This window comes from Malus sylvestris, chromosome 9, assembly GCF_916048215.2.
Source record: "Malus sylvestris chromosome 9, drMalSylv7.2, whole genome shotgun sequence".
Lineage (NCBI taxonomy): Eukaryota > Viridiplantae > Streptophyta > Magnoliopsida > Rosales > Rosaceae > Malus > Malus sylvestris.
The window spans coordinates 34,192,862-34,262,240 of record NC_062268.1 but is presented as its reverse complement, the minus strand read 5'-3'; the positions used below and the strand labels follow the sequence as shown (position 1 = coordinate 34,262,240).

At 38.8% G+C, this 69,379-nt stretch overlaps 7 protein-coding genes and 1 pseudogene across 17 annotated transcripts in view; 4 read left to right on the top strand and 4 right to left on the bottom strand.

The window, feature by feature from the left end:
* Positions 1–357, top strand: part of LOC126582761 (uncharacterized) — a 1,560-nt gene extending 1,203 nt beyond the window's left edge. Inside the window, exon 5 of the mRNA XM_050246947.1 lies at positions 1–357. This exon is cut by the window's left edge and continues 44 nt beyond it. Coding sequence (XP_050102904.1) covers positions 1–76 — 76 coding nt within the window. The 3' untranslated portion in view covers positions 77–357.
* An 11-nt stretch (positions 358–368) lies between these two features.
* On the bottom strand, positions 369–2,750 carry LOC126634003 (nifU-like protein 1, chloroplastic; annotated as a pseudogene).
* On the bottom strand, positions 2,686–6,751 carry LOC126582760 (protein CHLOROPLAST J-LIKE DOMAIN 1, chloroplastic-like). The gene is made up of 10 exons (XM_050246946.1): positions 6,521–6,751; positions 6,239–6,326; positions 6,007–6,111; positions 5,836–5,913; positions 4,952–5,007; positions 4,392–4,449; positions 4,040–4,165; positions 3,835–3,930; positions 3,586–3,657; positions 2,686–2,919 (listed from the first exon to the last, which is right to left on the bottom strand). Exons 1-10 carry the CDS (start codon positions 6,625–6,627, stop codon positions 2,857–2,859), a joined length of 849 nt encoding a protein of 282 aa, XP_050102903.1. The 5' UTR covers positions 6,628–6,751; the 3' UTR covers positions 2,686–2,856.
* Positions 6,752–9,393: 2,642 nt separating this feature from the next.
* On the top strand, positions 9,394–15,222 carry LOC126582832 (DUF724 domain-containing protein 7-like). Of its 5 annotated transcripts, none has more exons than XM_050247054.1 (10): positions 9,394–9,918; positions 10,888–11,322; positions 11,683–11,791; positions 11,891–11,929; positions 12,007–12,218; positions 12,590–12,664; positions 12,780–12,876; positions 13,480–13,584; positions 14,011–14,169; positions 14,244–15,222. In XM_050247054.1, exons 1-10 carry the CDS (start codon positions 9,454–9,456, stop codon positions 14,930–14,932), a joined length of 2,385 nt encoding a protein of 794 aa, XP_050103011.1. In that variant the 5' UTR covers positions 9,394–9,453; the 3' UTR covers positions 14,933–15,222. The 5 variants fall into 5 exon arrangements, with proteins under 5 accessions (XP_050103011.1, XP_050103010.1, XP_050103013.1 ...); XM_050247053.1 differs by having other exon boundaries at positions 9,395–9,918; positions 11,680–11,791; XM_050247056.1 differs by lacking the exon at positions 11,891–11,929 and having other exon boundaries at positions 9,396–9,918.
* A 16,875-nt stretch (positions 15,223–32,097) lies between these two features.
* Positions 32,098–33,744, bottom strand: LOC126634002 (uncharacterized). The gene is made up of 3 exons (XM_050304493.1): positions 33,565–33,744; positions 33,323–33,492; positions 32,098–32,440 (listed from the first exon to the last, which is right to left on the bottom strand). Exons 1-3 carry the CDS (start codon positions 33,742–33,744, stop codon positions 32,098–32,100), a joined length of 693 nt encoding a protein of 230 aa, XP_050160450.1.
* A 4,166-nt stretch (positions 33,745–37,910) lies between these two features.
* On the top strand, positions 37,911–47,450 carry LOC126581940 (long chain acyl-CoA synthetase 1-like). 2 transcript variants are annotated; one of them, XM_050245888.1, is made up of 21 exons: positions 37,943–38,073; positions 40,494–40,552; positions 41,939–42,106; positions 42,227–42,290; positions 42,400–42,489; positions 42,596–42,652; positions 42,795–42,843; positions 42,962–43,038; positions 43,148–43,187; positions 43,263–43,357; positions 44,713–44,880; positions 44,992–45,102; positions 45,236–45,323; positions 45,424–45,490; positions 45,564–45,639; positions 45,737–45,854; positions 46,117–46,362; positions 46,457–46,596; positions 46,686–46,868; positions 46,960–47,079; positions 47,184–47,450. In XM_050245888.1, the coding sequence occupies exons 3-21, from the start codon at positions 41,961–41,963 to the stop codon at positions 47,235–47,237; spliced, it is 1,989 nt and encodes a 662-aa protein (XP_050101845.1). In that variant the 5' UTR covers positions 37,943–38,073; positions 40,494–40,552; positions 41,939–41,960; the 3' UTR covers positions 47,238–47,450. The 2 variants fall into 2 exon arrangements, with proteins under 2 accessions (XP_050101846.1, XP_050101845.1); XM_050245889.1 differs by lacking the exon at positions 40,494–40,552 and having other exon boundaries at positions 37,911–38,073.
* Positions 47,451–48,800: 1,350 nt separating this feature from the next.
* On the bottom strand, positions 48,801–53,329 carry LOC126581939 (probable pre-mRNA-splicing factor ATP-dependent RNA helicase DEAH2). Of its 6 annotated transcripts, XM_050245882.1 has the most exons (7): positions 52,848–53,325; positions 51,701–51,903; positions 50,490–51,574; positions 49,957–50,082; positions 49,628–49,866; positions 49,399–49,517; positions 48,801–49,270 (listed from the first exon to the last, which is right to left on the bottom strand). In XM_050245882.1, the coding sequence occupies exons 1-7, from the start codon at positions 53,142–53,144 to the stop codon at positions 49,147–49,149; spliced, it is 2,193 nt and encodes a 730-aa protein (XP_050101839.1). In that variant the 5' UTR covers positions 53,145–53,325; the 3' UTR covers positions 48,801–49,146. The 6 variants fall into 6 exon arrangements, 5 of the variants coding, with proteins under 5 accessions (XP_050101839.1, XP_050101840.1, XP_050101842.1 ...); XM_050245883.1 differs by lacking the exon at positions 49,957–50,082 and having other exon boundaries at positions 52,848–53,326; XM_050245885.1 differs by lacking the exons at positions 48,801–49,270; positions 49,399–49,517 and having other exon boundaries at positions 49,718–49,866; positions 49,957–50,057; positions 52,848–53,328.
* A 7,184-nt stretch (positions 53,330–60,513) lies between these two features.
* Positions 60,514–62,627, top strand: LOC126634000 (uncharacterized). The gene is made up of 3 exons (XM_050304492.1): positions 60,514–60,845; positions 61,816–62,299; positions 62,367–62,627. Exons 1-3 carry the CDS (start codon positions 60,514–60,516, stop codon positions 62,625–62,627), a joined length of 1,077 nt encoding a protein of 358 aa, XP_050160449.1.
* The last annotated feature ends 6,752 nt before the right edge of the window (positions 62,628–69,379 follow it).

The window sequence follows — 69,379 nt, the reverse complement described above, 5'->3', positions numbered from 1 at the left end:
GTTTTTGATCAATTTCTCACGTTGGCTGAAATCAGTGATCGTTGATGCTGCCGATACGGAGGACAAGTCCTCTTAATCCTACACACTGTCATCGGTCTCAGCCCAGTTTGATAACTAACTCGGAACAATGTCGGAGAATGTATTTGAAATAACTAGATTTACATTTCGCATGGGGTTGAAAAGACGACGTGCAAATAATCATTTGAAATCCATTTGTTTTCGTCCGTTCGATCTCATCTGGATCTTTGACATACATAGATTGTCCTGGTGTATTTAGTGAATGTTTTCTTTCATTTTTCTACTTGGTTCTTCAATTTTCTACTGAACAGCAAAAGTTAATAGAATTTCTCCTCAGAAGTGTTCACGGCTTACAAGAACAAAGTTGGAATTCATCAAGTATCAATGGTTAATTACACCAATTCATTGTACAAGCAACGATAACAAATCACTTGTTCAACTACATACACAAATTGGAAGTTGATAGAGAAAGCAGCTAACCATTTGGAATTAGAGTTGTCGTATGCAATTATACATCGGAAGACATCTCCATGGAAGTACAAAGCTATCCGGTGAACACAACATTGCCGATATCTGGGAACTTCTCCTTAATTGCTGCTTTGATTCCTGATCCGATGGACTCGGTTCCCACATAATTAACATGGCAATCCCCAGCTTCAACCGATAACACTTCCACACTCCCGCCAAAGTTCTTTATGGCTGGTCTCAATATGTCCAGATGACGATTCACTGCCTGCATTTGCAACTTTAACACAGCATCAAAGACTATGGGCCTTCTTGGCAGTTCTAAACCTCTTCTAGATAATCAAAAACGCTTTTTGACACCATTTGGTCGAAAACATTAAAAGTGGATCTGGATTTATAAAAACGCTTACTAGTATTAGCTTTTTTTCTTTTACGGAAATTACTCAAATAAAGTATAACTTCTTATTCAATTCGAAATCCAGCCAACAATGTTTGGGAGTGCATTCTCTCTTAACATTTTCTCTTATTCGAGATGGCAAAGTTAAAATAGAAACATCTAACTAATGATTTTTATCCTGGAGCTGCACATCTTGTAGCAAAGCGTCCAATTGGCCCTTCATGTTACTTTCGGCAATAAAAGCAGAGGCATAATAGGTTAGTATGGCCTTAATGCAGGCAAGTGAACACTTTTTTCTAGTGATTTTGAACCTTCATGCATAATCTTGAGTTTCGAAGGGGAAGCCTTTCTAACATTCACCATGTCACTGGTGCAGTTTTTCGGACATCTTCCCGAACATGAGTTGTGTTTTGAGGGATCATGATAAGTGGGGGGTTAGGCAATAGGTAGTATGTCTTGGTAAGGTGGGATTGCGGGACTAGAGTTTTTAGTTATGATGAGGTGGGATTATACCGACCTCATGACGATTTTCAGTGAGTGAGTGATGGACAAGGCCATAACAACCCCAGTCATCGAGAACACCAATACCACAACTTGTAAATTTCTTCCATTCATCTCCATAGCTAGCTCTAATCTCAGACTCACAGTCTCTCGCTCTCCATGTCTTTAAAGTCCGCTACTTCACCAAACAATTCTAGAAAAGCACTTGCATTTTCACTAAAAGTTTCAACGTGGTTCTAGCAGAAATTCTTCCTAAGGAAGCACTTTCAATTTTCAAACATACGGCCTAACAAATTAAGAGTACGCAGTCCATTGAATCTGAGTACGAAAAACACTGACCTCAACGGTGATCTCTTTATTTTCATCATCAAAGACTTGTTGAATGTCCTTGAGCGCATCTCCAAACTTCTCCTTGAGCACTCTTTCGATTCCCATCTTCATGGTGGTCGTTGAGCTCGGACAGCTCCCACATGCCCCTGTTCATTCATTAATTTTATCAGTTCATGCAAATTTAATGTATTTTCAATAACCTATGTTTTTTCCCAATTGTTATAATTTCCCAAAAAAATTCATAGGAAAAAAACAGACTTGAACCAAACCCACCTTGCAGCTTGAGTGAAACGACGCCGTCTTCCACGGAGACAACATCGACGTTACCGCCATCGGCGATGAGATAGGGGCGGACGTCCTCTAGAACCAAGTCGACGTTGGGAACCGTGAGTTCGTAATGCTTGGCGGAGTAGAGTCCCGGAGAAGAAGACTCGGCGCTAATGGCGGTTTTGAGAGGTGAGACGGTGCAGTTTCAGACATGTAAATTGTGGGTGGGTATCGGTGGGATTTACCTGGGATTTTGGAAGAAGGCGTTGGGGTTTGGGGGAACCCGGTGGCTGCAAGAGACGCCGTGATCGAATAGAGCAAGGCCGTGCATGTCTGTTTCTACCTTTCTGGTACATGGGGATGGGTTCAATTTATGATCTCGACAAGTTTTGGGGCGTTTGAGTGAGTTTTACAAAAAATATGCATCTACTTGAATACTTCCCTGTTAAAAAGCGGGCATTGAATTTGATTTCCCCGTTATTCAACAAAGAATGCATACTACAAACATACTGCAATTGAAACTCGAGTCAGATCTGCAATGAGAAAAACTTAGGAGACTGCACTCATCACCGACTTTAACCATAATCGCGTATGAAACTTCCGGAGCTATGAAACTCGAGTCAGATTGATAAATGCAAAAACCTTGGGAGATTCTGCTACATCAGTAACTAAACAACTCAAACCCAACCAATACCAATTAGAAAGTATTTACACGAGATAAAATTGAACTTCGAATTACTTTCCCGTCAAAATTCCAAGTTACAAGACTCATTTCTCGTGTTCAAACAAAATTCACAGCTACGATACAAAAGAGAATAGCATCTCATGAGATAGCTTGCTGCCATGTCGATGTCTCCCCGATTCACAAACATATTTCATCACCTATAATACGATGCCATAATGTAGAGCATGAACGCGGTTGATGAAGTGATTATCAATTCCTGCATGCACAGAGATATTATTTTCACAATGGTAACGACTAAGTATTACACAATCTGTCAGGCAGAACATGGACCAATGAGTTAATTACTTTACTCCCCAACATTTCACATCGTTTGTCTACAGAACAGAAGTGCTTAATTGCTGAAATAAAGCTCCAAACTACTTTATAGACGTAACAAACTAGCTTTTACATATAAATACTCAAATAGTAATCAATAGACTATTAAAAAGAGATCTTTAGGAAGGTCGTTGATCAATATAAAAAGTATGGATAATCCCGTGGTTCATCCTAATTTCCTGAAAAATAGGGCCACCCTTAGCCCATTGAGTGCTCTACCTCGGGCCATCAACATCATATTTACCCTGTGACCTTGTCAACTCTAGTTCCGTGTGCTTGTGAAACGTGTTTTAACAAAATAACTATAAAAGTATAACTTTACCCCAATTTAATTTAAAATCTCACTCCGAAAGGATGTTTAAAGCTTTGAAAAATCTGATAACTTACTAGAAGTCAACAATTTGACTTCGGATTTTGGGGGAATTGATGAAAAAAAGCAAATACGAATTTCTCTCTTACTCTTGACCAAAATTGCAATGGCTATAATTACGTTCTTTTAGTGTAGAACAAAGTATCAAATAAAAGCAAAGATATTACCAGCCAATACCTGGTTATTGTAAAGAGCAGCAGGAATGTAGCTACCCAAATACTCGATCAAATTCAGTACAGTAGTGTATCCCTGCAAGAAGTTAACTGAGACTTTGGTGGAATGAACATAAAGGAGTGGAACTTATAAGATAACCACATATAGAAATCAGAATTAAAATAGACAATCCAAATAGAACTGAAATCCCCCCACTTATACCCCCTCCCTGTCAAACACTAGTGCACCAAGAATTCAAGCAACATAATATACCACAGAAGCAATCGCAATACAGCCAAACACTAGTGCAAGTGAACGGAGCAATCGTTTTCCCATTCGCAGTCCCCTCCCTGCATCCTCACCATCTTCCTGCATCAATAGAATAATTAGGTCGAAAAAGCAGCTTATCATAAGTTTCTACATACAGTTTCAAAAAGTAAAAATGAGGACATGCAATCTATTCAGCAACACGACTCACTGTATATGTTGGAGATACAGGCGATTCAAAGGATTTCAACTTCTCAAAAATCCGATAAACAAAAGCAAAAGTTAAAAATTGCAAGGGTTTATATTCAGCATTCCGCTTGATAAGAAGCCAAGCTACCTGCAAATAGATGGGGAAAAGGTAAGGGTAAGAAAAACTCACATAGAATAAAGCAAAATAATGAAAAGAACCCATGAGGGTTCAGTTATGAAATATATAAGTTGAGCTAACTAATTGCCATGCATCCTTCAAGAGTTGTTCCATAGTCAAGATCATGCACCAAAGGATATTTTCCAAAACAATAAAGAATAGAATCATATATAATCAATCATTCCCTAGAACTTACAAATACAGCAGATATTGCCAGGTTGATGCGCATATCTTGTACAGTAGACTTGGTGAACCTGTAAGCAAATAGAAGTCAAAAGATCAGAGCATAAAGTGCCACCACGTAGACTACATATATCCTCTGAAAATAGCCAACATATCAAACTTGGAGGAAAGAAACGAGAGCTGGTTTCAGATTTTAATTGATAAACGGCATGCACTATCACGTTTCCAAAAAATTCCAAATCAGAATGAAAAAAAAAAATTATGAATATTTGTATCATTTTCCATATTGAGAGCTCATAAGAAGTTCATGTTTTTAAGCATGCAATTTATTAAATGAAGCAAAGAGTAAAATCTGCAATGCAAAAGTACCAGCCTCTAGCGAAGTAGGCATGTGTAAGCAATAATTTTTCCACAAGTAACTATTAAGGTAATCCAACCTACTCATACTCTTCATATAAAAAGATTACATGCTTTAAAAAGTATCAAAATCAGCAGCCACTAATATACATCTTCTCAGCAGCACTATTTTCCTATGCTACTTATCGGTAATAGTCACGTGATGCGTAGACAAACCTAGGCCCCCATGGTACAATTGGTTGCTTATCTGCATATTTGATGTCCTTTGAAACCTGCAAGTCAAAAATAAAATAAGAGGAATAATTAGTACAAGGAGGTAATAAGAAAGGATGATAATCAGCTTTTTTGACAGGTTACGGCGGATAACTAATCAATCTGAAAGTCCAATTATCACAAAGACAAAATCTAGAAGTATGTAAAAACAACTTTAAGGGCCATTTACACAAAGCACCCAAATGGAAACAAATTCAAATGCGCTAATTTACACAACGGGTGATACCTGAAAGAAGGAAAAAATATGAGTTCTTATAGCAGTTTTCAATGAAAAATTCATAGACTAGATTCTTGACTGTTGTATTATGATATGACAACTATTCATTCCTAACTTTGATCTTACCAGTAACAACTAACAACGATGATATCAATCAATTCTATCTAAACCCAAATCAGAGTAAGAGGTATATAGTACATGCTTCTGCAAATTATAAAGACGCCCATGTTTCTTCCCATTCCACTACTTTAATTATCTCTAAAACAATATTTGTGCTTGGTATTTGGCATCTGTTCAAGATTCAGGTTCCTCGTTATTCCTATATGCAGCTCCCTTAAAAAGTGTTATCCCTGGAAGCATAACACATCCAGAGTAAATCCTCCATGGATTCTCCAAGTTGTTAGACAAGTTGGTAGTTATTCCTCCATAGTACCGTACAAAGCTTATACACTGCAACGCTATAGAATATGACAACAATTACAATAATTCATGCATAAGAAAACCACATGACATCATTTTTCAACTTCCACTTTCTGTCTCTTTTGACGAATAAAGTCCACTCAGCAGACTCTCAATAAGAACAAGATATAAAAGTATCGCTTGCATGTACCTTGAAGGAACCAAAGGTTACACCTTTCTTCCTATTAGTTAGCTGTGCCATCATGACTTTGTCATATGCTTTCTCCAGCTACATAAATGATTACGTGGTTATAAGAATATTGTTCACAAGCTCGTTCCCACCAAATATTTAAAAGAGCAAAAAGAGAGTTTTGAAGCGTACTCTAGCAGCAGTTGCTTCATCACCGCTCCTCACGGCCTCCTTGTGTTTTTTCGTATACGCTGCCTTGATCATGTCAAATCCCTCAATTGGGCTCACACCGAGAACCTGTGAGATAAACGAGAATTAGTAAATCACAAATAAACAGAGAAGTAGAAACATGTACCCAACCAGTCAGTCAAACACTTGCTGCAACATTAATTTCAAAGGTCCATAATTTACAAGCTGAAATTACCTCATATGGATTCAAATCACCGTCCGGATTAGAACTTCCAGCCGCAGACGCAGCCGCACAAATTACCCTTGTATTCTGTGGAATTGTTCTAGAAACATGATAAGTTTAACACCCTGTTGCTATATCTATACATTTTCAAGCATAAATAATTATAAATATATTTGCAAAACAAATAAAAAAAAAAAAAAAAGACCCAGCATTCGTATCACGAACACGAAACTTTCTACGGAACAAAACCCTATTCTCAATTTTCTCACCAACCAAACAGAGTGAGCGAATTACCTGACGAAAGAGGGTGGCAGCCTCAACTCCGGGACTTTAGGGCGGAAATTCCTTTGGGAAAATTGCAATTTGGGGCAGAGAAAAGCATGGGAAATCGCCAGAGCCATTTACCCTGTGGAAAATGAGTTTTGGTTTGAATTTTCAGGTTCGGGGTTTTTCGAGCAGAAGAAGCAGAGGGAGAGGCAAAGGGATTAGCACAGTACAGGCCAGCTGACAACTACGCAAATACATACGGAATACACGTAGTAATACTTGGGCCTAAAGAAACTGGTACAGGGACTCATATAATAAGTGGGCTTTCCACTTATTTGATAAGACAATCTCCAACCCTTGGGTTAAAAGTCAAATTTTTTAGCCCGAAAAATTTGGCTTTTAGCCCAGAAATATTTTTTCTGCTCCAACCCTTCTGCCCTAAAATTTTAGCCCGGAATTATTAAATAATGAACTTAGGCTAATTTTTTTCTTAAACCAATTTAAAAAATAAAAATAAATATGTAGATTATTGTAAATTAATTTTATGAACATTTTAATCTAAAAAAATTTAAATTCCGATAAACATTTGGCATTTAGCCGGGGGAAAGCTAGGGGTATTTGGCCCAGAAATAACATCTGGCATTGAGCCTAAAATTTTAACATGTGTTGGAGAGTGTTTGGGGGAAGGATAATTTGGAGGGTAATTTGGCTTTTAGCCCAGATTTGAAGATGATCTAAATTGTAATTACGGCTATCAGAAAATCTCTATGCGGATACCTGCTCTTGTGCGAATGGGTTGTGCATGACTTTTTTTTTTAATTTTTTTGAACAATGTGCTTGACTGGTGTATTAGTAATATGTTAACCATGTATTTCTACTATATTGATAATATAAGAATATTACATTAGTATAGTGGAATATGCTGTCAATGTGCACGCATGCGCAAACCATGTGTGCTAATTGGCTATTTATTCTGTATATAAACTTCATTTTTAGCTTTTATATTCACTTCATGTTATGCCACATATTCATTTTTTAGACTACATATTCATTTTTTTAGACCACATACGCATTTTTGACAGCTTTTAAACATAATTAATACAAAAAAGATAATTTGGAGTGAATTTTGAGGTTCAAAAAATAAAGTTGTGACTTTAAAGTTTTAGAGAGTAATTGCCACAGTTCCAATCCTCAGTCGAAAACAAACACACAATAGGCATGTGAATGCCCTGAACCAAGTAGTAGCAACAAAGGTCATGTGGTGTAAACACGTATTCAAAGAGATCCAGACCTTGGTAGGTTGAAAACATATATTATGACTTCGATTGGAGGGAAGCACAAATAAATCAGCAAACTAGTGTTGAGATGAGATCCACCAAATCTAGAGTGGATGGCTGTGACGGGTGTGAGTGGTTGGAGGGTCGATTCGAAGTTTTGGAAGAGTTTGAGCAAAAGGCCCCAAATCAGAGGTATAATACCTTGAAACATGGCCAAAAAGCCCAGAGGCAAAGCTCCATCCACATCACCCGTAGATGGTGTGTTGCTCCACCGTTCCTTGACAGGAATCGGTGCCACTGAAATTGCATCGAAGGACAAAATGCCTAGAGACAAAGCTACATTCACACCACTCGTGGAAGGTGGGTTGTTCCAACGTTCCCCGAAGGGAATCAGGGCCATCGCAATTGCGGGAAAGAAACAGGAGGATAAGAAAGGTTGAAAAGGTGGCTGCGTAGGACCGTCAGCTGGAGGGAGAGTAAAGTTTGGGGCTTCGTTTTGGTTTAGAAAGCGTTCATTCTTCAACAAATATGCATAATGCCTATTATAGGCTACTTTCTTCGACATATATGCATTATGCATAATGCGTAGTTATTGCAAGTTGGGTAGTGCTATTTATGCATTTCTTTTTACTTTTCACATACTCTTTTTAATTTTTGGCCTTCATATTGAATAAGCTAAAGAAGATCAATGACTAAAGGTTAATAAAGATGTGTAAAAAGTAAAAATAAGTGTGCGAATATCACTTTTCTTGTGATTTAGACTTCAATCATGTAATATTATTTTTTAGGGCAACTTTTTTACTTTTTTTTTTAATTTTTTTTTAATTTTATAAACAAACGATATTATCTATATTGATGAAAACGGCCGAACGGGATAGGCTAAGCCTAATAATGACTTGGTAATAATATGGTTCAAATTCGTCTTTGGTGAGAATCGAACCTAAAACCTCTCACTTACAAGTAAAAATGAATATTACTATACTGTAGTACTAAGTGACATAAATTTTTAGAGAAGTTTAATAGATTTTTTAAAAAAAAAAAATTGGAGCCTAAATGATGTAGAATAACTAGCGGACCCACAATATAGAGATAATCCACATTTGTAAGCCAAAGAAAAATGGGTGTTGAGAAACCTGAAGTTGGGTGCCCTAGTGTTTGATTTGGTACCATAATTTAGTCTCCTAAGTTGTTTTAGTTAGATTCTTAAAGGAGAAAATTTTGAGATTTAACTCATGCGAAAATAAGTAACGTTTATTCTTAATGAATATGATAATTACAACTCGTCGTATATACATCTAACGGTTGAAATTTAAGTAAATTTATGAAATTTCGTTCATGCATAAACAATGACTTTGTTAGAATTGCACATGGAGCCTATCACGCAACATACATGCACATTACGAATGAAACTCGAATCGGATTCCCAAATCAGAAAACTTGGAAGACTCTATTTAGCATTTTCTTTTGAGGTAAAAAGAATCCCGATGAGAGAAATGTTAAACCTGGGTTTTGTGCACAGTGACAGTGCCAGGCTTATTAAAACAGGGCAGCAGTAAGTGGTGGTAAAAGTGTTTATATGTCAATAGTGACAGGTTTGACCACTAAGATTGGTAAAGAAAGTAGCCTATAGTACCCAAAGTACCCAGAAGAGGCCTACTTTAGGGTTTTTGCCATCCAACAAAAATGGCGGGCACGGAGGTCAAAGAAGAAGAGCAGCTCCAATTGTTCAGCGTGGGCACAGAAGTAGAAGTGAAGAGCGACGAGGAAGGGTTCAAAGGCGCCTGGTTCAGAGCCACCATTGTCACAAGCCCCACAAATTCCGCCTCAAAGAAGAGGAAGAGGGCGTTGGTCGAGTACAAGAACTTGGTCACGGAAGACGGGTCTAAGCAGCTCAAGGAGTACGTCGATTCGGAGAACCTGAGGCCGACGCCGCCGCAGCTCGCCGACGGGAATTTCGATGTGGGAGATGTTGTGGACGCGGATTACAGAGATGGGTGGTGGACTGGGGTCGTAGGGGAGGCTCTTGACAGCAATTCCAAGTACCGCGTCGTCTTCACGAACCCCCCGGATTTGATCGAATTTCAGAAAGAGCGTCTCAGATTGCATCAGGATTGGGTTAATGGCGAATGGGTTCGGCCTAACAAGCAGGTAATCGCTAATTCTTTCTTTCCTTTTTAAAGATAATCTGCCGTTTCTTTCATTTCGTTTCCATATTTTTGGTGCATTACTCATGCATGTAAAAGTCCGAAGATATTCGTAAATGAGATCGATAGTCTTGCTTTGTTTTGGAATTTGATCAATTCATTCGACGCTTATGTGTTCGAAACTTATGGGTCCATGCAATGAAATTATCTGAAGGGAAGTAACTACAATGCTCTTCCCCCTTTCTTGTTTCTAGTGGTTCTTTTGATAGGTTTCTGAACTCAGTTAATGACAAAATGCAGTTGTTTGTGGGTTTCATAGGCTTCGTGTGTTCGTGAATATATCACTTGCACCTAAGAATTAAAATGTTGTTGTAAAAGAAAATTAGGATAATACCTATCTGGTGAAGTATGATAGTTCAGATGCTAGGGTTCAGAAAGATGCTGTAAATTTTCAGCATGTTCGCCCTCCCCCTTATGTGATTTTTTCTAGGTGGGCTGGTGTTGTTTCCATCCAATGTTCTGGCTGAGAGGATGTGCACCGTCATTTTAAGCATAGGATTAAGGTTAGGGAACTAGTTTCTCAGAGATAAGATGACAATTGGTTGGTGCATTGAACGTATAATCCCTTTTCTATTTAATGTTTCCTAGTCGAAAAGAGAAGAGAAGAGAAGAGAAGGGGGGGGGGGGGGGTTATTGATATCTCAATTAAGGAAAGGTTCAATATTGTTTTGTAGTACTTTGGGAGAAATCACTCTGCATACAATCGAAAAAGAGCCTTACTACATTTTTATATATGGAATGATGCCTCCTGTAGAATATGAACCTAATGTACAGTAATCACTTGTGTTTTGGTTAATGGTCATGAAGTATGCCAAAGAAAAATACTTAGTTCTTGATTTAGTTGAAGTTTAGCCAGTGTCTTTCAGGGATTAGATTTATTTGTTGGTAAATAATCAATTTAATTTCGTTCCAGGATGTATTGGCTGCTTCAGATACTCCACAAGAATTAGAGCATGTGTTGCCTGCTCCAAAAGATCCTAACAATCTTCAAGTGGCTACTCAACTAGAAAATTCGAGTGCTGCAGAGGAGAATCCTGAATCAACTAATTCAGGGAAGAATTTAACAGAGCAACCAAGTTATCCACTAAGTGTCAAGGGCAAAAAGATGTTAGCCCGTAATGGTAGTGCTACAGACTCGCGTCCAGTTAAAAAGTTAAAGGACGAAAAAGCAGCTAAGCCCACAGTATCCGCTACAGCACATCAATTGAGCAAAACGCCCGACAATAAAGAATTGCCCCAGGAATTACCTCAACTGAGCACAGGAGTTAAGGGAACAAGACGCACAAGGAAACCTGTTGTACGCCATCAGTTTTTTAAAACAGAGAGCGTGCTTGGGAAAAATAATGTCGTGAGTTGAATGTCTTTTCTTAACCTTTATTTGATTGTATCATTCATGTGATGCAACTTGCCATTCATGACATGATGTTTGTGGGTTCCATGAAATCGGTGACACACATAGAGGATGCGCACATGCACACACATTTTTCTTGGGCCTAAATGATTGATTACAGTGATTAGTAGCAATGCTATGTCTTAAAACATGATATAGAAAGGAACAAAAAAAGGATCCTGAGTAAACTACATGTGACGGAATGTTGTCTTTCTTCCCCTTTCTTGATGGGCAATGATGAAAGTCATCATTTCGGTTTTGTTTTCCCAGGAACCAGTGTTTATGAATTAAGATCAACATATTCTTTATGTGTAGAAGACTAAGCAAGAGAATGACGGTGAAGTGAATAGCCAGTGGATTCATCCTGTAGCAAGTAAAGGAAGGCGCACAAAATCTCATGCTGGAAGTCGATTCACCCCAGACGCAGGTAAAAGAGAGAAAAAAGGGTATATATGTTCATCAGTAGACCATGCACACTGGTTAGGCTTCTTATTTGAAAGACATCCTGGTTCTTCATAATTTTCAGGGTATATCTGTGCACTGCCTAGCCAAAAGAGAGAAAAGGGTATACATGTTCATCAGTAGACCCTGCACTGATTTAGTTTCCTATTTGAGAGTAATTTGGTTATCTATTATTTGCAGGTAAGGAAGAGTCCGCAAGTGTTTCTTTGGCTGGACAAAATGTTCAGAAGGAGGGTAATATTAAAGAAGCTGAAGGGCCTCAAACTATTAGGTCAACAACTAAGGGCAAGGAGGGTTCACTGGCTGAAATACCGGCTCAGCTACCTGATCAAGAGTTGCAAGTGAAAGATCAGAGGAAGAGTGCAAATGATCCTGCAAAAGAAAAAAGCATGGTAGGCAATACACAAAAAATTGACACAAATTAGTCAAAAGACAGTTTAGGAGTAGTGAGTAGTTTTTAATCAAACTCCTTAGTGATTAGCCAGATCACTTCTTGTAGGAAAAGTGATTGTTGTTAGTGTTAGTCGTACTTAGCTTGACAAAACTTAATTTGATGAGTCAAATAACAAATTACTAAAGAGAAAAGGATATAAGTCAAGTAAAAAAAAAAAAAAAACTAGTTTCATAGGAATGAAGTTTCTATGTAATTATTTATCTAATATTTCATTCAATTATGTAAAGTGAGGAACGTAAGACATTAGGGATTTTAGCTATCAACAATGGCAACATTGGATATTCTCTAAAATAAGCTATTAACACTCAGGTTATGTCAGCTGAACTTGGCAGTGATTCAATTTTGGCTAACCTGCTCCGTAGCCTGGTTACTTTTCCAGACATGGTATAATCATGGACATGGAGTGAGAGGTCCTCAGTGAAAAGTTATCTTTTGTGTACTTCTTTTTGTTTTTCCGCTCAATGGTATTGCCTATGGGTGTTTGTCTGTATTTGAGCAGGAGTTTAAGCAGCAACCAGCTGGAGGAAGCAGTCATAAAAGGAAGAGAGGCAGGCCTCGAAAGTTGGTGGTCATAAGATCGCGAGCTTCAGAAGGAGGTAAAAATTCCTTATAACTGAATTCATTGTCTGATATTCTAGATTCAGTCAAAGTCCATTTTACGCCCTTGCTTTTCAATGTATTTCAGTTGGGTCCCTTTGGTTTTAATTTGAACAATGTCAACCATTTAATTATCATATTTGTGTCAATTTGGTCCTCTAGTTAAAATTTGAATGTTAATCCTACATTTTGCAATTAGAGAAAGAATGATTTGGGTGAAAATGCGATCCCATGTGAACCTGATAATGTATTGGAATTATGCAGATGCTTGTCTAACATCCTATTAAGTTGTTGGAAGAGGATGAATGGACAATTGCAGGGCAATTTTGGACAGTTATTTGTATTTATTTATTTTCACAAATGATAGAAATACCAAGTTGCGATATAATGACTACTCAAATATGAGTTGAACCAGTGGTATCCTCCTTATACTGCCTTGCTACAAGTGGGGAAATAGATAAGGATAACATTGTTCAAGTTGAAATGAGATGGAACATATATGGAGCTATTAGTAAACCTATAGGCCAGCTTATCCCTAAAGAAAAAAGTTCTTACCTTGACCATTAAACTCTCGGGTAAATAACCATGGTTTTGAACTGCAGTGAAGGGGCAGAATATTTCAGGAAATGTCGCCAGCAAAAATGTTGCGAATGATCAGACGCCTGAGGAAGCTGCTTTGCGTGTGCTGAGAGGGACGGATCCTACAGGTTTGAGATTGTGCAACTTGATTTCATTTTCAGCCTTTCAGTGAAGAATTTCTCAACTTTTTCATTGAAGAAAACAACAAAGTTTAAATAAAAAACAACATATAAGAAGCACAATCACTCTTCAGTATAAGGGATAAACTGAGTATGTCGTATAAGTTTTGGGTAAGGAACTTGAAAAGCATTAAGGAATGACATGCAGCAAACCAGAACTTGAAAAGCAATTCTGGAAATTCGAGACTTAGAAAAGAATTAGCTATTTTCACATTTGCACACAATTTAATTGTCAACAAGGTAGTGTAGCTAAACATTTTTCTATTTGCTGTATAACAACTTTGTCAGTGAGAAGTAGTGCCAAAATATTTCTTATTATTCTATTGACCTTGGTTCTTCCCCCTTGAACTGGAACGCTTTCTGGAATTTGTTTAGATGCACAAGATGCCTCTAAAAGAAAAACGGCTGAACTTCCTGGAAGGTGCATGATAAATGAAGCTTCATTGATAGCATCCGAGAATGCAGATGATGATGACAGACCTCTATCCATGTGGTTTGGAGGGATGCAGCATTCTGCGAGCGTGGGTGAATCAAGTAAGTTGCGTCATATATTAATTTATTTTTCTGTTGTAGCCATTAGTTTGACTATATATGTTTTTCTTTTCTAGGACCATCCCCTGATATGAATGTCGACCAGCATAGTGATAGAAAAGGACCAATCGAGGTAGCAACGGAATCTCCCGCAGTTGCTGCAGTCAGTGGCAGTGGGACAGAGGAGAAGCAAGTGTTTCCATTTGTTAAGAGCTCCCCTGTGTGGAAGACTATTGAAACATTGGAAGTGTTCAAAAAGTTTCCCCAAAATCCTCATTTCCGGCCTTTGATTGAATGCAAAGAGGAGTACCGCGAGGGTTCAGCAATTGGAAACATGATAACCTTTTCCAGTCTGGCGGATAAAATATCCAGGCTGCAGTTCGACGACCATCGAAATGTTTTGGGTAGCATTTTGGAGAGTCTTCTTGACTTGGAGAAGTATGGGTTTAATGTTACAGTTCTACGTGGGCGGGTGAATGATCTGCTGTCTGTTAAAGACAGGCATGGACGGTTTCAGGTTGAGTCAAAAGACGCTGAACACATGATCATGGAGCATTCTCATGAGAAGACCAAACTTGTCGAAGATGCTGAGCATATTGCGAAGAAAATAATCGAGTTGCAGGATAAACATGCATCAATGAAGTCGGAAATGGAGGCCAAAGACCATGAGATTGCTAGATTGAAAATGCATATGGATTCCATGAATGAAGGCATTCAGAGCGCTCGGAGTGATTTTGAGAAGCTAGCTTTGGCTCCCGTGACATAGGCCGCGCACAACGGAAGTGGTTAAAGTTTGCTTCTCAGATTAGGGATGTAAAGCTTAGGTATCAGTTGGGACAATTTGTTGTACTTGGCACTAGTTTTCAAATTTTAGTACCTAGTCTGGAATGTTGAGTAGCATCGTGGAATGTATCGAGAAGTATGTATGAAACTTGTAGATCAAATCCATCCATATTCCATAGCTTGAATATTTGAATTTTTGATTAAAAACTTGAAGCAACCAACACTGCTATATTCAAGCTATGAAGGATGAATCCAGCTATATTCTTTTGAACATTTAACTTTCCATTTTTTTTTTCTTCTTCTTTTTGTTTTTTTTATTTTTTTTGAGTCGAGAGAGCGTTAGTACGTTAGATTAGACATCGACGGGGTTCAAACTCATGCCGTCATGCAAGGGCACAACACATTTCCACCACTGTGGTAAATGATCACTTGCAACTTTCCATCGTTTGAAGGGGATAGTAAATCATAAATATTTTATTTATTCTTTAATTTTTTGTACGCAGAACCCTCTTAAGAATTTACCAAGAAAAATTTCCAGCATGTATGAAAATTAGAATGTAAATAACTTGCATCTCTAGATAAAAGTAGCACGTGCTACTGTCAATGAAAAATTAAAAGGAAAACTAATGAAAAAGGTTTGAAAACTTTGAGTTTTAATGATAAGGACAAAATAAAGGGTAAAGTGAATAGTATCAGGATTGACTTTTTAGTGTAAAAATGTGGTTTTTCGTTAAAATAAACAGTACCGGATGCTTTTCGTTAAATTTCCCATATTAAACCGTGCACCTAACTTACACCATATCATGAAATTAAGGTCCACAACTTTTCCCTAGGCGGTACGATGATGCATGTGTTGTCTGCGTCGTCCCTTATCATGCTTTAAGAAAAAAAAACCCAATTGGACCCATTGACACCAACTCAACTTACATATTATGTATGGTCGCAAACTACAACACATAGAAACTGCAATTGCATGCATGCCTCTACCAATCTATGTATTCGTTGATGGATTTTTTTTTCTTTATTTATATTTGTTTTTTTGTCGAACTTCATTAGTGGATTTATTAACAAAATAAAATGCCATCAGTCTACCAATCTCAGTGAGATATACTCTTTTATCTTCACTTTTATGCATCACGTGATGTATAAACATAGTGTAAGGAATGAAGAGAAGGGGTAAAAGTAAATCCTTTACAAAGCATTATTTTGGGATGAAGACCTAACCATGAAGAGAAGGTGGTGGTCAAACCTATCCATTGTGTGGCCAATCCTATGGCTGGCTTAGCCTTGTTGGATTTAAGTTTTACACAACTTAAGCCACAACCCTAATGAGCCTAGAAACTAGAAATTCCTTTGAAGAGCAAACTCGACATGTGATGTTGTGTGATTAATTTGTATTCAATCTTGCATGTGTTTGCTGCCCCGTTTTAGGAATGAAATATGTCATTTCTCTCCAAAAAGTCGTGCATTTTTTCTCACAATCATAAAGTGGTGGTGAACATCACTAATAAGTCACTATATTTTGTTGGGGGACTTTTAGGTTGAGGTGAATTTGGGCTTTGAGAACGTCCTCTTGTCTTCTTTGGTACGGATTCGTAACAAGTCCCGGATATCTCAAAAGAGTTAGTTTCTATTTGGAAATACCCCGGTAACATCAACAACTTGAAGATAGCATGAATGATCAAGATAATGACTTGCTCAAGTGAAGAGTGGTGTGGAAGCTAAAAGATTATCAGTTTACATGAGAGAGAAAGGGTTTGCATGGTTGCATGACATTCTTAGCTGCATGATTTGGGCTTTCCAGGGTGATAGTGAGGCTTCTAATGGCTGAGATGTTTGATGGAAGGTTGTGGGAGTTACTGAGATTGCATGGATGATGATGCTTGAGGCTTGGAGTATGCTTCTTGACTAAATGGAACTCTCTGGGCTTCTTCCTGGGTGGTTCTCTCTCACTACGTTATCTCTATATCTCACCCTGTTCTTCCAATCCCCCCTCTATAATGGCTTCCCCCCGCTTTATGTAAGTGAAGGATTTTTCTCTAGGCTTCAAAGGAATCTCTCTTTGTGGCTTGGTCTTCCCCTCCTTTCTCCCTAGGCCTCCTATTATTCCCCTTTTGGTGTAAGGTAGCTGAACTGTTGAAACCTGCAAATTGCTTCTTCCCGAGACACAGCTTTCTCAAGGTGGCCTTCCGCAGGCGCTACTTCTGGTAGTGCGCCGCATGGCTTTTGCGCGTTGGTTGTCTGTGCAAGCTGGGAAGGGAAAGTTAGCATTAAATGCCTGACTTGCTGGGCTTAACATGCATTTAATGCAGGAATTTAGTTTAGTCCTAACTAAGGAAGTTGGCTTACTAGGAAAATGAGTAAACTAGGCTAGTTCTCTCTCAATGATGCATGTGTGAAACACAAAGGGTATGAGCTTGGATCTTTAGGCTCCCAAGCAGCCCAAAGTCTTTCATGACCCCGATTCCATGTAGGCTTGATAACCTTTCATAACCATCCACACCACAATCCACTTGACAGGCCCCGAATATGTGACTTAGGCTTAGCATGAATTGTGGCTAAGGAAGCATGGCATGATGAATAGGCATGAGCATGGCTTGAATATCCAACTTAATCATTGTGGCATGGTATGTTTGTGAATATATTCTTCATCGATCCCATGCCTTGGCATGTGTTTGGGTTTGAATGTAGGCTTTGCATGACAATTGGGCCTTAAGACTTGGTTGGGTTGGTGTGTAATATTTTTGGGCCCCAACATATTTTTATAAATAGGTATAATTTAATCTATAGTGCATTTTGCTCATCACCTTCAAGTGGTGGTATTTCTCACCATCCTACTTATTATTATTTGATGAGTTTAAAATTTGAAATTTATGTCCATTACACTACATAAATATTGAGATTTAAACTCATCCAACGATGATAAACAGAGTGGTGAGTATCAACATCACTTGAGAGTCTTGAACAAAAATATTTCCTTTAATCTATTTACTTCACAATTCTCGTAATTCAGTTTCATCCAAAGACAATTAATAGGGTGGTAATCCACCTAAGAAGGCTGGCGAGTAACAAATATAACGAAACATGCCACGTGAATCTTGGGGTAGGTTTTTGATTATTTCCTAAATTACTGGAGGTCCCCGTTTGTACGTTGGTTTATATGCAATAATGCATGGAGTTGATGTTATGATTTTTAAGACGTTCAAAAACCGAGCACGAGCAGACTTTATGATGTTTATCTGTCAATGATTCATGGCCATAAAAACGAGTAAGTGCACAACATTGGGTAAAATAATGTATTGCACACTCATGTGCTCATGCAAATTGTACTATATTTCGTTATGATTTAAACTTGTTTTTAATTTCGAACTTTCCACTTTGTAAATTTCTTTTCCAGTTTCATCTGCTTGTTTTCACTTTTCAGTTACAGTATGTTTACTAATACATAGAGAATCAAATTAATTCACACGTGTCTTCCTAGTATTATAAGAAGTTAAGTTCTCATTCCTATTTTTTTCTACTTCATTGATTAAAACTTTATTCCTTTTTAATTTATAATCAAGGTTCTTAGATTTATTTACATGTCAAGATAATTAAATTTATTTATTTTCAATTAAATTGTATTTCTAAATATATTCATTGAGTGTTAGAACATTACATTTGGTATATTTATATTTATTGCTAAACTTTGTATCATATATTTCTATTTTTAATTTGTACCCATTTTTAATTTGCAACCTTTTTTTTTAAAAATTGAATCAAGTTTCTTTTCAGTTTTAATTTTTACCCATATATTAATTTCTTTTTGTACCCGTATTTTTTAAAACTTTTATTTAAACTCATAACTTTTTAAACCTTTTATTTTTACCCGTACTTTATTTATAATGTACCCATTCATTTTATGTAAGATGTATCCAATTTTTTATGTAAAATCTATTTATTTATTTTTTAAATCTAAAATGTACACATTGTTTTTTTTTGTTTTATATATATATAATGTACCTCCTGTTTTTATTTTTTTTTAATTTTATTTATTATATATATATATATATAAATGTACCTCCTGTTTTTTATATAAAATGTACGTCCTGTTTTTTTTATATAAAATGTACCCATTTAATTTACATAAAACGTGCCCATTTTTTTGTATAAAATGTACCAATTTTTTGTATGTGAAATGTACCCACATTTTTATATCAATGTACCAATTTGTTATATGTAAAATGTACCCATATATGAATGTAATATTTTATAAAAATAAAAAAAAATTCTAGATGCACTCATAAGCAGTTATTTTTTTTATTTTTTATTTTTTAGGGAAACCCGTAAGCAAATCTCAATAATTAAATTGGTAGTGTAAATGTAAGCAAAATAACAGTTTTGTTGTGGCTTATATTTAACTGACAAGAAGAGGAGGGCCGGCAACACTAAGACAATATAGAGAGAGATGTGTTTGTAGGGTTGTGTAGAGAATGTGTTATTCCCCTACGCAATGTCTTTATTTATAGTAATAAGAGAGAGAAGAAATCATTCTCCTCCAAGGAGTACAAGTCCTAATAGGGTAGAATAACTAGAATAAAATCTAATTTGAGATTTACACAATCACACTTAAATAAGAAGTTTATAACACTCCCCCTTTGAGTGTGTAAATACTCAAGTAGATTCGGCACCATGTAGTAGTTGAGGAAGTCGACTCGTCGGCACTAATTATAGGGACATGCTATTCAAATAATGTAGGAACTTGCATAAGGAAGTAAGTCTCACAAAAAATCTTAAGGCTATGGTAAAAACCCGAGTATGGACAAAATCCATAGTCTAAGGAAAAATGCATGAGAAATGCAAAGTCAAATAAAACGTCTACGGGACGTCATCAAGGATATGATCAACCCAAGGTGGGTGCTTCGTCGAAACCTTGTTAGGTAGTAAAAACCCAATGGGAAAAATGCTCCTAATCGTAGGGAAAAAGAGTACATTAAGATCAAGCAAGTATACTTTAGGATACTTCCCTGAGTTTGACATAATTCCAAAGAGAACTAGCAATGTTACAACTCATAAAGTTTATAAATACCAATTCCTTGAACAAGCTTATGAAATGTTACCTTTGGTAGTGCTTTGCTGAAGAGGTATGGCAGATTATCTTGTGAACGGATTTGCGTGACTTCAATCTTTTGATGCTCTTGTTGTTAATATGAAAAGAAGAACTTCGGCATAATGTGCTTGGTGTTGTCTCCTTTGATGTAACCCTTCTTGAGCTGTTCGATGCATAATGCGTTGTCTTCATAGATCATCGTCGGGAGGTCAATGACGGGGTAAAGATCATAGAAGTTTCGAATATGGCCCACAACTGCTCTTAGACAGAAGCATTCCCAAGTTGCTTCGTGTAGGGCAAAAATTTCAACATGGTTAAACGAAGTGGCAACTAAGGTTTGTTTAGTTAATCTCCAAGAGATTGTGGTGCCTTCAACGGTAAAGACATAACCCGTTTGAGAATGCACATTGTGCGGATTAGATAAGTATTTTGCGTTGGCATAACCAACAAGGCGAGAATCAACTCGAGATAAAGGGGTGAGTCATGACTCGAGGATCCATAGGAATAGAACAAGCCCATATCCTTAGTACCCTTAAGGTAACAGAAAATGTCTTTAACACCAGTCTAGTGTCTGCGTGTTGGTGCATTATTGTATCTTGCCAAAAGATTAACATTGAATGAGATATTGGGTATTGTACAATGAGCTAAGTACAATAAAGCACCTATCGTACTTAGATGAGGAACTTTAGGCTCCAAAATCTCTTCATCATCCTTATTCGGACGGAAGGGATCTCGTTTTGCATCTAACGATTGAATGACCATAAGAGTACTCGAAGGCTTCGTTTTATCCTCGTTAAAGCGGCACAACACCTTCTGAGTGTAGTTCAATTGATGTACTAAGATTCTATCCAAACGGTGCTCTATCTCGAGACCGAGACAGTATCGAGTCTTTCCTAGATCTTTCATCTCAAATTTCGACTTCAGTTGTGCAGCAGTTCTCTCGAGCACTTTAGAAGTTATGATAAGATTCATGCCGTCAACATAAACTGCAACAATTGCAAAACCAAAATGTGACTTCTCAATGAAAACACAAGGGCATAGTTCATTGTTCACATATCCTAACTAGTCAAATACCCACTCAGACGGTTATACCACATTCTTCTGGATTGCTTCAAACCATAGAGTGAACGCTTCAGCTGAATTGAGAGTGTGTTCCGAGGTTTGGAAATATTTCATCTAGTCAATGTAAGTCATTCCAGAACTTTCATATAAATTTTAGTATCAAGATCCTCATAGAGATACGCAGTTACTACGTCTATCAACTACATACTCAGTTTTTCAGAAACTACCAAACTAATAAGGTAGCGAAAAGTAATCACATCCATAACAGGTGAATAAGTTTTGTCGTAGTCAATCTCGGGGCATTGTGAGAAGCCTTACACAATAAGATGAGGTTTGTAATGCACAATTTTGTTCTTCTCATTACGCTTTCGAACGAAAACCCACTTGTAGCCAACAGGCTTCACATGTGAAAGAGTATGAGTTACAGGTCTAAACATCTTACGTTTCACAAGTGAATCGAGTTTGACTTGGATTGTTTTTTTCCAGTTTGACCAATCAGCTTTATGTCCACATTCATCAACGGAATGGGGTTCAATGTCATCGCTCAACATAATCTTAGTAGCTACTGCATATGTTGATGCATCGTTGACTATCATCTCATTTCTACACCAAACATCATCCAAGCTAACATAATGGACCGAAATCTCACTATTCTTGGGAGATGGATTAGTCTTTTCAAGGATGCTTTCATAATCTAGAATTTCCTTATGAGTTGGATAGAATAAGTAGGCGACAATTAGATTCACGGTAGGCTTTTCAGGGCCCTGTATCGTGGGTTTCCTATTTCGGGGGTATGAATCCTTTGAACCAAGAGGTTTGCCATGCTTTTGTGTAGGGGAAGATGATTAGCTAGCCGCTAATGTACGTGGATCAGCCAAAGTGGCGTCTCGGGCCTCCAAGAAGGAAGTCAATCATACATTTGGTACATCCATCTTTGCAAGCACATTCGCATCTGGAATATGTGATCTTATCATTTGCGCTAGATCGGTGAAAGAATATGGTATGCTCTGAGCTACACTCTAAAGATCTAATATGCGTTGTACTTCAGTCTAGACTAAGTGATGTGCGGATCTAAATAAGACAAAGTGGGAGTCGTCCACAATAATTCACATCGTTCTTCAGGAACGTTTTTATCTCCTCTTAACGACGGGAATACTGTCTCATAAAAGTGACAATCCGCGAAACGAGCGGTAAACATATCCCCTGTCAAAGGTTTTAAGTAATGAATGATTGAAGGATAATCATATCTGACATAGATTCTCATCTTTCGCTACGACCCCATTTTTGTACATAAGGGCGGCGAAATCGGCACATAGATCGCATAACAAAAAACACGCAGATGTGATATGTCGGGTTTGTTTATGATAATCAACTGAATGACGTTATATGGTTGGGTCACAATAGGCCTTAGGCAAAGCAACATGGTCGGGTGCAATATTGCATGGCCCCAAACAGCGATCGAGAGCTTGGTACGTATGACCAACGATCGAGCAATAATTTGTAAGTGCTTAATGAATGCCTCTGCCAGGCCATTATAGGTGTGAACATGGGGTAATGGATGTTCAACTTCAACCCCAACCGACATGTAATAATCATCAAAGGTTGTGGATGTGAATTCTCCAGCATTATCCAATCGAATAGATTTGATCGGATAATCAAGGTGGTGAGCCCTGAGCTTGATAACATGAGCTAATAGTTTGGAGAATGCAACGTTCATTGTGGACAACAAGCACACATGTGACCAACATGTGGAAACATCAACCAAAACCATAAAATAACTAAATGGTCCGTAAGGAGGGTGAATCGGTCCACAAATGTCCCCCTAAATCCTTTGTAGAAAAATAGGAGGATTCGAACAAATCTTGTCATAAGACGGCTTAATAATAAGTTTTCCCATGGAGCAGGTTTGATATGCGATTCCTTGAATTGAACCTAAACTTCGGGTTAGTGGATTTCCGTGTGATGATTTGAGGATATGGTGCATTGCTGTTCGTTCAAGGTGTCATAAACGATCATGCCAAAGTGTAATTTCGTGTGCGGTCCCAGAAGTAGGGTCGGCCACATAGTGGCTTTCTATAGGGCATATAGTCGTAGTATACAGACCACTCGGGATACGCTCCATCTTCTTTAGAATATGCTTTTGGTCATATTCATAGGAAGTGATGCACATAAATTCAACTCCGTTTTCTACGTAGGTTTCAACATGGTAATTATTATCTCTAATGTCCTTGAAACTCAACAACGTTCTTCTGGAGCATGGAGAATAGAATGTCTCATCAATGGTCAAGATTGTACCATTGGACAACATTATACGTGCCTTACCATATCCTTTAATCATGTTAAATGGTCCTGAGAGAGTTGTCAGATGTGCATTCTTAGGTATGAAGTTAGTGAAATAGATGCGTTCATGCAAAATTGTGTGCGTGGTTGCACTATCTGCCAGACAACTAACTTTCCCACTAGTCATACCTAGAAATAAAAAAAATCATTTGAGTCGGTCACATGCATAAAGTTCTAAAAACAAATATCCATTCAAAATAATTTAAGTATTCAAGGATGGTAATTAAGAAAAACTTAATATGAAAAAACAAATCACCAACAAAGAATGCAAACATAAAGGAAAATTGTGCAAAATTAAACCAAAAAACAAGGGGGTTTCGCCCACTATGTGGAATTTGGCCCCATTATTCTAAAATTTAACTAGAAATAGTTCATGTTTAAGATTCTAATCTTCCATAGGGGTGGTATCCTTTTGAAAGTCAGAAACCTCTATCTTGGTACTTTTTGGTTCATCCACTTGCACAAAGTTTGATTCAAACTTCTTACGATGAAAATGATATTCAGCTGCAACCTTATGGGGAGCACGGTAAACATTGGACCAATGGTCATTTGAACCACAGTGGTAGCATATGTCCGCATTCATTCTTGAAGTTTAGGGTCTTGGGAGCAAGGTTAGGGCATTTTGGGGCTCGGTTTCCTCCCTTAGATGGGCCTTGGCTTTGTTGACCTTGATGGGGTAGATTCTGGATGCTCCTGCCACACCTATGTTGGAATTTTGGGCGTTGGTTTGTGCTATAATGTGCTTCAAGCACAACAGTCGCCCCAGTAGGTCAAACTTGATGATTTTTCATCAACAACTGATTCTACTTTTTAGCGATAAGTAAAACAGAGATCAAATCCAAAAACTTAGTGAACTTTTGAGCCCTATATTGTTGGTGCATGACAATATTAGTAGTAGAGAAGGTCGAATAAGTCTTCTCCATGAGATCCTGTTCGGTCAATGTCTCGTTACAGAACTTGAGAAGTGATCGAATTCGACAAACTTCAGAATGGATGAGGACATGTCTGTCTCATCTTCATTGATGGGATGCAAATTCTTTGCGGTGAGTTAGAGCTTCACATCTTGAACCCACTTGAGGTAGCTTCTTCTAGAGACCTCTAAAGCGGTGAAGTTGAGTTTGTTCAAATACGACATGTTCCTATCACAAAATAAATGGACATGATGTGGTTAGCATAATGGAGAAAAAAATCAATCCATTCACATAGGAGTAGAACATTCAGGTTCTAATAGACATGTATTAGTTTAATTTTACAAGAAAAAGCTTCGAGTTTTCATGGGTGATGTTTTTAAGGAAAACTTTAGGTTTTCAAACAAGGCATGTTTCTAGAAACTTAAGGTTTCGAAATAATTATGAACTTTAGGTTCATGTGTTCCTACAGACAAACACAAAAATATATACATAAATATGCAACAAAAAGAAAATGCAAATAGATCTTTAGGGTCTATTATAATAATTGAATTAATTATTTGGACTTCAGGCCAAAGATTAAAGTGAGGGTGAAAAATTATAAAACCCATAGGGCCTAAAAAATAATTAGGCAATTAAATTCGGGGCCCAAAATAAGGGTCAAAGCCCACATATTGGCTAATTAAATTTGTACCGTGGTCCAGGCCTAAAAAATAGGCTTAGATAGACACGGGCTGATCAGGCCCTAAACAGAATTTAGGTTACAAGTGTAGTAGCAATAAATGGGTTGCAAGAACAAGGTCCAAAAACAGAGGCCCAAGTGGGCACTGATCAGATGCAACGCGTGCACGTGCACTAATGCACCAGTTGCAGGCTGGGATTGCATGCATGCGAAACACGGATGCACCAGTACGTGGTTGGGATCTGGTGCATCATGGGCGTAAAGACACCATAGCCTTATGGGCTGGTGTCGCGCTTTAGGTCAAGCCGTGGACTTAGGCTGCATCAAGCGAGCCTAATTTGAACAAATTTCCATTGCAGGCGGAGAAGGACAACCCAACTGGGCTTGGGTTTCAGCCAAAAGAACACCTCAACATTGCTGGGTGTGGTCACCGGAGACGAAGGCTGGTGTCGCCGCTTCAGGCAGCAGTGTTCTGGTCAAAAGAACTCGGTATAGGTTAAGGGTTTAACATGGAATTCGATAGTGTGATGGAGAAAAATGGCAAATCTCGACGTCCATAAACCAAAAACCCTTGGATTCGAATCTTGGGTTTTCGAATCCATGGAGATTCATACAAATCTCGACCAAAATCAAAGTCGGTGACGATTGCAAGTCGTCGGGGATGGTAGGGCATGGCTGCAGGCCATGCGTGGGACGCCGTGAAGGGTGTCAAAGTTTGGCAGATGGACAATGTCGTGGGTTTGGGTTCCAAAGGTGTGGAGCTTCTGGCTCCAGTGTAGGCTCAAGTCATGGGTTCAAAGAACCCTAAAAAAAAATTTGATTTTTTTTTCAATTAATTCAATGCATATTTAATTAAATAATTTAATGAATAAACATATATAGGATGCAATTCATGGTAATATCAATTCACATAATTCAACAATTATAGATATAATGCATACACAATTTATGTAGAATATTAAATTTGAAAAACATAAAGTTGGGGCATGCATTATGGTGAATGTTCATGCTATCAGAGCTGCAAAAATATCGAGATAAAAACCGTTGTTTTGAAAGAACCTGCTTGCATGATGACATTGGTGAACTGGTTTAATACAGAAAACTTCCACGTCAGATTCCTAAGCGCAGCGGTAGGAGCGTGCTGATAACTTGTTGTGGCTTATATTTAACTGACAAAGAGAGGAGGGTCGACAACACTGAGAAAATAGAGAGAGAGATGTGTTTGTAGGGTTGTGTAGAGGATGTGTTATTCCCCCTACAGTGTGTCTTTATTTATTGTAATAAGGGAGAGAAGAAATCCTTCTCCTCCAAGGAATACAAGTCCTAATAGGGTAGAATAACTAGAATTAAATATAGGGAACTTTAACGAAAAGCTCCCGGTATTGTTCACTTTAACGAAAAACCATATTTTTACACTAAAAAGTCAATCCTGGTACTATTCACCTTACCCTTTATTTTGTCCTTATTATTAAAACTCAAAGTTTTCAAGCCCTTTTCATTAGTTTTCCTTTAAATATAATCTAGGATTTACACAATCACACTTAAATAAGAAGTTTATAACAAGTTTGAGTCTTTATTGATATTATTACATCTCTTTTATTATTATGTTATTTATGTGGAGATAGACTTCAATCTAAAACAGTTAGAGGCCAGGAACCGAAACTAAACTATCCCTATTATAATTCTTTGTTTTTTTTATATGAAGAGAATACAATGTATTTCATTCATAAAATGGGCAAATAGAAGATCTAAACAAATGAAGAACATGATCGAGGAGGATACTCGCAGTTGAAAAACATACTTGAAGAAAAAAAAAAAAAAAAACTAACAAACAAACCAAAGAACAAACTGACTACAAATTGCGAATACTATTTCATTAATCGAATAGAAAGAACTACAAAATATTGCTTTGAAGCCTACATACTAAAGGACTGTATCTTATCTTGTTTTCATATATATATTTAGTTACACGCCTCATCAATCTATGCTAGCACACAAGTCAGAGTTGCCTAATGCAACCTGTACGACAGAACTGGGTGTAATCATAATATACGCTATAGTGCTACAATCATATGAAGACTAGTGCTATTCGTAGTCACATACGAGTTGGAGTTACCTATTGCAACTGTATGACAAGATGTCGGAGTTTCCTATTGCAACTTGTACGACATGACTGTCACCTACTTGGATCCAAGGCGAGCGTGCGGTGTGGATGTGAACATACATATGAAACACTGGCCCTGGCCCTAGGCGAGCACTAACACCAGGGTGTAGCAATGATGAGCAGACTACATAAATCTAAGCATGCCATAACGATTCAATAATTCTAGTCAACATAATAAACTTACCTGCGTATCCCGTAGGATTATTTTAGCATTTCACAATAGTACAACATTTCTTATAACGTTATTTAATCATGGCATTATATGCATAAATCAATTCAAAAGCATTTGTGGAAACTATAAAAAAAAAGTATATATATCTGAAAACAAATGCCCACTCACTTATACGTGGTCGGATTGTAGCCTCCTTGCCTTGCTTAAACTCGTACTTCCTCGGGATAATTTTCTCCTATATGTGAAATAACTAAAATAATTAATTAATTAACAAATACACAAAGAGGCTCGGAAAAACCCCCATAGTTTACTCAAACGGAAGGTTTAAACATACGAAAACATTCTACTCGACGACACGGACTCGTACATGTCAACCACTCGCCGGCCAGTGGCCTCACACACCGTCACGCGCCACCAACACATGGCCACACTCGTGGGCCACGCGCTGACAGAAGCTAACAAATTCCAGGGAACAGTGTTCTAAAAATCGGCCTAGGTAGCTGCCTAGGCGCTGGGCGACGAAGCCCCGACTCGATTTAGGCCAAAGCGGTTACTTAAAGCGGGGAGGATTTAGGCGGTCGCTAGGCGGTCTAGGCGTCGCTAGGCGGCAGTCTAGGCGGCTGCAAATCATAAACTTGCTGCAACTCTCACAACAAATCTGAAACTTTCAATGTCGTACGTAGCAGCAAAGCCTCGACGATCTTCTGCAGCTTGTCGTCTGTGAATAAATGAGAGAGATAAGGTATTTGACATTTAGTCTGAAGTGGCGTGAGCTACAAATCCAATGATTCAGTTTGAACCTCTGGAAAGGCTCTGGAAGGGCTCTTAAAGGGCTAAGGAAGAAGAAGAAACGAAAAGGTGTAATAGAAAGGGTTTTTCAATTTTCAAAGGGTCAAAAGGTGTGATGATCTGGGACTCCACATTTGGGAATGTGAAAGAGGTGAAGTGGCACACGGCTTTGCATTATGAAACCACCCACTACTTTTTGTCTTTTCAAAAGCTGTCAAAAGTTTGAGATTTATACATATAATATATATATATATATGTAAATTTTATATGAATGATTTGGATAATGTTTTTTTTCTTAGACCATCAAATTATGTAGATAAAATAAATAATATATGTACATACAACATTCACATATGTATGTTCTTCTATAATAAATAACATATTATTCAATAATTATTTACATATGATATAGTAAGTTTAATTAATTCATATAATATAAAAAATTTACCTAAATCCGCATAGACCCCGTGACACACCCCGTCCCGAAGGAGGGCATGCTGGCCGTCACATGAGAGTGACGTAACCATTTACACAGTTCGGAAGCTTTTAAAATACAATTATTAAAATGGAAATCCTCGAGGGTGAGTCCTACCTTTGTGATTTCTGTCAGAATACCGCTGGATTCCTTACCTGAAAATGGTGTCTTTGAGTTCGTAGAGTCTTCACGAGCATAATGGTGCCCTTGGGAACTCACTGGCTTCGGGTTCCATTGGAACTTCAAAGTTAAGCGAGTTCGGGCGAGAGCGGTCCTAGGATAGGTGACCCACTACGAAGTTCTCGTGTGAGTTCCCATAAACAAAACCGTGAGGGTGTGACCTGGGCTCAAAACGAACAATATCGTGCTACGGTGGAGTTGAGCCTGGGATGTGGTGGGGCCCGGGCCGGGATGTGACAATTTGGTATCAAAGCCAATCCCTAGCTGGTAGTATGCCGACAAGGATGTCAGACCCCTAAAGGGGGTGGATTGTAACATCCCACATCGTCTAGGAGAGTGGATCATGTAAGCCTTATATGTATATTCCTATCTCTACCTAGCACGAGGCCTTTTGGGAGCTCACTAGCTTCGGGTTCCGTAGGAACTTCAAAGTTAAGTGAGTTCATGCGAGAGCAATCCCAAGATGGGTGACCACTGGGAAATTCTTGTGTGTGTTCCCAGAAACAAAACCGTGAGGGCGTGGTCGGGGCCCAAAACGGACTCCCAAAACCGTGTGAGCTCTGAGTTGCTCCAAGTTGAAGGTTCAAATCTCGATCATTTCATGATCAGTTGGTACGGATGAGTTCGTGAGTTCGAGATGAGTGTGACAATGGGTTCGATCTACAAGTTTTGATGATGGTGTGTGTGTGCGTGCGCACACTGCAGATATGAGAGAGAGAATGAAAAGGTGAGAGAGAGAGAGAAAAACAACTTTCTGATTGGGTAGAGAGGAGAGAAAGAGTGATCTGATTAGTGGAAAAGAAAGAAAATCTGATTGGGTGAGGGAATTGAAGAAATGAACTGATTGGTGAAGGGAATGAATACATGGGTCAATATTAAAGAAGAAAAACAATAAGGTTTTCAGATTTTGTACAATAAATTGTACACAAAAATTTGTCTCCTTATTAAAAACAGTGTTTCCAACACTAATAAATTAACACACGTGTGTACAAATCTACTCGTTGTTAACGTACTTTAACTGTGTGTAACTTTGTCGTTACAAATCCGATTCAGGTTTAATTTATGCTCACGTGATTGTAACAACGTGTGCTAATTAATTACGATAACGAGAAAAATAAATTAAAGTCGAATAACCACATCCACGTCACTTTGCCCACAAGGGCATCAATGTCAATTTACACACTTGGGGAGAAAATTACATAGAAATTTGGGGGTGGGTCGTCACAATCTACCCCCTTAAGAAAATTTCATCCCCAAAATTTCAACACTACTAAAGATCATAATTAAAGAACAGACGTAGATATAGATCTCACATACCCTCATTTGTCTCCCAGGTAACTTCCTCAACAGAGTGGCTCATCCATAAGACTTTCACCATACTAACAGTCTTGTTCCTGAGAACTTTGTCTTTCCAGTCCAGAATCGTCACTGGAACCTCGTCATAGGCCAAATCTGGGTTAATCTCTAACAGTTGAGGAAGAATCACATGTGACAGATCAGAGATGTATCTCCGTAACATGGACACGTGGAACACATTATGCATTCTTGACAACTCTGGAGGTAGATTAAGTTGGTATGCAACTTCACCAACTCACTTGATAATCTCATAAGGTCTGATGTAACAAGGACTTAGCTTTCCTTTCTTCCCAAAATGTACAACGCCTTTCCAAGGTGACAACTTTAAGAATACCCAATCTCCAACATTATATACTTTGTCTGTCGAATGTCTGTCGGATATACTCTTTTATTGATCATGTGCTATTTTTAGGTAAGCCTTTATCACTTGGATATTATGTGTCGTCTCATCCATAATTTCAGGGCCCACCAGAACTTTTTCGCCTACCTCGAACCAACACAACAGTGTACGACATGGTTTCCCATAAAGGGCCTCAAATGGTGACATACCAATGCTGGAGTGAAAGCTATTGTTGTAGGCGAATTCTATCAAAGGTTAGCGTTTGTGTCATGCGTCTCCGAACTGCAGGACTGAAGATCTTAACATGTCTTCCAACGTCTGGATAGCTCTCTCTGATTGCCTTTCGGTTTGAGGATGATAAGTAGTGCTGTAGAGTAATTTCGATTCTAGAACTTCTTGAAAAGCTACCCAGAATTTTGTAGTAAATCTGGGGTCCCATTCAGAAATAATATTACAGGAACACCATGATACTTGACAGTTTCAGAGATAAAAAGTTCGACTAACCAACTCAAAGAGTAGTTTTCACAAACAGGTAGAAAATAAGCTGACTTTGTAAGCCGATCTACAATCACCCAAATACCGTCATAGCCATTACACGTACGAGGCAGTACGCGAAATCCATTGTGATATCTTCCCATTTCCACTGAGGTATAGGAAGTGGTTGTAGCAACCCAAATGGTTTCTTTCTCTCCGCTTTGACTTGCTAATAGACCGAACAACGACTCACATACTCTGCAATTTCTCTTTTCATTCCTGGCCAATAGTAGAAAGGTTGGATAATATGATACATTTTAGTACTCCTGGGATGCATCGCATAAGCTGAGATATACGCTTTATCGAGTATTTCTTTCTTTAGTTCTTCAACCTTTGGTACATATATTCGATCGCCTTGCATAAGCATACCCTCAGGTATTCGAATCCTGAGATCTCCCATATTGCCGTTCAACACCACTTGTTTTAACTCCTGGGATTTTAAGTCATTCATCTGAGCCTCGAGAACACGAACCAATAAAACTGGTCTAATTTGAAAGTTGGCAAGTAGAGCTTCCTGGTAATCCACTCCCAAAGTGGTTTTAGTAGATTTTAGGTTGGTGAGAAGAGGAACACGACATGCATAAAAAGCATTGAGTCGACTGTGAAATTTCCTACTAAGAGCATCTGCTACAGTATTCGCACGACTAGGGTGATATTCAATAGTGCAGTCATAATCGTTGATCAATTCCATCTATCTATGCTACTGAAGATTAAGTTATTTATGAGTAAAGATATACTTAAGGCTTTTATGGTCAGTGAAGATTCGACATGTTTTCCCATAAAGATAGTGCAGCCAAATCTTCAAAGCGAAAACAACAGTTGCTAATTCAAGATCATGAGTAGGGTAATTCACCACATGGGGCTTTAATTGTCGTGAAGCATACGTAAGCACCTTTCTATGCTGCATCAGCACACAGCCCGGACCATTTAGAGAGGCGTCACTATAGATCTCGAAATTCCCACTGTCATCGGGAAGTGCCAAAATAGATGCATGAGTGAGACGATACTTCAATTGTCGAAAAATATGTTTGCATTCATCACTTCATTCAAAATTAACTCATTTCTTGGTCAACCTTATCAGAGGCAAGGCTATGGTTGAGAAGTTTTTCACAAAGCGTCGATAATAGCCCGTAAGACTAAGAAAACTCTTAACTTCAGTGACCGTCTGAGGTTGCTCCCAATTCTCCATTACTGCTACTTTTTTAGGATCCACGAGAACACCTTGAGTTGATATCACGTGTCCCAAGAAGGACACCTGATCCAGCCAGAATTGGCACTTACTGAATTTGGTGTACATTTGATTCTCCCTTAGCTTCTTCAAAACCAGACGTAAATGTCTAGCATGGTCAGCCTTGTTCTTAGAATACATTAGAATGTCGTCGATGAAGACAATTATGAACCTGTCAAAGTATGGATGAAATACCCTATTCATCAGGTCTATAAAAGCTGCTAGAGCATTAGTTAACCTCGAATGGCATCACAACAAAGTCATAATGACCATATCGAGTTCGGAAGGCTGTTTTCAAAACATCATCACTTCTGATCTTCAATTGATAATAACCGGACCTTAGATTGATTTTCGAGAAAATGCAATCACCACAGAGCTGATAAAAAAAATCATTGATACGAGGCAACGGATAAAGGTTTTTAATCGTCACCTGATTCAACTGTCTATAATCGAAACATAGCCTCAAAGTTCCGTCTTTCTTCCTCACAAACAAGATTGGAGCTCCCAAATGAGAAGTGCTCGGCTGAATAAATGCCTTATCAACAAGTTCTTGCAGCTGGGTTTTTAATTCCCTTAACTTTGCAAGAGCTATACGATAAGGAGTTAAAGAAATAGGGTCGGTACCGAGGGTGTCCAATCCTTATCGAGGCATCGAGAACTCGAGAACTCAAAATAAGGAGCCTAACTAACATAACAAGTTTCACCCCTAGGAATCGAGAACTCCAAATCATAACCGAGATGAGTGGGGTAAGGTTGAGACTTTTGAGCAAACATATGGGAAATGACTGAATGAGTAGCACCCAAATCAATTAAAATTCTAGCTAGATGGCAAAAAACATTCAACTTACCCATAATTAAGTCGAGGTTACCTTAAGCATCCTGCAATGTGATGTTGTTGAGGCGACCCTGCGTTTGTTGTCTGCATCTTCAACCCCTATTTTCCTAGTTTCTGCATCCCTGATTACTTTGACCTTGGTTGGTTTGATTAGTTTTCCTGGTCGAGCCGCCACTGCTGGAAGCTACATCAACATTCTGGTATTGTCCTTTAGCATACCATTGTGCTAACCCCTTGGTACTGTGGATAGCTGCCCTGGTAATAGGGAACATTAGGCGGGTACCGATATGCTCCTCCCTGGTGCTGGGGTATGTCACCTTGATAATGAAAAGCACCCCCATAACTTGTCTGCTGATAGGTACCAGGTCCTTGAATCTACTAGAGAAGAACTGTAGGTGGTAAAGTAAGAGGTTAAGGTTTCTGATTCATAGGACATTTAGTAGCTCTGTGTCCCATCTGACCGCAAGTATAACACCCACTATTTCCTCTTTTACATTCACCATAATGACGATTATTGCATTTGTGACAGAGCGGAGCACCAGAATTGCTAGGGTTCCTTTGTATCTAAAAACGTGAATGACCGGTGGAATTGCCGCCCATTCGCAGCATATTGGAACTTGAACCACTGCTTGACTATCCATAATTATTACCACTTCTCTTGAAATTCTGAGTCTTTCGAGGGCCAAAAGATGACTACCCTCTATTATTATTCCTCTGAGTATCATCATCATCATCATCATCATCATCATCATCATCATCATCATCATCATCATCATCATCATCATCAGGAGCATTCTTGGAATCTTCAACACGAAGCAGAACCTCAAAGAATTTTTGGTGGGTAGAGCATGGAGTAAAAGTCGCCAAAGAACTCAGTCGCTTACGAGTCCCCTTCTTAAAATAATAGAGCATCCCTTTGGGATTCCCAGCGATCTTGGGACAATAACGGGATAAGTCAGTGAACTTTCGGTGGTACTTTGTGATTAACATTTTACCTTACTTCAGCTCTGTGAATTCTTCTCTTTTTCGATCCTTGTACTCTAGAGGTGTAAATCTAACCTCAAATAGACGCTTGAAAACATCTCAATTCATGGCATCTTGAGTAGACAACAGGCATGACTCTTGAGCCTACCATGATCCAACTCTAAGATGGAAGAACCAAGTCACTGTCTTGACCCATCTCTCCTCTGGAAGATTCTCCTGTCCCTGCATAACTCGGAAAATCTTCTCAACATGGTTGATCCAAACCTCAGATTTCTCGAGTCCCTCATTGCCAAAGAAATTATTTATCTGAAGATGGGTCATAGTCTCTGGGGTAGTCATCTGAGAAGAATGAAGTGTGGACTGAATGGCGCTGGCGATTGCCTCACCGAGTTGCCCAAAATCAGGAAATTAGTCTCAGAAGGGATAGGTGGCACTCTACGAGGTGGCATGATTGTGACATAAGAGATCATAAATTATTAGAACCTATAGCATATACGAAGGATGCAGAACTGCCAAACCTATGCTCTGATACCAAACTGACACACCCCGACCGGAGTCGAGGCATGCTGGCCGTCACCCGAAGGTGACGTAACCAAAAAAGAAAGTAAAGCATAAAAATATGGATAAATTTAAAGTAAATGAACATTTATTTAGGCTAAGTAAAGAGTGCGCAAAAGTGGAAAGAACCTATAAAGCACAAAAGTTCAGAGCATAGATGACATAAGTAGTGCAGTCGAAACTAATTAAAGTGCTTAATACATAACCGGGAAAAGCTCCCTACATTTATTTAGGTATGTCAGAATCCACCGGAGTTTCCTCGTATGCCACAGAGAATTCAGTTATCTAAGACTTGGAGGGGCGAAAAATAGAAGGGTGAGTGGGCAAAAACAAAGGTTTATAATTCATACTAGATATAAGTACAAAAATCAATTCAAATCAACAATAAATCCATAAATATGCCAATCACAATATCTTGACAGTAGCATAATAAAATCATATACTCATCAATCTATGCTAGCACATAAGTCGGAGTCGCCTAATGCAACATGTATGACTAACTGATGCTCATTAATCTATGTTAGCACACAAGTCGGAGTTGCCTAATGCAACTTGTACGACAGGACTGGGTGTAATCATAATATACGCTCTAGTGCTATAATCATGTGAAGACTAGCGCTATTCGCGGTCACATACAAGTCGGAGTTGCCTATTGCAATCTGTACGAAAAAATGTATAAATATATATCTGAAAACAAATGCCCATTCACTAATAAGTGGTTGGATCGTAGCCTCCTTGCCTTACTTGACCTCGTACTTCCTCAAGATAATTTTCTCCTATATGTAAAATAATAAAATAATAAATTAATTAACACACACACAAAGAGGCTAGGAAACCCCCCATAGTTTGCTCATACATAGGGTTTAAATATACGAAAACATTCTACTCGACAACGCAGACCCGTACATGTCAACCACTCGTCAACTGGTGGCCGGACTCGTCGCCAAGACATGGCCACACGTGCAGGCCATGCATTGACAGAAGCTAATAGACTCCAAGGAATATTCCGTTAGAATCTGACTGAATATTCCGTTAAGTTTAACGGAGTTAGAATATTATGTTAACTTTAACAAAATATTCCCATTCTTCTTCGGTCTTCTTCTGCCATCCACCGCCGTCTAGTTCGTCGAATAACAAAATATTCCCCTTCTTCTTCGGTCTTCTTCTGCCATCCACCGTTGTCTAGTTCGTCGAAAACTAGGGAAAGCTCGCCAGTTTCTGGAACATTTTCAAAACGCCATACTTCTTCATTTTTAACCATTTTTAACGAACTTTGTATGGATTTGAAGCCCAGGAAGAGGATAATAAGATTTTACCTCTTAAAAGTCCAAAACGTGGACGGAAATGGATCAAAATCCACTCGACACTCTCGGCCTTACTTTCATTGTCTCAAACCCGAGGGTCTCCTCGTTGGCTCCACTTCAAAACTAGGCTAATGGCCTTGGGGAGTCACCTAGAAGCTTCCAAGACTCCCAAAATCGTGTGAATCGAACGGAATCTCGTCGGGGAAAACTCCACCCAAGTCGGAGCTCTGGGTTGCTCTAAGTTGGAGGTTCAAATCTCGATCATTTCATGATCGGTTGGTACGGATGAGTTCGTGTTCGAGATGAGTGTGATGGTGGTGTTTTTGCGTTTAATCTGCAAGTTTTGATGATGGTGTGTGTGTGTGTGTGTGTTGCAGAGGGGAGAGAGTCACGGGCGAGGGAGAGAGAGAAGGAGAAGATGACACAGAGAGAAAGAGAGAGAGAGAGACATCTTTCTGATTGGGCAGAGAGGAAAGAGAGTGATCTGATTGGTGGAAAAGAAAGAAAATCTGATTGGGTGAAGGAATTAAGGAAATGAACTGATTGGTGAGGGGAATGGGTACACAGGTCAATTTTAAAGAAGAAAAATGATAAGGTTTTCAAATTTTGTACAGTAAGTCGTACACAAAAATCCATCTCCTTATCAAAAACAGTGTTTCCAACACTGATAAATTAACACACACGTGTACAACTCTACCCGTTGTTAACATACTTTAACTGTGCATAACTTTTTCGTTACAGATCCGATTCGGGTCTAATTCATGCTCACACGATCGTAACAATGATTACTAATTAATTACAATAACGAGAAAAATAAATTAAAGCCGAATAACCACGTCTACGTCCACGTCACTTTGCCCACAAGGACATAAATGTCAATTTACATACTCGGGGAAAAAATTACGTAGAAATTTAGAGACCGGTTGTCACATTAATCGAAAGCAAGAAAGTATGCTTAAACTTTGCAGACACAAATTGCTAAGTATATACAAAGAAAATCCGGCAACTAACTAATTTATCCAAAAGGATAAGAAGATGTGACCCATATATCATTGCATATTGTTAACCAATGGGTGAGGATTAACACTAATTATAAGGTCGAGTTATTCAGCTATCTTGGCCTTTTTGGGTGATGGATGTGACTTAACTAAGTTGCGTATGTAATGACTATTGGTTTTTACCGGTGCAACTTCCCCGAGTTGCATTACGTCAATGGTAAATAGGTAATAAAAGCTCTCTATCTGGGTAGGTTTTGCAGACCATATGCACTTTGAAGTTTGAAGTAGTACTGTGACTCAGTGAGTCATTGGTTGAGACTTGAGAGAAATGGTTCATTCGGATCTGTTAGTAGGATATATATTGACCATAACAAACAAAATTACCAGGCCTTGAGTGACGGATTTCCAAGTTCTAAGGAACTGAGCTCGAGTTAGTAAGTAATGAATCAAGAAATGTTATTTAGGAGAGATTAAATTGCACCATAAATGTGATTACAAATCCTTATGTTATTTAGGAGTTATTCATAATTGTCTCTTTCATGCCATTTTAATACTCATATATTGTGCACTTCTAATCCTATTGTCTAATATTATGTGATCGTCTTTATTAGTTTGGCATCAGTTCCTTGAACTTGAAATTTTTTCATCCAAACATGGTCAAAGGGCTTGAAGCTAATTGACCATAAATAGATCTATTATTCATTTAATTGATAACATTACTTGACATTGGCCTATTAATAAAATTATGTCATGTCATTGATTAACGTAAGACTTAACAAATACACAAAAGTCGCAAAAAAATGATTTCTTTCGTGTTTAGGGCACATAGCCTGTTTCACTTTGAATGTTGTTTAATTTAGTACACCAAAGAAATGTTGTGATCAAAATAATAATATTGAAGGGGAAAAACAAAACATGGAAAATTTCCTTCGTGCTATCCACATTTATAGCACACCCCTAAATTTATTCACCTGCATCCTTCCCACCTATTATTTCAACTAACTAATTATTAACGACCCCCATTGCCTTCTCCTTTTCTCATAAATACTCATAAATATATTTTGAAGCTACACCGCTCGTGAAGGTGTCTCTCACTTCCATACTCGTCCCTCTCCCAGTTCTCTCTGTAAGTAATTCATCTCTCTCTCTCTCTCTCTCTCTCTCACACACACACACACACACATACAAAAGCATGCAAGTTTAGCCAGTCTTGTGCATGGCTAGCTATGTTTAGGCGTGCATTTCGCTTCATAACGATATATACATACATATATATATATATATGTGTGTGTGTATTTATAAATGGTTATGTTAAGTAATCTGTATTTAAAATGATGGGTTTGGGTGGTCAAATGCCAAGGGTTTTGTTTGTCTGCCAAATTTTGTTTTGTTTGTAGCGTCATGTTTGGTTGGATCGGATGCATATTAAATTCCGGTTGTCAGGATTATTAATTTGTCTCTCAACTCTCAATGTCAAGGGCTCTCATCATCTACTTCGTCGTGTTGCTTTACTATACCCCTCTCCCTGTCCATTTGCATGTGATTTTTAATTTTAATTTTAATGAATTCATTTGTATTTAAAAAAAAAAAAAGATCTCTCTTTTTTCTTTTTGTTTTTTTAACGATAACATTAATGGTTAAATTGTTAATTGTTAATTGTTAAAAAGAAAGGGGATCGGTGAAGTTAGCTCAAAACCTAGGTTAAGTAGCTCAAAAGGCTTTCCTCAAATTCTTTCATTGCATTTATTTACTTTACTTTTGTTTTAATTTTTTTTGGTTGGTGAAGTTATAGCTAGTCATAATCTTTTGCTTCCCTATACATTCGCCTCACTCTGCTAAAAAAAACCTTAATCAAAGTCGCTCCTTAATTAGTTGTACCTTTTTTTTTTAAAGAAAAATTAGTTGTACTTTCCGTCTCGTACTTTTCTGCCTTAACTAGTTAGTTGAAAGTAGTCATGCATATTATGTGCCTGAATCTCCGAGGGCTTGTCAAAAGGTTGCTGTTTTTCCGTGGCTTTACGTTACGGCCGGATCCTTTTCCCGGCCATCCGGGGATCTCGTGATCATGGCCGTTAATCATACATAATGCGATTAATTTTTGTTAGGTACTATTATATTTAATTTTAAATTTTAAATTTCAAATGATTTCTGATAAATTAACACACACGTGTACAACTCTATCCGTTGTTAACATACTTTAACTGTGCATAACTTTTTCATTACAAATCCAATTCGGATCTAATTCATGCTCACACAATCGTAACAATGAGTACTAATTAATTACAATAACAAGAAAAATAAATTAAAGCTGAATAACCACGTCCACATCCACGTCACTTTGGCCACAATGACATAAATGTCAATTTACATACTCGGGGAAAAAATTACATAGAAATTTAGAGACGGGTCGTCACAATAATCGAAAGCAAGAAAGTATGCTTAAACTTTGCAGACACATATTGCTAAGTATATACAAAGAAATCCGGCAACTAACTAATTTATCCAAAAGGATAAGAAGATGTGACCCATATATCATTGCATATTGTTAACCAATGGGTGAGGATTAACACTAATTATAAGGTCGAGTTATTCAGCTATCTTGGTCTTTTTGGGTGATGGATGTGACTTAACTAAGGTGCGTATGTAATGACTATTGGTTTTTACCGGTGCAACTTCCCCGAGTTGCATTACGTCAATGGGAAATAAGTAATAAAAGCTCTCTATCTGGGTAGGTTTTGCAGACCATCTGCACTTTGAGGTTTGAAGTAGTGTTGTGACTCAGTGAGTCATCGGTTGAGAGAAATGGTTCATTCGGATCTATTAGTAGGATATATATTGACCATAACAAACAAAATTACCAGGCCTTGAGTGACGGATTTCCAAGTTCTAAGGAACTGAGCTCGAGTTAGTAAGTAATGAATCAAGAAATGTTATTTAGGAGAGATTAAATTGCACCATAAATGTGATTACAAATCCTTATGTTATTTAGAAGGAGTTATTCATAATTGTCTCTTTCATGCCATTTTAATACTCATGTATTGTGCACTTCTAATCCTATTGTCTAATATTATGTGATCATCTTTATTAGTTTGGCATCAGTTCTTTGAACTTGAAATTTTTTCACCCGAACATGGTCAAAGGGCTTGAAGCTAATTGACCATAAATAGATCTATTATTCATTTAATTGATAACATTACTTGACATTGGCCTATTAAAAAAATTATGTTATGTCATTGATTAACGTAAGACTTAACAGATACACAAAAGTTCCAAAAAAATGATTTCTTTCGTGTTTAGGGCACATATCATGTTTCACTTTGAATGTTGTTTAATTTAGTACACCAAAGAAATGTTGTGATAAAAATAATAATATTGAAGGGGACAAAAACAAAACTTGGAAAATTTCCTTCTTGCTATCTACATTTATAGCACACCCCTAAATTTATTCCCCTACATCCTTCCCACCTATTATTTCAACTAACTAATTATTAACGACCCCCATTGCCTTCTCCTTTTCTCATAAATACTCATAAATATATTTTGAAGCTACACCGCTCGTGAAGGTGTCTCTCACTTCCATACTCGTCCCTCTCCCAGTTCTCTCTGTAAGTAATTCATCTCTCTCTCTCTCTCTCTCACACACACACACACACACACACACACACACACACACAAAATCATGCAAGTTTAGCCAGTCTTGTGCATGGCTAGCTATGTTTAGGCGTGCATTTCGCTTCATAACGATATATACATACATATATATATATATATATATATATATATGTATTTATAAATGGTTATGTTAAGTAATCTGTATTTAAAATGATGGGTTTGGGTGGTCAAATGCCAAGGGTTTTGTTTGTCTGCCAAATTTTGTTTTGTTTGTAGCGTCATGTTTGGTTGGATCGTATGCATATTAAATTCCGGTTGTCAGGATTATTAATTTGTCTCTCAACTCTCAATGTCAAGGGCTCTCATCATCTACTTTGTCGTGTTGCTTTACTATACCCCTCTCCATGTCCATCTACATGTGATTTTTAATTTTAATTTTAATGAATTCATTTGTATTTAAAAAAAAAAAGATCTCTCTTTTTTCGTTTTATTTTTTTTTAACGATAGCATTGATGGTTAAATTGTTCATTGTTAATTGTTAATTATTAAAAAGAAAGGGGATCGGTGAAGTTAGCTCAAAACCTAGGTTAAGTAGCTCAAAAGGCTTTCCTCAAATTCTTTCATTGCATTTATTTACTTATACTTTTGTTTTAATTTTTTTGGTTGGTGAAGTTATAGCTAGTCATAATCTTTTGCTTCCCTATACATTCGCCTCACTCTGCTAAAAAAAACCTTAATCAAAGTCGCTACTTAATTAGTTGTACCTTTTTTTTTTTGAAGAAAAATTAGTTGTACTTTTCGTCTCGTACTTTTATGTGCCTGAATATCGGAGGGCTTGTCAAAAGGTGGCTTATTTTCCGTGGCTTTACGTTACGGTCGGATCCTTTTATCTCCATCGAGAGGATCTCGTGATCATGGTCGTTAATTATACATTATGGGGTTATTTTTTGTTAGGTACTATTTATATTTAATTTTAAATTTTAGATTTCAAATGATTTCTGACTGCACGATGTAAGATGAACGGTCATGATCACGGGGCTTCGGATCCCTAGGAAAAGAATCCGGCGAGGATCCTTTTCCTTACGTTACCACCTCATTTTCTAAAATGATGACTCTTGGTTTGGTTTAATTGACCGTTGATTTTGATGCTTTAGACTCTTGACAAGTATATAGTGCTTCTTCAATCTTCTTAAATTCTGTTTGGACTTCTTGAAGTTTTTTGTTCTTTGATTAGAATGGATATTACTACTCTAAGCTACGATTATGGGGAAGATAAATGTTTGAACTCGAGACCTTGGCTTATTTTCACACATAAGTTCACATCACATATGGTACTTTGTGTCTGGACTTTTCGGCTGACTGTTAACTCATACGTTCAGGGTTCTTGAAAACCGAAAAAGAATGAAGATTTTCTCAGTTGCAGTGGAGGAAGGAAGAGAAGGCAAGGATGGCAAGCCTTCACTCGGTCCAGTGTACCGTAATTTACTCGCCCAAAATGATTTTCCTCCGCTTGATCGCCAAATTAATTCATCTTGGGACCTCTTTAGGTACTTTCAATTCTCTACCTATAGTATGTCAGATTTACTTGAACGTGTGTAATTTGATTAGACGCTTACTACATTAGTTACCTTCTAATAGTTTATTTCTTTGACAATCTTGATGCGCAGTCTATCTGTCCAGAAGCATCCTGGAAATCGAATGCTTGGATGGCGTAAAATGGTTGATGGGAAGGTGAAGTACATTTTAAAGTTTTTAAGTAATGCACTGATAATTTACCACCATCACATCCAGTAAAAAATGGAAACTGAGTTTTGACTTTATTACTGTGTATGCTCTTTAGCCAGGGCCTTACACTTGGAAAACATACAAGGAGGTTTATGACGAAGTTCTGGATGTTGGTTCTGCATTGCGATTATCCGGTGTTGAACCTGTAAGTTCACATAATATAATTCAAGGGGATTTCAATTTGAGTAGTCAGTGGTTGTTGATTTTGAAAACTGAAACTAGTCTCGTTTTTGGATTTGACGAGGGAATAGGGTTCCCGGGTTGGGATTTATGGTGCAAATTGTCCTCAGTGGATTATGGCAATGGAGGTTGGTGTTTGGTTTCGTCTTCAATCTCTTTTTTCATTTGTTAATTTCTTATATATGTGTGTATATATATTTATGTTTTATTCATTATGATTGATTTGTATGATCAACCATGTGATGATCAACTTGTTTAAATTTTCCGTAGGCTTGTAATGCTCACAGTTTGATTTGCGTGCCTCTCTACGATACCCTTGGTAATTAATATTCGTAAATAATCACAGTGATTCTTTTTACTTGCTGTTTGGAGGGGTTCATTGATGTCAAGAGATTTAGTTGAACTTCTCTCAAGTGATCAGGAATGTGTTGATGCAGGTCCAAGAGCTGTAAACTTTATTATAGATCACGCAGAGCTTGACGTTGTTTTTGTCCAAGATAAGAAAGTGAAAGAAGTGAGAAACAAATATCTCGATCTGCATTTTTATCAAATCTTAAATTCCACATAATCATTTTCACAAGCACTAGATGGTTCTGATTTGATACAACTTCTTTACTTTGCAGCTACTGAAACCTGATTCTACATCTTCTAAACGAATAAAAGGTAAGAATGACTGGATTAGTTCATGTTCCCTACATCTGCTCAAAGACCTTGTGCTGAGTTTGTTTGTGTTTACAGTTATGGTCTGCTTCAGTTCAATGACGGATGAAGAGAAGAACAAATCAGTGCAGATTGGGATAAAACCGTACTCATGGAATGAGTTCACGGAGATGGTTGGTTTCTCTATGTTAACCAGCATAACTATTTTAATTTTTTCTTTTGTATGTTTCTGTTTAGGCCCAAAATATTGGTTTGGGCCGAGTGTAGAATCATTCTCGGCCCGGAAGGATTTATTTAAAAACTGCTAGGGGTCGTCTTGTTCATGGGCCGCATGGTTAGAGTCGTTTGAATCCTAGTAGGAAAAGGAACGGCCTGGATAAGGAAGAGGCGGGAGAAGTTCTGCGGTTAATAGAAATCCTGGTGTGATAAGGAGTCCCGGTGAGATGAGGAGGTCGAGACACATTTTGAATACGGCCTGATAGAAAGGTTAGGTACAAAATCCTGATGGGAGTAGGAGTACTCGAGATGGTGTTTGATTAGAAGAAGAAGTCCTAATCCGAGTAGGGTTTAACTACTTGGATTAACTCTACTTAGGAAGTATCTGATGCTATAAATAGAAGAGGCTGTGCATTGTTCAACCCCCTCCAATTCAACACACAATTGCCCAGCATAAACTCTCTCAACAACTTTGAGATTTTTTATTTTCCCTTTTCGCTGACACATCTTCCATTGGCATCAACAGCACTGTGAAGCAACCGGTGATATCTTCAGTCGGCATAGATAGCTCTGTCGTCGTAGAATCAGCCGATCTCGCAGCATCTTCCGTTGGCATCAACAACACTGCGGCGAGGACGGTTGGTTACCTATTCAAGTCTCGGTCGAGAAGGATTTCCGAATCATTATTGATCGAGGTCATCTCATTAGCCTTCTCGGCGAAGTGAGGTGTTAAAGCTTACTGAGCTCGGCGCATTGCACGCTGGGTTATTTTATGATTGAATACTCTCAAGTGGGATTTAGAGTTCGGCATTCAGACGGCCGAGCCACGTTCACTATTAAGACTTATATCCGCTTTGAGTATTTGTGCCCTTACACTTTGGTGTCGATTCGGTGTGAGTTTACTCTGACGAATACGATCACTGTGACCGAATCAGACGACGACGATTTGTGAACTTTGTAAGAATAGTAGCCTTGTCTTCAGGTTCAAGAACCTAAGAGGTCGAGATGTGTTCCTTCCTCGACCGTAATCGCAAGACGCAGAAGTCAGCTGCGCACCCAACGCAACATCAACAAATTTTACTCCTCGGCCAACGAGTTGGCACACCCCGCATTCACCGAAGGACGTAGTTAGCTCGTAGATTACTCGGCCTGTGCGCCATGTAGGCTTGGTAGTTTTTAGGATCAACAGTTTCATAGCAAGGAAAGGAACCCTTGCACTATTTTGAAATAGACCAATACTAGCAATGTTTTCTTTTAATTGCTACTCCTTTCGCTTTTTCACCCAGTTATGAATAGAGTTTTTTGTTTTCAGGGTAAACAAAATCCGTCGGAGATTGTTCCACCAACGACAGATAATATTGCTGGCATTATGTACACAAGCGGCACCAGCGGAGATCCTAAAGGAGTTGTGATAACACATGAAAATGTTGCATATGGAGTGAGAGGGATTGATCTCTTTATGGAACAATTTGAAGACAAGGTAAGTATGTGTTACCATTTCCTGTGTTTTTCAAGCGGTACCTAATTACCTTGTTAGCTCATAATAATTTCTGTTATAATGACTTGTGCATTAATTTATGATGTTGAGTAGATGACAGGGGATGATGTCTATCTATCTTTCCTTCCCTTGGCTCATATCCTCGACCGCGTGATTGAGGAGTATTTTTTCCGCAATGGTGCTGCTGTTGGCTATTATCATGGGGTATGCTACCTGAGTTTTTTGTATCTTGTTGGGAGATTATAAAACAAATCCTTCATATATCATCTTAACGAAAAATCCTACCATAAACTTCCCAACTCTGTTAATTATGTTTGCATTGATTCTCTAATTGAAGGATCTTAATGCACTGAGGGATGACATGGTGGAGTTAAAGCCAACGCTTCTTGCTGGGGTACCTCGAGTTTTTGAAAAAATACATGAAGGCAGGAAGAAGTTTTGCTTTTCTGTCTGCCTGCAGAATTAAACTATACATTTTTGCGGATTTCAGATATGTGTAATAATTCAGACTCACCTGTATTTCAGGTATAAAGAAAGCAGTGCTAGAGCTTAATCCAAGAAGAAGGAAGATTTTTGACATTCTCTACAAATAGTAAGTAGGCCTCCAACTTTATTAATTGTACATCACTTATGTTCGAAGCTAACATCTTTCTTTTGCTATACAGCAAACTTGCTTGGATGAATAGGGGGTATAAAAACAAATACGCATCGCCCATAGCGGATCTGTTGGCCTTCAGAAAGGTTGTATTTTTATTTTTCATCTGATTAATAACTTTTATTTCAAAGGGAAATATCCGCACACAACAATAGTCTTACCTTATGTTGTTAACGTTTTTAGGTCAAAGCTAGGTTAGGTGGTCAACTTCGACTTATAATATCTGGAGGTGCACCCTTGAGCTCTGAGATCGAAGAATTCTTGCGAGTTACCTGCTGCGCATTCGTAGTCACAGGCTATGGTAAAGAACTCTGTTTTTAGCAGTAAACAGTATTTATGAAAATTAGGCATGCATAAATCTACTACGCTTTAGATTAAGTTGTAAATCCCTTTCTAAGAAGAAATTTAGCTAAGTTAATCTCCTTGGTAATATTAGCTAGAATAAGTCCCAGTTAGTGTATAGGATAATGTCGTGAATATATCTTGTTTGGACATATATAGCTAAATAGGAATACGGGGACTTTAGCTCAAGTAATTAAGAGCGTTGTGGATAATTCTTTCAGGGTTGACAGAAACTATCGGACCGACAACTCTCGGCTTTCCTGACGAAATGTGCATGGTTGGTGCTGTTGGCACCGTATCTGTATACAATGAGATGCGCCTGGAGGAGGTTCCGGAAATGGGCTACAATCCACTTGGGGATCATCCGTGTGGTGAGATATGTGTGAGAGGGAAGACTGTTTTTGCTGGCTACTACAAAAATCCTGAATTAACAAGAGAGGCCATCAAAGATGGCTGGTTCCACACAGGTTAATTAATTTAATGATCATAATTAATCCTTTTCCAGTAATATAATTTGATTGAAAAAATATATGTATTGATGGGGCATACAACATTTCTCAGGTGACATAGGGGAAATACTTCCGAACGGAGTCATCAAGGTTATCGATAGGAAGAAGAATCTTATCAAACTCTCACAAGGAGAGTATGTTGCACTTGAGTACTTGGAAAATGTTTATGGCGTTGCTTCTATTATTGAAGATGTGAGCATCTAATTCTTTACATGTATGTTTCACGAGCTTATGCTAACGTGCTGTTCAATGAGGCTGCTTTCTTCTTCCTTTTTTTGAAGATTTGGGTCTACGGAAACAGCTTCAAGTCGATGATTGTTGCAGTGGTGGTACCGGAAGAAGAGACCGCCAAGAAGTGGGCTTATTTGAACGGTCACATGGGTTCCTTTTCGGATCTTTGTTCTCTTGATCAGCTAAAAGATCACATTATGGCTGAGCTTAAGTTAATAGCTGAGAGGAACAAGGTAATTATAAGAATCTTAATTAATTAAAAACTAAACCAATATTTTCAAGATCAGGTGATTGATTAGTGTCATTTGATTTGTTCTCGAACAGCTGAGTGGCTTTCAATACATCAAGGGAATCATCATAGAACCTCGGCCCTTCGACATGGAAAGAGACTTGGTGACTGCAACATTGAAGAAGAAACGAAATCACTTGCTCAAGTATTACCAGGTATACATGCTGCATATATGTTCCCTCTTTCGCACTTGCGAAATTACAGTTAATTGCTAATTACCAAGTGCAAAGCAACTGACAACGAAGCATTTTACATGCAGGTTCAAATTGATCAACTCTACAATACCCTGGATGGAAGAAAATTTAGTAATTAACGTCGTAGACTTGTTGAAATCAGTAGGGTGGCATATGTGTGGCGGTTCTCCGAGTGTCATCATCACCAGTATAACATAGGAGCTCCATATATATATATAGATGTGTGTGTGTGTATGTGTGTATGTGTGTATGTGTGTTTATGTATTATGTATGCATACCGAACTGCTGATGGCATTTTAATAAGTTTTAATCCTGTTGTGTTAGAGTGATAATTATTTTTTTTTTAATAAAGGAAAACTAATGAAAAGAGCTTGAAAACTTTGAGTTTTAACGGAATTGACAAAAAGGTGTTGTAAGTGAATAGTAACAGGATTGACTTTTTAGAGTAAAAATATGATTTTTCGTTAAAGTGAACAGTAGCGGGAGCTTTTAATTAAAACTCCCTTTTAACAATGCGTTGATCATGAACTTGGATGCTACTTGTTACGTAATTTTGTATTCTTCGAGCTTTTGTTGTTACGCTATAATATAGTCAGAATGTTACTGCAATTATGCTAAACTCATCTCAACTTTACAACTATACAACTGCTTCCTCTACCTGACTCCACTTTCAGTACTACTTAGTACATTGTTTTGTGTTTTTGAGCACCTCCAATGGGAGTTGGGCCTTCCACCACAACTAAAAGTTATAAGGGACACCTTTAGACTTCAAGGAGATTTTTGGATCTCTAAATGATACAGCCTAGTTGTTTGTTTTAACTTTATCTAACTTCATTTTATCGTAAATTATGTTTCTAAACATTTCCACAAATAAATTAATTTCGACACCAAATTATTTTTATTTTTTATTTTTGTAAAAATGAGTAAACCAATGACTTTATATATTGGCGGGTATATGTCATAACTTATGTACGTGGAGAAGTTCTTCTGAGCATATTAGCTGATAAACTACCGCCAGCTTTATACGCTTCCGACAGCCAGTTTCCCTGCATCCCATAACTTCTGTCATGTAACAGAATGATTGCAGAGTACGTGAGGAATGACCAAGCGCCAATTGCACAGGACCTGTTCGATCAACAGCTAGTGAGAGACGTCGTTTCGTGGAACACCATGTTGTTGGGGTTGCAGAAAGCCAAAAACCCACACGGAGTTAATCGATGTTTCTTGCAAATGAGAAGAGGATTAACAAAGCTCGGTCTGTTTTCGACAAGATGAGCGAGAAGAATGTGGTTTCATGGACTCAAGGACTCGGCCAAATCATTTTACATTTTCAACCTCGCTTGTTGATATGTACGCGAAATGCGGAGTTATTGGCACGGCACTTTGCACTTTCAGATCAATGCCAGGGAAAAACCTGACGAAGTAACGTTTGTGAACTCGTTATCGGCATGTGGCCTGCATTCAAGTTTCGAACATGGCGAGTTAGTTGCTAAAGAAATTGACAAACTGGGACATGCCCATCCTGCAAGTTATTCGACGCTGTCAAAGATTCACAGCGAAAGAGGTGTATGGAACAGCGTCCAAGAGTTTAGGAAGACGATGGAAGAGAAAGGCATACGAAAGCAGAACGCTGGTAGCTGGGTCGAATTTCTACATGGAATGAGATGAACAAACACAAGAAATTGACCAAAAACATATTGGATTACGAGGTCCAATTTACACTAACACAACATTTATGCTTGTAAAATAGATTTTCATTGGTCATAAATCAAATAACCACCCCGTGTTACACTTTAATCAAATGTTAAAACTGCCTCTAAATCTTGAATACCATTAAGGCCATCACATCCAATATCATTCAAGAAATGGCACATAAACAATGCAAGGCCTTTCCCCAATTACAGTGACAATTGAGATGCCGGGAGACGAAAAATGCTGAAAAATGCTGAAATATGCTAACTTCGACCAGCTCTCAATAATTGCTCCTTACAATAATCTGCACATTCCGAAGAATCGGGGTTAAGAACTTCATCTTCTGTTTTTGTTCTCATCCTTGTCCTCCCGCTTCCTGTATAGCTTCTCAAGAACACGCTTGGCCTCACACTGAGGAAAATTCGCCAAATCATAGTAGTGGGGTGCTATATCGATTAGCCTGTAAACATGTAATATTTGGGAGATTAGAAACAGATACACTCACGAGGATGACACAATTTAGATTCACCTTAATAAATGGGTATTTGGAAGGGTGAGAGAGAGAGAGAGAGAGAGAGAGAGACTGACCACTCCCCACGAATATCCATCACTGTACGGATAAAATTCCTGCTTGTCAAAACATACTCATTGTAAATCACCCATTCTGGCTTGTGATCCAAGCAATTCGACGGATGCAAATGCACCACCTGCAAATTAAGATCATAATACATATCAGGAGCAAGTACAAACACTGTGACAAGGCAAAAAAGGGGAATAATAGACGGCCTAAATATAAGTAAAGAATAATTCTACGTACTTGGTTATCTTTCACTGTCAGATAGTGGCCAGTGTGTTCCAGGTGAGCCACCTGCATGAAATATCCAGCTAGCATGGCCTTTCTTATGTTGATGTAGTAGTCACGACTATTGAATTCAGTACTGCACAGCTTGAGGTTAAATCGGCCCATAATGCGCACTAGCTGCTGCCTGACATTGTCTGCGGACTTCAATGCCCTCTGATTGACAAAGTTCTCATAGCACCATGACGGATCCTCATCTACACCATTAAAATTAAGACTTTAATATGACAACCCACCGGATGATCAACTTCAAATCAGTAATGAAATAATGAGATAAATGTAGTTACTATTTTGCTTGTATGCATGATACACGTTCAGAAGCGTGAGATGATCTCCATCAATGTGCCCGAACCTAGCTTTTGCTTCATCAGCAGCTTTTTGAGCCTCCCTAGGCCGGACAAAGCAATTGGGTACTAAGAAATAAATTGGTTATCACAGGCGAGGCCCATGGAACGTTAGCAGATGCATAGAGGCGAGACGACACCATTTGCTTCATGAGATAATACTGAGAAACTGCAACTATATGCATCAGCACTTACTTAAAAATCCATAGGGACAAGCCAACCGGGGGCATGGAACCTAGACAAGACAGTTGCCGATGACAACCTAATTTGACACATTACCACTTCAACCACATGCATAAGCATTTGCATGCAGATGTAGCAGTTAGGACAGTGTTTGCACAAAAGAAAATCTGTACACATAAGAGACTCAAAGGCATGCAATGAAGAATCATGCAGCCCGACTTATCTACTTGATGTAGATAAGAACCAAGTCAGACACAACTGAGAAAGCAATGACAAAATAGAAAATAGAGTACCTGAAAGCATGGCAGATATTGACAAAATTTCATTTGAGCAGCTGAACTCAGGGCTGACTACAAGCATCTTTGACATCTGAGGATCCAATGGGAACTCACTCATAATCTCCCCCAGCTTGGTCAAGTTACCATCATCATCCAATGCTCCCAAATAATTCAAGACCTCTAGTGCTCTCATCAGTGTCTCGGGAGCAGGGGGATCCATAAAATCAAAATGAACCAGATCATCTATTCCTAATTTCTTCAAAGTAAGAACTGTATTTGCAAGGTTGGATCTCAATATTTCAGGATAAGTTTGTGGTTGAAGATCATTCTGGAAACTTTTCTCAGTATAAAGTCTGAAACATTTTCCTGGTTGAGTTCTTCCAGCACGACCTGACCTCTGATGTGCACTTGCCTTGGAAATTGGAGATACCAACAATGATTCAACACGCACTCTTGGGTTATAGACTATTTGTTTAGCAAATCCAGGATCAATAACATAAACAATTCCATCAATAGTCAGAGAAGTTTCTGCAATGTTTGTGGACACCACAATCTTCCTTCCAGGAATTCCACCTTCTTTTACAGGAGGAGGAGCAGGATCAAATATTTTCTGCTGCATAGCTGGAGGTAGAGTTGAATACAGAGGCACCACTTTCACAGGACCAACCTGGTCACCCAGATTTCCAATTTCCTTGTTAATTTTGCGGCATGCATCTTCTATCTCCTCCTCTCCTGTTAGAAAAACAAGTATATCTCCTGGGGTCTCATACATATGAATCTGCACAACCGTTCGAATCGCTGCTTCCAGATAATCCCTTTCAGGTTCCTCAGTGTAAAAAATTTCCACTGGATGAAGCCTTCCAGGAACTTTCATGAGTGGTGCACCGCTGAAATAGCCCTGAAACTTTTCAGCTTCAAGTGTAGCACTCATCACCACCACCTTCAAGTCAGGTCTGTTTCTCAACACTTCCTTCAACAGCCCAAATAGAACATCTGTTGCTAAAGTTCTTTCGTGAGCTTCATCAAGAATTATCACGCTGTATCTTTCTAATAGTGGATCAGTCATTGCTTCTCTTAAAAGCATTCCATCAGTTAGATACCTGCCACACAAAAAATGCATATTATGTAAGTATCTTATCTTTCCCTTGAATCTCGGCTAAATGACTCCCTAAAAGAGTACAAATGATAAAGCAATAAAAAAGAACAGAAAAAGATGTTGAGCTTACTTCAACACAGTTCTGGAACTGCTGCAGTCTTCAAAACGGATGCTATAACCGACCTCTTCTCCAATGGTTACATCCATCTCTTCAGCAACACGACGGGATACTGACATTGCAGCCACTCTACGGGGTTGGGTACATGCAACCATCATCTTTTTGCGTTTATCTGAAGATTCTGAATCGACAGCTTCCAAAACAAATTGGGGAATCTGTAAAAGTGGATAGAGAAGTACCATGGTTAGATGATTTCAACAATTCTCGTTCTTTACATGATCTTCAGCAAGAAAAATATAGGGGAGAAGATAAAAATCATCTCACAATCAACTTTCTAATAGGTTCATAGAGCATAATATATGATTTATAAAGCCTAATCTCAGAATCACCCAGATTCTGTGTTGTGGTGTCTCCTGGAAGATGGGGAAAGCATGGCTAGGCCATATCTAGTTCTAGCCTAAATCTAGTTCTAGCATGGTTTTAGGCTTCGGCCCTAAACTTACCAGAATAATAAATAATATGTCCCATTTCGCTAAATTTCCTGTAGGCAAGTCCTAGTTGCATTGTGAAAGTAGCATGCATTATGAAGTTCAACCAGATCCTTTTTATTTATAACCGGCCTACAAAGATTCCAACCTTTATGTTCAAATAAGTTAACAGGATTGCCGTAATGATATTAAGGTAAAAGAGCACCCTCGGGCCAAGGGTGACAAATGTGGTTCAGAAAAAAGGTATATCTGGTAATATCGACCGTCAATAGAGAATTAATTCCCATATGCATCTTTACGGTGTAAAACATAAGACTGCTATTTAAGCTCAACCACTGTTGCATAGCATGACATCTGACATTTAAGAAGCAACCCTCAAATCATTCGGCCTACAAGGGTTTTAAATATATCACTGTATTCTTCTCTCTCAACACCACAAAAGCTACTATTATTTCAAATTAACAATACGTGTATTATTCTTTCTAAATATACAAAGTTTGGAACTTTGGAATGTCAATAACAATTCCCTAATTAAAAATCAAATACCTATCGCAATTTGCGAAAAATCAAAATACGCATTACCCCAAGTTCGAAATTTTCATTCAGCTTCCATTATCTATTTCATGCTACAAAATACACGAAAAGTACAGTAAAAGTTTGAAGAAACGAACCTGCGTGGTTTTACCACTACCAGTCTCACCAACCAAAATGAGAGACTGGCTGGCTTTGAGAGCCTGCAAGAACTCCTCTTTCTGGTGCCAAACCGGCAACGTCTTCCTCTTCTCAAGAATCTCATAGTACCTCTGCGAGTACGGCTTTCCCGTCCACCGATTGATGATACTGCTCACAGCGTTTTGGTTGGCAGCAGCTCCGCCGCCGCCGTTCGATTTGCTCATCTTCGCCAATGAGATGGAGGTCTCGTCCACCACGTCGAACAAGCTCACCTTCCTCTTCCTCTCCGTACCCATCAATCACAAACCTAACGGAAAACCCCCAAAATCCTAACTTGGATCCTAACGAAGTCGGATAGGATCCGAATAGAGAGGTTTTCCTTTCGATTTTACTAATTAGCCCTAAATTTCGTAAACACTAGAAGATAGAACAAGATTGAGAATTTCGGGAGAGAAGCTTTTGCGCAATTAATATTATAAGAGGACTGTTAAAAAAAATAAAACAAAATTATAGGAGGTGAAGTTTTCAGAATTACGATTGTGCCCCTCCCACCCTTTTTGTTGTAGACCAGTAAAAGGAGACCTTATCATTTTAATTGAAATATGTTATTGGCATTCTAAAAATCTTATTTTATAAGCCTTACAAGTATATTTTTCTTTTCAAATATCGAAAGTTTAGAGTATGAAATGAAAATTTTGAAGTACCAATAATAATTCTTCTTCAATTTAGTTTGGCATTAAGTGGGACTGTGGGAGGCCCAATAACTGCATTCATAATACTGAGGAAGGCCCAATCAACGTTTGATGTTAGAGAAATCCTGTTTACACTTCGGAATTGGAATGTGAATAATTTTTTAGTCTGGCGTTTTATGCGTTTATTAAATTTGGTGTGGAATTAATATTCGGATGAAATGTATTCTGCGTTATTTACATTACATGTAAGAAATCAGAAAATTGTAAAAAAAAAATTAAAATTAAAATCCATAATCAAATACCTAAAATTCAAGAATCGGATTAACTAGTAATAAGATCAACGATGAGGACTAGTTGATCCAAGTCCCTTTCCTTACTTCTCATATTTCTAAATTATCTGATTTCTTCAATTTTCCCATTCGGGTTAAGTAAACATGACCTTAAAACCAATATTTCAACACTTAAATTTTCTTGGTCAACCCTGAATTTAGATTTCTTTGGACACCCAAATACATTTAAGAATATACTGAAACTATCCTTTCAATTTGCTTTGGTATAGTTCATTTTGTTAATTTGAAACTTTAGGGGAAAATTGAAAAATTAAAAGGGAAAATGATTGTGACGGTTGAGCTACCTCAGCCCTCCGATCGGCAGTGCCGCCACTCCCTCAACAATTGAGCCCATACCTCACTCTACTATTTATCTCTTCCCCATTTACAACTTCACACCGAGTACTAGTCTTATTGGAAGATGGACTAGCCGGTGGTGTTATGCAAGGGAGGAGGTGTACACGTGTTGAGAGTATGAATCTCACATCGAAGAAAGAAAATATTTTGTGTTTGCTTATAAGTAGTGGGGCTACTCACATTTATTGTCAATTAGTGTTACGATGGAACCTCAATTAACTTTTTAGTCAGTTTCAAGATATAGGAGGATTGGGAGGACTGAAGCCCTATTCAACATGACGGAATATGAAATATGGAATGAGGGAGTCTTGGACTACAATTAGGGTTTCCATCCCCGTCTTTGGACATAAGTTTTACACAACAGTCTTAGTCAACATGAAACTTCTGTTTCATATCCTAATGTTTAAATTCAAATGTAAATGTTGTTCATTAGTTTTGATGTTGGGATAAAATGTATTCAGCTTTACATAGGACTCTTGTACTGATGTAAATTTATACGACAAGTTGAATGAAGATGACAATAACTTCTGCAACCACTTTACGATAAAAATGTACATAGGACTGGTGTACTGACGTATTTTATACAACAAGTTGATTGAAGACGACAATTACTTCTTCAACCATTGGGCTAAAATAAGTCTTGGGGAGAAAATATATTTTTGGTCTAGTTCTCCTAGGATTTAATCCTGGCTTAAATTATTCTGGACCCACAAAACTATCATATTTCAAACATTTTTTTTTTGTTTTTTTGTTTTTTACTTATAATCTAACAGCTATGATCAAATGAGACAAATCTAATGGTAAAAAAAAGATTTGACGACCTAAAATTAAATTTGTCTAAAGTAATTTAAGAAAATTATTTAAATCAAATTTAACTTAAAACTTTATAAATACCTATGTTTTTGTATGATTTTTAATTACTTATCAGAATTTAAATATTTTTAGATTTAAATGTTCATAAAAAATAAATTATGATAATCTTCATAAATTTTATTTTTAAAAAAGTTACCGAAAAAAAAGTAGGCTAAACTCATTATATTATTAATCTCAGGCTAAAATTTTAAGCCGGGTTGGAAGAGAAAAGCAGGTGCTGGGTTATGACTTAATTTTTTTTTTTTTTAGTATATCGATATTTTTACATTAGGGGAGGGGAAATTCGGCTAAGCCACATAATAGGCAGCATAATTTGGTATCGAATTCGTTATTCACGATATTCAAATCTAAGATCTCTCACTTCTAAATGAAGACGATGGTTTGGACAACACATGATGATGAAAAGACAAACCTGAACTATTGATCCCCTATAGAAATGTATAATTGGATAGTTCTGTTGATTCGGTTTAACCCTTGTACATATACAATACAAGTTACACGATAAACCTTCTTCTTTAGGGGAGAAGGAAATGTAATTACATACCCAGCAAGGAAACCTAATCACCCTCCCTACTACTTCTACAGGAGACGCTCTTACATTTAATTGCACTTATTTCATGTGGCCTTCGTCGTCCCAAGCATATGGAGTATTGGACTCAGACAAATACCATTCAACCACCACTTCGTTTCCATGATTCCATCTCTCTGTTCTCTATATTTTTTATTTTTAATCAACTGTGATTTTTCATATCTGTGTTTGAATAATAATTTAAAATGTATAAAGTCTTAAATAATGGCTGGTCTACACGGGGAACACGGGTTCTTGGGATGAGAAGGTGCATTCAAAATAACAATCATTGCCCTATCAGAAGAAATATATCAATTAATTTGATGTTATCAGGTATGAGTTGGACTTTTTTTTTACAAGCAACAATAGTAATTTGGGTTTTTATCGCAAATGATTTTTGAAATTGACAATCACCATCAAGATGGTTCTTGAAATTGAAAATCAATCAATGTAGTTATTGAAAATAAGTATTGCAAATCAATTTGGTATTTTCGTCACAATTCTATTAAAAATTCTGTTAAGTGCTATTGTGGCACGTAAATAGACCCCATAAGCCATTTTTTCTTACAAATGGTCATTGAAATTGACTCGGAACATCAAAATGGTCTGAAATTGACTCACAACATCAAAATGGTCCCTAAAATTGAAAATTGAACAATGTTGTCATTCTGTCACAATTTTGTCAAAAATTATGTATGTGCTAATGTGACACATAAATGGGTCATACAAGACTAATTAAATTAAAAAACTCACAAATACACTTAATAATTTAATAGTTGATAAAAAAGTTGTCAACCCAAAAACCCAATCCTGCAATCACCTCTGATCCCAATCCACATTCACTTTCTATTCTCTAAAAAAAACTCAATATACTCATCTTTACACATTTTGACACCCTTCACCGAATTGAACTTGGATCGAGATCACCTTTGGTGATAGCTTGACCGATTGACGGGACATCACAGTTAACATTTAGACGATCAACATCCTCACAACCTTAATCTTAGAGAGCTTGTTCGGCGCTTCCCTGATGGTCTGGTGATGCATAGAACAACAAGGTCTGCCTTGAGATAATGAGGTTATACCCAAGGTGCGTCTATTGTTGGTTGAAAACTATTTCCACACCTCCTCTTACCTTCGAGAATTTATGGAAGAGATCTCTCTTCAGAGTAGGCCTACTATAAGAAGAAAAAAAATCATTGTGCAAAAAAGTATTTAGACAACTATTTTAATTAATTATTAAACTCACATCGGCACATAACAAATTTTTTTACAGAATTGTGGTGGAAGGATCATATTGATTTGCGACATCTATTTTCAAAGACTACATTGTTCGATTTTCAATTTCAGGGACCATCTTAATGGTGTGGGTTAATTTCAAGAATCATTTATGATAAAAACCCGTAAATATTGTGGGCCTCATTTATGTGCCACATCAGCACTTAACTAAATTTTTAACAGAATTGTGATGGAATGACCACATTGATTTGCGACACCTATTTTCAAGGACTACATTGATTGATTTTCAATTTTAAGGACCATTTTGATGGTGAGGGTCAATTTCAGAGACTATTTGTGATAAAACATTAGTAATTTTGCATGAATTACATAGAACAGTTTAAGGTTGTCACATTCGCATATTTTTAAATGACTAATTCATTGATACGGAGATTATAAGCATCAACGATATCAACACAAACACCATTGATACCAGCACAATCACCATCGCCATAGATCCTCCACAAAGATAGCAAACACAAAATACTTGTATTCAGGCATACGTAATGTCATTGTTGTTGGAAATTTTAGCGATGTGATGTTGCTTCTCCTAACAAATCTCATAAGGTACATATAGTAAATATTCTTTCACATTGAAATATTAAATTGGATAAAACTAATAACAATGAAATACTTATCTTTTATTTCAATGATGCTTTAAATAAAACAAGATTTTAGGTTGCAAAATGTAAGTTTATTGTTGTAGAAATGGTACACTAAAAGTGATGAATACTAATTAAGTGATAATATTAACAACAATAACTTTTAAAAAGTCAATCGACTTTGTATTTTGAAATACGCTAAACATTTTCAACAATTGTCAACAAACGAGACCACGTGAAGACAAGCCATGTCACATCAGGCGTACGAGTTGGACTTGGAAATGGTTTTACTACTGCTTGAAAATGCTTCACTTCGAGTTGGATCCTCTTCACCAAGCCCCGAAAAGGAAAAACAGCACATGGTGATGGAGTTTGATCAAATTTGACTGCACACCTAATTTTCGTTTGGAAGAAGCAAATGAATCAAAGCAGATCGGAGACGGATATCCAAAAATCCTTTGCAACACGTTGAATGAAGTATTTTGTTGACCCACCAAAATTAATTTTGTTTGGTTTAGTTGGTTGCTGGGATATAAATGATTACCCACATGCACGATTCCAGCTCTCTCAAGTCAAATCTATTCAATATTTGTTTATTAGGACCTGTATCTACATACGAATAAAGATCACAGCTAAATTCACATGGCGATGACGCTCGAATTTGAATAATATTAAAAACAAAAAATCCAACCCAGCTTTATGGATCTCTGTTTTCTCTTTCTTCTATACTAGCCCTCATGCATGCACTTACGCACGTGTTTAAGATATTTTTTGATCCACGACGTGCTACGCTTGATTTATACATTTTAAATATATTTATATACGTTAATTGCTTCAATAATTTTTTTTAATGACAAAAAGAAAGTCAAATATTTGAAGTAAATGAATAATAATCGAACATGCTAGAGAAAACCCCTCATAAACCAATCAAAGCAGCTGAATCCATATAATAAAATCGGTCTTTCAATTTCCATCTACATTATATTGAATTTACATTAAGAATAGAGAAAATAATATTTAATAAACAACTGATTGAATTACATTATTACTAGCCCATTGTGAGGCTAAGCCTACCCCTTCCCACTTAGTGTAAAAAATATCGTTTGTTCAAAAAAAAAAAAAATTCATTGAATCACATTATTATGCGCATTTGTTGACCCTAAAAACTACTAAACCTACGTGGCGTGCAAGCCGAATAATTAGTAAGCTAACTACGTCATTTGGTTGTATGCGGGGCGTGCCAATTCGTCGGCTGAGCTCGGCTGAGGAGTAAAATTTGTTAATGTTGCGTTGAGCGCACGGCTGACTTCTCGATCTTGAGACTGCGGCCAAGGAATGAACACTCTCGGCCTTCGGGTTCTAGAGCCTAAAGACAAGGTTGCTAGTTCTGCAAACTTCACAAATCGTTGACGCCGGATTCAGTCACGGTGATTATGTTCGTGAGAGTATAAGCACGTCAAATCGACACCAGAGTATAGGGACATAAATACTTCTCGACCGAGACTTGGATAGATAACCAGTCGACTCTATTGGAGTGCTGTTTATCTAAACTGAAGGTGTTTCACGGTCGGCTGATTCTACGGCAACAGTGCTGTTTATCCAAACTGAAGATGTTCGTCGGTTCCCTCAACAGTACTGTTTATCCAAACTGAAGGTATGTCGGTGGAAAAAGAAAGTAAAAATCTCAAAGTTGTTGAGAGGTTTCGCATAGAGCGAGAGTTTGCACAGGGCAGTTTGTGTGTTGAATTGAAGGGGGTTTGTTCGATGTCCTCCCTCCCTATTTATAGTATCCAACCTTCATTGAATCCCAATCATTTTCGGATAAGAACTCCTTTCCCCGATCTAACCTTATCTCGGCCAGTCCTACTTCTACTAGGACTTTGAACTTAACTCGTTATCAGGTTGCATTAAATCTTAAACTTTAGCATCCTTATTTTGTCGAAACTCCTTCTTGTAATAGGACTCACCCACATCTCACAGGTTCCCGACGGGATATGGCCAGCTTCGACTGCGCGGGCCATGAGCTGGATAACCCCTAATGACACCTAAACACGGCCTCTGAGCCGAGAACAATTATAAACTTGACCCGACCAATACTGGGCTGAGAACAATTCTAAACTCGGCCCAAACCAATATTTTTGGTCCCAAACATTGCCCCCTCGCTTCTGAGGTCGTCGACCAATACTCCTTGGTTCGAACCTCGACCTTGAAGAAGTGAAACTGACCTAAGGACAATCTCTTGGGAAATACCACCATGCGCATTTATGAGACGTAACCCCACGATGTCGATTTCCCAACTGTCATGCCACATGTCAGCCCCTTGGTTACCCTAGCAGCCTTCAATCATGATCCTCGAAAACATGCGACCGCCAAAATATCTCTCTTGCACTAAACCCGTCGTAACACGCCATCGTGCGTCCTTAAACCGCGAACCTCAGTCTTTTCGCTTTGATCTTTTGAGCATGTATAATGATTAGTAAATCTCCCGCTCGATTCTATCCTTGATTTTGAAAATCAAACGTTTAGCCTTCCGTCCCAAATGCCTATAAATACCCGGATCCCTTCCATTCGTACTTTACGCTTTCCAAATCCCTTGAAATTTTCTCGCCACTTTGTTTTCAAAACCTTCAAAAACCCAGAACACCTTAAGCTTTCATCTCAGAAATTTTTAGCCTTCATCAATGACCTCCTTCATCTTAGAGCTTCCTCCCGAGTGCAACAAGTGCAAGGACTACATAGACTGGAACACCATCAAGACTCTGCGTTTCGAGGGTGAACTAAACTCTACCCATCAAATTCTGGGCCCACTCTTCAAAGACACGGTGCCATCATTCATCATCAACATGTTCAAAAAACACTGCTTGGCAGGTTTGCTGCAAGGATTCGATTGGTCAAAGTGTTACCAGATAAAACCCCAAGGATCTTGGCCTTCGACCAATACGAACTGGGTGGCTTGGGTCGTATGAATGGAAAAATTCTTCGGTAAGGAGTGGGAGGCTCTTGGTATCCACGATGCTATTAAGCTCTCGACCACCAACATCATGGTCCTTTCGTTTGACCTTATAACTCCTACCATCCTCGACATCTCGACTATCATCGGGACTCCTCTTTCTGGCATTCCAGTCGATGCCTCCCTTATTGGATGCCCATCAAACCTTGACCTCAAGGCGCTGTTCGACGAACGGGCTATCGAGGCGTTGAGCCAAGAAGGTCAAGAGCCTTTAAAAGAGGACTTTCAGAAATTGCATAAGAATTTTTTGAACTACAACACCTTTATCCTCCATTTTGCTAGTCCAGGGTAAGCGAGTTTATGGAAGGGAGAACACGAGGCCTTCCTATTTTACTAGTACAACAAATTCATCTGTTGTACCAAATCGAATAAATGCTTGGTCGAGAATATGCCGGTGGTGGAAGCCGTGGCTAGTGGTCATTCTTTGGCAATCAGTCCTGCCATCCTCGCCAACCTTCTACGTTGCCTAGTGGAAACAACCATCGACAAGATCGACCCACACCAGAATAGACCTCTCTGGGTGTTCCAACTCTGGCTACAGGTTTATTTCTCCACACTTTGGCCAGAAATCTCTGGCCTCCAGTCTACTGTAGCATTCGGCCTTCAGTTGGCCCCTCGACCAGTACCTCATCACCGAGCTGAAGAAGTCTTTAAACACCTCTTAGGCCTGGACATCCTTTCTGATGATGAATTTTTGATATGTCGTCGTCAAGAATACCCCCACTTTATCAGACTTCCCACATCGACTTGGAGTGAAAGCGAATATGCCAGTCTTCATAAAAAATGGGGGTTGTTCGTGTTAACTCGCGACTTTCCCCTCGGTTGCAATGCTCGCCGAGCAAGTTGGGAAGTCTACCACCCCCACTTTGCTGCCCGACAGCTCGGCTACCTCTAAGGTTGCTTGGTGCCTCTACTTTCTTCTCGCTCCCTTCTAAACCAATGACATGTCTCTGGTTCCTTAGAAAGGGAGTGTAGAGACACCGATAAAGAATTTCAGGAACGGTGCAAGAAATTTCACCTTCAACCAACTGTTCCTGAATCTCTTGGCACCGACACCTTCAGCGACTGGTGGAACGAATATACTCACAACTTTTTTGGCACTTCGGTCGAGGACGTAGTCAACAAAATTTTTGGTGACTGACCCAAGAAATCATCTGCCTCTCAATCTAAAGAGGTGCCTCAAGGTATACCCTTGTTTCTACCTTATTCTTCAAACACTTGAACGGTTTTACTAATGAGATTTTACTTTCTTAGGTAGTTGGGTACTGAAAAAAGCGAGACGTGGTCATCCCGGCAGTGGTCAAGAAAACTTGGCCCCTTCCTCCAAGAAATCTAAAGCCACTGTACAAAACACACCGAGTAAACGACCTCACCCAGACGCTGAGACGACAGGTGAAGCTCCCTATCCCTCAAAACGCATCAAGAAATTGGCGAATAAAGCAGCACGGGAGATTCATGTTATCTCTAGCCATATCATCGAAACAACTGCCCCGAGTGCCACTCCTCCTGCTCCTGTTGTTCAGGCCTCAGCGGCGAATCGGCTATCTTCAACCAGCCTGGCAACCCAAGCTCAACCAGTACCTGAGGTCCTTGAGGTCATGGTTGAACCAGTTGCTGTACCACTGGTCGAAACGCCTGCAGCTCCAGGGCCGACCGTAGAACCTGTACTGGGGGAGGCAACCTCTTCGATCGGGAAGAATCTCCCCAAGAATCTAAAACAATCGGCGATCATCTTAAAAGAGGTATGGCTATGCTGGCCACTCCCTTTACTCATTAAATTCAAAAGTATTGACAACTCTTTTGTTTCAGGATGATGAGAGTAACGAGACTCTGCCGGTGATTCGCTCTCGACCAACCAAAACTCTTTCTGTTGATCATTTTCATGTGGTTGAGGCGGCCGACCCGGTTGATCCTCCTGCATCCGATCGTGGGAAAAGGCCCATTATTGAACCTGAGGCGACGTCAGAAATTTTGATTCACTCGCAGGACCAGGACCTCGGCATCCCCTCTCAAGAAGTGACCTCGACTTTTGCAAGGCTTGATTACTTTCTATTGTCAATTTTGTTATAACAAGTCTGAACCGAGAAAATATTAACTGTCAGGTGCCCAGTTATTCATTCCACCAAAAATTTTATGCACCGAAAGATGTTATCTATATTTCCTGGCCACCTCAGTGGACATCGAACGTAGATAACCTTCATCGACCTCGTGAATTAAGGAGCAGTCTGAAACACTAGGCTCGGCCTTTAAGCTTTCTAGGTTCGAGCGATGAACTCGAAGACATGGTCGAAATATCCTTTTGGCAGGTTTAAAATAAATCCTCTCTGCTACATTCTTTTAAGATTTTCCTTGCGCCTAAATTGTTTTCTTGTGCAGCCTTCATGGGAAGTCGAGTTTGAAGCTCTCCTATCCAGCACTTCGGGAGCGGTTGGTCCTTTGGCAGCTACGACTGAACTCGTCGAATCAACTGTTCTTGTTCGGTTGCAGGAGCTTTTGTCTCTCTCAGCTTCGCAAGTCCTCGAACACAAATGCCTTGATTCGATGGGTGCATGTCTAAACGATCTCGGAGCTAATGGTCAATTGAGCGCCGAAGCCATTATTCAAACGTCATCCGCCTTGGAACGAACCCGAGAATATTTTAGTGTTTTCGAGAAAGCTCTTCGGGCTGACGATGACTTGAAAGTTGCAACGACCGTTCGAGACGTTCTTCGTCCGAAGATCGAAGTTTTAAAGGCGAAAAATGAGACCTTGGCCAACCTTGACCGTCAAATTGCTGAACTTCAAAATCGAAGGTCGGTAATTGCTTCTGAGCTTGCTGAGGATTTTGAGTCGGGCGGTAAATCTTGCTTAACTGAATACACGGCAAGCATGAAGCGAGTCGAGCAGCTGAAGATGGACAAGATGAATCGGCAAGCTGAGGTCACGATGGGCGAGGTAAGGTGGTTGGAGCTAAAAGTTGTTCTTGAATCTCTTCTTCCTTCATCACCCTAGAATTATTTGATTGTAAACTGATCGATCAATGAAATGAACTTAATAAAATGAACTTTTATTCTCGCATCTCCCATGTGACTGGATAATATTTCTTTAAAAACCTTCCATTGATAGGCAACTTGTGAACAATACCGGGTCGATCTCTAAGATGGTATGACCCTTTGTCGAGGACTTTATGAATAACGAATGGCCTTTCCCAATTCGGCTACCACTTGCCAAGCCTGGGGTCTTTAATTCCTACGGGTAGTACGGTTTGCCAAACTAGTTCTCCTTCGTCGAACGTTTTTTGTTTAACTCGTTGATTATATGCACGCTCGGCGATCTTTTTTAAGCCATTAATAAGTTATAAGCATCAAGCCGAGCTTCTTCTAAATCTTCTAGCTCTTGTCTCATGGCTTGACTGTACTCGGCGCTAAACAAACTACTTTGTTCAATTATTCATAACGAGTTTATACTTAGCTCGACGGCCAACATTACGTCGTGTCCATAAGTCAACGTGTACAGAGTTGTTCCGGTGGCTGTCCGTATAGAGGTTCGATAAGCCCATAACGCTTCGTTTATCCTTAAGTGCCACATGCCTGGCCTTTCTTTTATCATCTTTTCAAGAATACCAATAAAAACCTTGTTACTTGCCTTGGCCTGTCCATTCGCCTGCGGGTAGTATGGCGTAGATTGCTCGAGTCAAATCTTTAGATTTGCCGTATAGTCCTTATATCTGTCGTATGTAAAGATCGTACCGTTAAAATGTTTTCTTCAACGAAACTACAAACTTCCTTAGACGTTAGCTCGGCATATGACTTGGCTTCAACCCATTTGGTGAAGTGGTCCGTTGCAAAAAGTATCCACGTATGTTTCGCTGCACCAGAAGATGGTGTGATTTTACCGATAACATCCATGGCCCATTCTCGGAACGGCCATGGTTTGGTGATCGAATGTAATGATTCGGTCGGTACTCTCTATATAGGCCCATGGATTTGACATTGTACACAACCTTTTGCGTACTCAATATAATCATTCAGAATACTCGGCCATAAATAGCCGTGTCATCGAAGTAGCCAACGTATTTTTCATCCAGATTAGTGGGCTCCGCAAATTCCTTCGTGTACTTCTGCCATTGCTTGAGTAGCTTCTTGCGGGTTGAGGCACAACAATAGTAACATGTCCTCACCTTTTCGATACAGCTCATTCTGGTATAATACGTAGTTTATGGCATGCATCTTTGTCTGTCGGTCGTGTTTTTCATTGGGGTTATCAATATATCGCATAATCGTCATTATCCAATCGTTTGGTAATGCTTCGACGACACAAACCTCAATAGTGTACTTCCGTTCTAACAACGAAAGTAAAGACATGACCCGTGTACAGATCATGCAATCACGTTGGAGAACTTGCTAATTAATCGAGGTCGAATGTGCTTATCGTGACACAGGTATTTCTTGGCCTAATTTGCCCCCCATGAGTTGGGCTCCGGAGGCTATTTCAGCCAATTCATCGGTGTTCGTGTTATAAACTCGTGAAATGTGTTTGAAAGTTACGTCATCGAAGGATTCAGCCAAATAACTGGCAACCATGTGGTAAGGCGTCAGAGTATAACTCATGTAACCAAAAGTCTCGTTGAGTTGATTAATGACAAGTTCGGAGTCACTAAGAATATGTGGTAAGGTGCCAAAGTACAATTCAAATCGTGCAGCACGCCGAGGCCAATAACAAGGGCTTCGTAATCAGCCTGATTATTCGTACAATCGAAATCAAGTTTGAGAGAAAAATACCAACGAATATGAGTGGGGGATTGAATAACGATCCCAACGCCATCCGAGACTGAAGTACTGGAACCATCAAAGTACATCGTCCAGTAATTATCACATGTTTGTATCAGGCCGATGTCGACGCCATTGCCCCCAACTCATATGAGGAAAGGTGTTGGGCAAAAAAATTGGCTAGATCTTGACTTTTGACAGCTTTCTGGGGTACATATTGCAAGCTGAATTCAGAAAGGGCCATCGTCCACTTACCGATTCAGCCCTTTACGATCGGCTGAGCGAGCATGTAACGAATGACATCAGTCTGGGTGATGACCTGAGTGATTGACGGGAGCTTGTAATGTCTGAGTTTTGACGCGGTGAAATATAGGGCAAGACAGAGCTTCTCGACAGTAGAGTAATTAATCTCTGGTGGGTTGAGGTTTCGGCTTAGGTAAAAAATGGCCTGTTCGCGCTCGGCGTCATTGTCTTATGCCAAAAGGCATTCGATGGATTCTTTGGCCGTCGAGATATACAGTTTAAAATGTCAACCTCGTCATGGTGGAACGAGGACTGGTGGAGTCGTTAGAGAGACTTTGATCTGTGTGAATGCCTCTTGGTGCTCGGTACGCTATTCGAAGGTATCGGAGTCATTGAGTTTCAAAAGCGTGGAAAAAGCTTTCATTTCCCGATCGAGTTGGCAATAAAGCGTCGGAGAAAGTTGATCTTGCTGAGCAACGACTGTAATTGTTTCTTAGTCATCAGTGGTGGATCATTAATGATTACGCGAGCCTTGTCGTCGTCTACCTCAATACCACAGTGATGTACGAGGAAGCCTAAAAAAATTTCGGCTGATACGCCGAAAACACATTTGGTGGGATTTATCTTCAGATTATGCCGCCGCATGCGCATGAATGCTTGACAGAGGTCATCCAAATGTGTCTATCATCGTGTTAATTAGATGACCACATTGTCGATGTAGACTTCGACGATGGTACCAATTAAACCATGGAAAATATTGTTCATAGCTCGTTAGTATGTTACACCGGTATTCTTGAGGTCGAAGGGCATAACGACCCATTCGTATATGCCAAGTGCCCCGGGACATCGAAAGGTAGTCTTATGGACATCAGCTTCGGTGATGAAAATCTGGTTATAACCGGCATGCCCATCCATGAAGGATAGGATCTCGTGATGTACTGCAGCATTGATTAGCAAGTCGGAGATCAGCATCGGGTACTCGTCTTTGGGCGTTGCCAGGTTCAGATTACCAAAATCGATATAGATGCATAGGGTGCCATTTTTCTTTAGCATCGGAACGATATTGGCCAGCCACTCGACGTATCGAGCGGTCTAAATAAACCCAGCTTTTAAAAGTCAAACTAGTTCGTCTTTTATGCCGAACTGTACTTCGATCAAGAACCGGCGAAGGGGTTGGCGGAAAGTCTTACAACCATCCTTAATGCGTAATTCATGTTTAACAAGGGTCTGATCAAGGCCCGACATCTTATGATAACTCCAAGCAAAACAATCTTTAAACTCTTTGAGTAATTGATAGAGTTCGATTTTCATGGCATGGGTTAACAGTGCACTAATAAATAACGACCGAGGGTCATCAGTCGTTCTAACATTTATTTCCTCTAAAGGGTCCTTAACTTGGGGTCGATTGTCTTCGAGTTTGACCGGTGCGGCCTGAACTTTGTCTAACAACAGTACTGGGTCGTTATCTTGCTCAGTAAAAAATTTGATTAAGTTGATGCCCAAATGTGGGTGCTTGGAAATAACATACCAATGGGCCAGCAGACGTTCCATCGTGGATGAAACCGCGGCCTGACGCCTCTTGCCTTTAACGTCAATCATCAGTGGTAGGGATTAAGTTAGCCAAGCTGAGTCGTGCCGAATCCTGGTGGACAGTCTCGGCGCCTACCTCGATGGCTTTCTGGACTGAGATCCGAGTCGGCCGTCCATCTTCATTAAAACCCTGTAGGGTAATGTAGCCGACGTGGTCATCATAATAATGGGACTGAATCATGCTGGTTTCAAACAACTGATTATCGACTGGGTGGACCACAACCGATTTACAGTCCTAAAAATGAGAGCTTGGTATAAAGAAGAAATGATGCAATTCGTTTGATGAATCCAATCCCTGCCGAGCAAAGCATTATATTCGGTCTTGGAGTCGACGATAAAAAATATGGTCAAGTGATTGTGACTTGCAATGTTCACCTCCAAAGGGAGTACTCTTTTGGTTTGAGACTTGTCACCGATGAAGCTGCTCATGATTATTCCTGAAGGAATGAGTTCGTCGTTAGATCGTCGTAATGCTTTCATGACGGATACATGCATGATATTGACCATTGCTCCTCAATCAACAAAAATTTTGGTGATTGGGTAACCTTCAATGTGGGTCGTGACATACAACGACTTTAAATGCTGAAGATTGGCCGAGGAGAAGCGAGGAAACAAGATGGCTATGGCTGTTTTAAGTTTCTCGTCGTCGTTTGCTGGCTCATCTTCAGTGGTGGTGACGAAATCAACTTGTGTTGCTTCCTCGGCGACCACATCACCATCCAAGGAATTTGGTTGGTGTGTAATTGGCTGGAATTCAGCAGGTAAAACATGAACCATGCTATTCTCAAGGACTGAAGGGCCAATTGGATCCTGGTCGTCATCTTCCGGGTTATTGAGGAGTATAGCATCGTGCATTAGAGCATCCTCAACCTGATGATCGGGTATCTCGACAGGTACTTGCTCTTGTGCTAAGGATCCTGACCTTGTTTCCTTGGGATTGTAATTGTCGAGCTCGTTTGTTTTTGGTGTCTGACTTTGCTCCTGCAGTGTTTTTTGAGCACGTTCTTTATAGGTAATCCGGGCGTCCCTTGTGTCCAGGTAAGCGTCCAAACGTGCCACCCGATCTTTCTCATCGGGCATTAGACCGAATAGAGATGCGGTTGAGAAGACTTCGAAGTGATATCGTATGTGTTGAAAGTCTTCAAGATAAAAAGGGAGCTTGGCTGTATCAATGTCCGTGTATGGATCGACCTTGAAACCAAAAACCCTAGCCTCTTGTATGTGCTAGAATCTAGCTTTCATTGTTGGGTCGATGGTTGTTTGGATGATCTATTCAGCATCGAGGTAAGTTAGTGCCAGGTCGAGGGCTTCTTAACACGCTTTGGGTAGTCCATACAAATCGTTGGCAGAATACTTCTTGTGAAACTCTTTCATATATTCCAAGGATTCGCCGATGAACGGAGGGTGTAGATTCCGCCGAACTCTTATTATTGGCTCTTTCATGGGTAACGGGGAAAGTTGGCTTTCAGCCTCTTTCTGAAAATTCTCGAAGCGAGCTTTCATCCCCTTGGGCCGAATGAGGAGCTTGATGCGCTTTTTGGACTCTTCAATGGTAGTTTTGTAATCACAATTGGTTTCCTTCTACCCTTGTAATTCAGCCATGATTGTTAGGGTTGATCGGTCGTCTCCACTTCCTACCGCCTCTTTTAGCTGCCATCTTGTGGCCAAAACAGTCTGGGCCGTTTGTCGTCGAGCCATGCAGTCTATACGCTGACGTCGACGTTTCTGAGATTTAGATAGCGTAGTATACATGCCGGTGGGAGAATTGTAACTGTACCAACGTTAGTCACGTGGTTTAGGCGGCCTGAAGGTTTTTGGATTCACTGATGAGCTTGAGCTACTGGAATTATGGGAATAATAATCCTCATCATAAAACGGTGCGTTTTAATTTAAGCACCGTTTGACCGAGGTAGGGCTGTCCGTCTGTTTCTGGGTGCGAAGCCTATTGAACATTTTCTGGCACTGGCCTTCACTAGGTTCCTTTGAAGGTGCCGTCGTGGCCGTAGATTGTTGCCGTGATGTTGGAATCTGAGCCTGAGGAAATTTCTCCTTGGGTTCAGTAAATACAACGCGTGCCCTACAATTGCTGCACAAAACTATCGCCCTGTCACTTTCTTCTTCACTGGAATCTGTCATAAATTCAACTACAGTCGGTCATAAAAACTCGGTAGGTGGTCCATTGGAAAATAAGTCAATCTTAAGTCGTGGCTGGGAATGTTTCTTTAGGACGTGTTGTATTAG

What these genes read in the sequence shown, in the direction of transcription:
- LOC126581939 (XM_050245882.1), bottom strand. Translation starts at nt 53,144, where the DNA reads ATGGGTACGGAGAGGAAGAGGAAGGTGAGCTTGTTCGACGTGGTGGAC. An exon ending in GTAGTGGTAAAACCACGCAG is followed by an intron (nt 51,904 to 52,847) that starts GTTCGTTTCTTC and finishes CCACTTTTACAG; the next exon opens with ATTCCCCAATTTGTTTTGGA. An exon ending in TCATGCATACAAGCAAAATA is followed by an intron (nt 49,867 to 49,956) that starts GTAACTACATTT and finishes TTAATGGTGTAG; the next exon opens with ATGAGGATCCGTCATGGTGC.
- LOC126582832 (XM_050247053.1), top strand. Translation starts at nt 9,454, where the DNA reads ATGGCGGGCACGGAGGTCAAAGAAGAAGAGCAGCTCCAATTGTTCAGC. An exon ending in TAGCCAAAAGAGAGAAAAGG is followed by an intron (nt 11,930 to 12,006) that starts GTATACATGTTC and finishes TATTATTTGCAG; the next exon opens with GTAAGGAAGAGTCCGCAAGT. An exon ending in CTGCAAAAGAAAAAAGCATG is followed by an intron (nt 12,219 to 12,589) that starts GTAGGCAATACA and finishes ATTAACACTCAG; the next exon opens with GTTATGTCAGCTGAACTTGG.
- LOC126634002 (XM_050304493.1), bottom strand. Translation starts at nt 33,744, where the DNA reads ATGGATAGTCAAGCAGTGGTTCAAGTTCCAATATGCTGCGAATGGGCG. An exon ending in TAGTGGGTGTTATACTTGCG is followed by an intron (nt 33,493 to 33,564) that starts GTCAGATGGGAC and finishes TACCACCTACAG; the next exon opens with TTCTTCTCTAGTAGATTCAA. An exon ending in ACCAAGGGGTTAGCACAATG is followed by an intron (nt 32,441 to 33,322) that starts GTATGCTAAAGG and finishes ATACTTTGACAG; the next exon opens with GTTCATAATTGTCTTCATCG.
- LOC126582760 (XM_050246946.1), bottom strand. Translation starts at nt 6,627, where the DNA reads ATGGCTCTGGCGATTTCCCATGCTTTTCTCTGCCCCAAATTGCAATTT. An exon ending in GTGATTTGAATCCATATGAG is followed by an intron (nt 6,112 to 6,238) that starts GTAATTTCAGCT and finishes TTTATCTCACAG; the next exon opens with GTTCTCGGTGTGAGCCCAAT. An exon ending in TAACCTTTGGTTCCTTCAAG is followed by an intron (nt 5,008 to 5,835) that starts GTACATGCAAGC and finishes TTTGACTTGCAG; the next exon opens with GTTTCAAAGGACATCAAATA.
- LOC126634000 (XM_050304492.1), top strand. Translation starts at nt 60,514, where the DNA reads ATGGAAAAATTCTTCGGTAAGGAGTGGGAGGCTCTTGGTATCCACGAT. An exon ending in CTCCATTTTGCTAGTCCAGG is followed by an intron (nt 60,846 to 61,815) that starts GTAAGCGAGTTT and finishes TTTCTTAGGTAG; the next exon opens with TTGGGTACTGAAAAAAGCGA. An exon ending in CGGCGATCATCTTAAAAGAG is followed by an intron (nt 62,300 to 62,366) that starts GTATGGCTATGC and finishes CTTTTGTTTCAG; the next exon opens with GATGATGAGAGTAACGAGAC.
- LOC126581940 (XM_050245889.1), top strand. Translation starts at nt 41,961, where the DNA reads ATGAAGATTTTCTCAGTTGCAGTGGAGGAAGGAAGAGAAGGCAAGGAT. An exon ending in AAGATAAGAAAGTGAAAGAA is followed by an intron (nt 43,039 to 43,147) that starts GTGAGAAACAAA and finishes TTTACTTTGCAG; the next exon opens with CTACTGAAACCTGATTCTAC. An exon ending in ATCTTCTAAACGAATAAAAG is followed by an intron (nt 43,188 to 43,262) that starts GTAAGAATGACT and finishes TTGTGTTTACAG; the next exon opens with TTATGGTCTGCTTCAGTTCA.